A 60948-nucleotide genomic window follows, 5' to 3' on the forward strand; every position below is an offset into this window, starting at 1 on the left:
GGCTGACCAACCGCATTATGATTCTACTACACTGGACAGTTTTCTGAGATTATTAAACACAACCTTACATTAGCTAGTTTGAATACTGCCAGCAGTGAAGCCCTGGCATTCATAAATGAGGACTGTGTCCACATTCTTGGGACTGCACAATAAATTATTTCTTTTCAAATGAAAAATAAAACCTGAGTCCAATGAGATTCCAGTTCTCTGCCATCTGTTTTTTGTGGGAGCCATCAGAGGGAGGTCATGGCTGTAGACTCTCTCCTACACCTGAATCTTAGATACTGTTTTTTCTCAGAAATATGCAAATAGAGCTTACACTACTTGCTGACAGATTAAGGAAAGCAGGAAAAAACACAAGAAAAACAAAATATATTTTATTAAAAAATACAATTGTGAATACCATTGTAATAATTTTTTTTCTACCTGTGTATGATCCCCCACAAAAAGCTATGCACTTAGCAAAATGTAACATAACAATAACTTGTGAAATGGGATCCAGGAACAGGTTTCTTCAGCATTCCTATGTAATCACATGTGCATGTATTTCATGTCCTAGAAGTAAGTAGGTTTTCCTTTTTCCATTCCCAAGAAAACAAAATGGCCATCTGTCATGGTTTGACACTGGCGCGATGCCAGCGCCCCCATGAAAATGTACTTTTCTAAATAATTGCTGTGAGATGTCATCAGGAACAGAGCAGAGCAGGCCCAAGCTTAGTAACAAAGAAAAGAACTTTATTAAACTACTACTACTATAAAAACTACAAACACTAAATCCTGGATGAAGACTTTCCAAAACACCCTTCCTCCTCTCACTTAATTTCCAAACAAACTCAACAGTGAGACACCACCCAGGATCCTGATCAAGTTGCTACCCTTCAGATATTAAAATACTCAGTCTTTCAAGGGAGACAGGAGTCTCTCCTGTGCCACAGACCCCCCAGGAAACACAATTGCCACCCTTGTGTCTCCATGTCACACATGGCAACTGCCCGGAGAAAATCTGCCATGGTGACACTCTCCTTTCCATGTCACAGTGCTCTCACCACCGTGCATGGACAGACTGCTCACAGGGCTCCTTTAAGGATGCTTTGCCATGGACCAAAAGAGACAACAGTTCAGTTTCTCATCTTGGGACTATTGGGGGACTATGGGTCCCCCCCATTTTCCCCTGGGGCTGAGGGTCCAAGAACAGAGGTCTTCTTCTCCTCTTCTTCTTCCTTGAAGACAGAGGGCTTCTCCACACCTTCTCCAACTCTCCTCTGTTCTCTCTACTCCTCTGCTGGTAATCACTGAAACAGGTGTCTTGGCACACCAACGCACCCCCCTAAGTGCAGCTTGTGTCAGGAGAATTTGGTTCAGTCTATGGCTAACAAGAAAAGTCCAGCCACAAGCCACTCCATCATCTCCTTCCAACTCAAGAATTTCTTCTTCCATCATCTCGGATCCCAGACTGTCTCTCTTCTACTTCAAATCAAGGAGGAGTAATATTTTACAAAGCCTTCATTTCCCAGGAAAGGGTTAAAAACTCAGACTCCCTGGACGGCTGATATCTCTGCCCAGCAGCCGATTCCCAAGGCCAAGGCTGGGCGCCTTCCCCCCCAACTCTTTCTCCTCTGCCGGCAAAGTTACAGGGGCCCTCCGGACTCTCTGTCTCTTCCCTCTGTGGGGGGATGACAAAGGCATCTCTGCTTCTCTCCACCCTTCCGTCCACAGGAGCTGGCTCGGTTCCAGTCCTTCTACCCCTCGGCTCACCTCGACCAGGCCTCATGGCTTCCCCTCCCCCACCCAGCCCCATGGCTGGACAGGGGAGGTCTGCACAGCACCCTGACCGGAACCAAAGAGAGCGAGCTCTTGGGAGTTCCTGCTTTTAACCCCCTGTGTTCTCAGAGGCGTATCCCTATCTTCAGTGGTCACTTCAGGTGCCAATATCTAAACTTGACCACTGATTGGTTTGACCCAACTTCCTAAAAAAATCACTCCCATGTCAAACCACGACACCATCTAAAGCAAGGGCTGTTTTTCCTAAATGTCCAAAGAATTGTATTATCTGCAGACTGTAAATCAGAAGACAGTGAGCAGCAACCAAGTAGTGCCAGCAATACCATGAGGAAATTAAATGCCGAAAATGCTTTACAAAGAAAGATATCAAAAATCTTAGTATTATTTAATTTCCAAACCATACTTGCCAAGAGTTTTAAATCATCTTTTTCAGGCTTAGCTGCGAGCATCTGGTATTTTAAGGACTGAAAATGCCTGTATGTATGGCAACTTGTCTTGTTGCACCTTTTATAAGGATCAAAGTATTGAAAAGATTCTTTAAACAATGGAAAATCAGTTATGCAGGAAATTGAGAGTTCAGGTGAAGAAGGAAGAAAAGAAGGTTCAGAAGATGACCTGTCAAGAGCTAGCTATGAAATTCATGATGGTCATAGACCTAAAGTGCTTTACCTGAAAGATACATTCAATTAAATGAAATCTTTGAAAGACACATTTGCCTAAACTGGAAAAGGTAGAAACCTTGATATTTAAAAAAATACCTCAATATCTAGTCACATATACAGAAGCTTGCATTCAATAATTTTTTGTGCTATAATAATTATTTTAACTTCATTACATTTTTTCCTGTTACAACAATATAGAAGATTGCCATCACACAATAAATACAAAAAATTAATATCCCCTTCAATAGATAGAACACAGAACATTTGAGCTGTCAAATCTTCACAACAGAAGGAAAAAGTCTCCCCCTGCTCTCTCTAGGTCTTCTCAATTTGCATATCTGTAACAGGAAGAATTATATGAAAAAATTATCAAATTACAAAATGATGAAGGCACAGAATACTTCATAGCTTTGCACCCCTTTCCTAGAGTTTGAAGGTACCAAAAAGTTTCCTTCATTGTCAAAATTAAAGATCTAAAATTAAATTAATTAAACAGGAAAAGATGATCATGGGAGAAAATAAAAGTGGTAATTCAAACATACTGTTGGGAAGTGCTCTTTAGCAAATAGAGTGAGTTTGCTGTTGCTTAGGTCCCCCTTTCTTTTAAAACCTTTTAAAATTATTTCAAATTCATTTAGTGCTCCCTCTGTCAGTATTCCCAGTGGTATATCTCCAGGTCCTAACTCTTAGGCTTGGTGATCAACACCTGCAGGACCAGCAGGCTTAAATGTAAGTTTACTTTAGTAAAGTGTAGCAGGGAGGAAATTGGGATGCAATTAATGCAAGTGCTTTAGAAGTCAGCAAGAAAGTGAGAGAAAAACCACAATAATTTCACCCTCCTGTTCCACACCACAGGATGTTTCATAGATTTGAGATATTTGATCATATATTTTCTTACTTTGTTGAGACAGAATCACACAGCTTGAGACCTGCTCAAGTGGCTGTGACAGGTTCCTGTCCCCTCCCTCATTGCCATCACCACCCTTACAGATAAGCATGAACAATTCTTTCTACAGCAAAAGTACAAGCTGGAAAAAGCAGCTGGTTTGGATTTTTATATATGTCCACATTTTCCATTGTGTATCTTTCCTTTCTATTTTAAAATCCAGATTCATTATTTTATGTAACAAACAGTACACAATGAGTTATGATGGTGAGTTTGTAAGACACGGAATGGGAGGCTGTATTATCTCTTGAAGGTTCTGTCTGTTGAAACAAGAGCCTATAAACCAGCCTTGAATCAATGCTCCAGTGACCAGAGATGGTTTATGCTGTGTACAATTTGCTACATCGTCATTTATACTTACATTTCAGCTCTTTATCTTCAAAAGAAGCATCTCTGTAGTCGTGTGTATCCTTATCTTTTGACAGCTCTATAAGCAAAGGACATACATACAGGCAGCACTGAGTATAGCCTTAACTTTTTCTATAGTGATAAATCTGTGTTAGAAACTGCCATCTCAGTCCTCTCAGGATCTAGAGTGACTTGAATGCAGAGCAAAGGATGAGATTAACACCAAATGCTGTGTCTGTTTGGGTAAGAATTCTCAAGAGAGTTTTTCTTAGGAAAAATACCAATGGCCAGCATGAACTAATTTTCACACAGTAATTTAATTTGTGGTAGTCTCCAAATACCCATACAACAAATTAAAAATAAGTCAGCCAGTAACCATCTTCAGAGGCAGCAAAAGGATTTTAATATCTTCTCTCCTGCTATAAATATCAAGTTTCTTTTCTCTTTTCTTAATTTCCTTCAATACCACCTATTATGGTGGTACTAGCCTTCCACTGAGCTTTGCTCATAGTAAATAGCATCAATATCACAACACAGAAACTAAAGTTTCCCTGAGCTTCTCTCAACAGGGCCAAACTCTCTGTCATGAATGTTGTGACCAAGACTCTCAAATGCATGCTATGATATTGGAGAAAACAGAGGAATTTGTCAATGCAGTTCAAATTGCAGCAAAAAAGTCTGCACATTGGGATGTGATGCCATTCTGAGGTATTATGTTCCAGAGAGTCTGTCCCATCCTATTGCAGATTTTCCAAAACACAGCATACTGCTCTGACCTTTTCTTGTGCATATCAGGGGTGCATCAGTTCCTGGAACAAGTATGCTTTTCTTTCACATTTTCCTTTCAAAAGGATTACACAGTCATGAAAAGCCATTCTTCAATTGTAATTTATAGTTGTTATGTAAATGAAATGTAGAAAGCAAAATCAAAATGGAATTTAAATCTCCATTTGGTTGTCACCATTACAAAATTAATTCTCAAGCAATTATTTCCACAAGAATCACACTCTGCTAGATTTATGTCATATGTACATACTTGCTATTGATGGATTCGCCATAGGTGGTCTGTTGCCCTTATTTGCTCTAGCTGAAAGAAAACAAAAGAGAAAAAAATTTTAAAAACCACCCAGAATACTTGCTTTAGATCTAATGAGGAGCTTAAACACATTGGTGAGAGGAGCACACATTACATAGTGTAATCATTTGTTCTCAAAATACTAAATTTCTTCAAAAATTTTAAAATAAATTCTTCAATGCTCCTAGTCTGTTGGCTTCCTTTCCAACTTCCTTTTCTTGTTTCTAAGCCAGAACTCCATTGATACTATACACTAACATCACTGGAAAATACTTGTTCAAATGGTTTCCATTGCATCTTTTCACCCAGAATTTGAACATATCAGAAAACAGGGAACAGAAAGGGGATCATCTTCTCAGTGCTTTTTGAGGGGAAAATGCTCACATTCTGGGAAGATTCTGGTCTTAAAAAGTCACTTGTCCGGTAACCCAGGACAGTTTAGGGTTTAAGACAAAAACCTATTGTCCCTAGTTTAGCTTTTTAATCAACTTATAGTTTATCAAACACACACACTCACATGTGTATGTGTGTATACATGGATAGATATGAAAGCTAATGTGATGTGCATTATCACATACACACACAAACAATAAATATTAGTCAGGCAACCTAGGAAACTTCTGACCTTCAATGAAATCCCCAGAGGGATTCTTTTGAGCAGTCAAGGATTTTGCTGTCCCCTCTTCCACTTTCATGTTCTTCTCCTATTCCTATTATGTTCTTATGGCAAGTATATTCTTGTACTTGCAGGATTATCCACAGTCCTCTTGCAGCCTGTTAGAATCACCTGCAAGCCTGTTAAGCTTATGAGTACTTCTCTCCGGACATTTCCATAGCTGCCCCCTCCCCCACTCAACCTATGAAATAAAAATAAATTAACAGTACTACTTTCAGTTTAAGTAACAAGTTAAAAACCATTTTTCCTTTATTTTGGGTGCTAGCTATAGTCTTTTCATACTCAGATAACCTACAAATTATTTCTTCAAGTTTTTGTTTTGTTAGCTAGCAAGTGAAAACAAATCATTGCCAATGCTTTAGCTTTTCAACATACTGTGATGCTAAAAATGTCTAATATTAATTCAGGAAGCGAACCGAGAAAGCACAAAACTTAGTAAGGAAATCAACTAAATATTCGGTTTAAAAAACAGGTGCTCTTACAGTCTTACAGCTCTTACAGTGAAATTTTTCAAGAGAATGTACAAAAAGAACCACTAAATAACCTCCAGTGTCCTGTCTGCTACCAGCATTCTGGTCCCTAGTCAAAAGAGAGGACACAGAACAGGGATCTCCAATTTCCAGTAGGTAAAAAATAAGTGCTTTAATGTTGCAATAGGTTAGACACTAATCTTATTGCTTATATCCTTATCTATAAGAAAGATTAACAGACATGCATGGGTAAATGGGGTTTGTGAGGGGCTGATTAAATGTTTCACTCTGTCAACTTGCTAGTATCTACTCAAGTCCAGCAAAGAAAGAGAAACTATGTAGTAAAAAACTGTCTCATTCCACTCAGTGAGGATGAATTAACAGAGAAGATTGATAATAACTGAGATATTCTTAAATAAATAATTCACATACCTTTTCTTATGCAGAGCAGAAATAGAAGCACTGATCCAACAAAAGCAGTAGCAATGAGAGCTGCTCCAACAAAGCGTCTGCTCTCAGTCTGGAGAATGCCATCAGTTGAATCTTCAAGAAAAACAGGTGGGGGATAAGACATTAAATAATTGCATAAGTCCTCCCTTTGCCTTTCATTTTCACTGTATTATTTTTGCTATTAGCCATAAAGACATTATAACATTATAGATTGTGTCTAAGGTCAGGTGTTAATGGTGCACATAACACTTTTTTCAAATAAGAGCAGGGGAAGATAGAACATATTAATGTTTGTCTCTGTTCTCTGCATTCTATGTGATGGTGCCTTTGATCACATCAGAATTCTGCTTGTCAAAGTGTTACATCTGGCTTAGTTTCCTATCAGGATTACAGGAAAAAGGTGATTGAGAAAGTGGAGAGAGTTCCTTTCATCTGGTAATGATTGCTCAAAATGCAAAGGGTAAGTGGTCTCCTTGAATCCCAGATATTTTTTTTGTTAAAATCAAACTTGCCCATTGAAAGAATTACTTGGCTTTCTCACTCTAAACCTGCCTGTTTCAAACCCTTGTCATGTCCAAAAAGTCTGACTGCACAGTAGTTTTTAAAACTAGGTGATGAACTGGACAAGGTAAATGACCTCACTAAGTAAAAGTGGGACAAAGAGAAATACTATTTTTGAGTTGGATTGGGTCTCCAGTCTGGTTGAAAACATATCAGGCTACACAGCAGTAAAGAATAATCAAAAGCAAAAGCAGCAGAGGAGCTGCCCAGTTAAAAGGTTTAATTAGGAATTGTATTAGTCTTGTCCATTTTTGAGTTTTCCTTCAATTCTGACTTTATGAAGAAAAAAAATCAGTGTACAATTACTTAAATTTAAATGTGCTCAAAGCAAAGCCTGTAGTGGAAGGAAAAGACCATATTGTTCAAGTTTATGTGACAGTAATCATCAACAAAATAGAATATTCTTGGTAGATGGAAGGATTTCATTTCCAGGTGCTGAGTTGCATGTCTTCCAAATAATAAACAAAACTCCAGTCTTTAAATTCTGACCATACCCGCATGATGAGCATGTTAGTATGGCAAAAGTATACATTAATAACAAAACTTAATGACATAAGTATGTCCTTCTTTCTAGCCTCTTCAAAATTTGGAAAGAGAAACAAATCACAGCTGATTCGACTGGGACAAAATTACATTAGCACCTTGAAGTGTATTACCATAAATGAAATTCAGGAGTGTTACCTGCTATGTGTAAAATGGCAGTTGTATTTTCTTGCAGCTCTTTATTCCAGAATATACAGTAAAAAATCTCATCAATTCCACTTTTGATTGTAAGGGTACTTGTCACACGGTACAACTGGTCACTTGCAGTTTCAGATCTTGTGTTTGCCTTATGAGTCAAATCTTCATAGTTTTTATTTCGCCATATCACTTCAGCTTCTGGGTATCCTTCTGAGTGACATGTCAACTTCCATTCATTGCGTCCTGTGCTCACCACTCCTTGGTTTATAATTCTGTAAGGAGCTAAACAATTGGAAAAAAAATCATTACCAATAGGAAGCTAGAAGCATTAAATGAAGCTGTATTAAATGAAAGACACCTTTTCTTTTCCTCAGCCCCCAGGGTCAAGTTTCAGCTTGGATTTTTACAGTAAATGTAAGTAACACTATTTGAGTCTATAACTGGAGGTACAGGATTTATTACAATTTTGATGTGGTTTAGAAAGCTCACTAGGCTTCATGGTCTTTGTATTCTCTACATGATTTTGCAACCTGACTCCTTATATGTCATAGGGGATTTAAAGGACAGAACACAGATTCAACCTAAACAGAAGTGCCAAGTTACACAGCTGCGCAAGCACCATCGGATAGCGCCTGTCTCCAATGAGATATCTTTAACTGCTAATCCAGATATGTCTTATTTCAGGGTCTCCTCTGAAATCTCTTAAGAGTATCAGAGTATTGAACCTCTGGTAGTAGCACACGCACCCTTAACTTTCAGATGGATTGTCTTGTAGTCAGCTCCCCCATAGACAATAACACAGCGGTAAACCCCAGCATCTCTGAGCTTCACATCAGTGATCTGAAGGAGAGACTGTCCCAAGTTCAGATTCTCTTTCAACAATTTTATTCTTCCCCTAAAGTCACTGTGCTGATTTTTGAAGTCTTCCTCTCCTTTATGAAGTTCATAAACCTGCTTTGACTCATCTTTCTTTTCCCAGCTGACACTTAAATTTCTAAACTCTAATTTCCCATTCACTGGAAATGTGCATTCCATGGTCACATTGTTCCCACGTTCCACAACGCAGAGTGACTGAGGAGCTTCAACAGTGAATAAAGCTGAAAAACAAAATTTGGAAAAAAACTTAATTTTCAATAATACACCTAATCTTTGAAGTTGTGTCTTACCATATCCATAGGAAATTTTAAGGACCAAAGTATCTGCTGTGTTCTGAAAAGTTAAACATTTTGGTATGTAGTTGTCCAAGTGTCTGGCAAGTTGTATACACACACAATGGGCGCTCATAACTGCAGACACCTGCTTTGTGCACACACAGTGTGATGCTGTACTAAAAACAGTGAACTGTATATGCACAGCCCCTCAGCTGTTGCTTTGAGAACACTGCTGTGGTAACAGGCAAGTATTAGTGCCTCCAATGAGAATGTCCTGTTTATATAAATGCCAATTGTTTTTTACCCACAATGTTAAAGAAAACACAACATTTCCCAGGTTTGACAGAGCCTAGAAAACCTTTGTTGTAATGCCAATGGTACCTTGTTTGAAATGGTGCCTCTGCTGGAACACTGACAGGGATTTTAACCTGGCCCCCTATCAAAATACAGGCATCTAGTTTAATGTAAAGCCATGCTTAGACCTTTTCACTTAAAACATTAAGGAAAAAAGCTCAAATGCTAGCATCTGAAGGAAAACTGGAGAAATTAACATTTCTGTGCTTATAGATGGAAAGAAAACATACTAAAACAGTTCTACTGCTTTTTATGGTTTCTTACCATTTAGGAAATGCCAGTAGAATAAAAATACATACAGAAACAAAGGCCTTCTCATTATGTAGTTGGAACCTAAAATGATGAAAAAATAGACAAATATAAATACATACTCATTTTCTGAGCTGCGCTATCAAACACACTTTATAGTCAATCCACACAAGGAACTGGACAGAAGACACTGAATTCCATCCTATTTAAAAACAGGACAAAACTACACCCAGTAGATAATCAGGCAGAAATCTTCCTGCATGGGTGGGTCCAGGAAAAACATCTCACTTTATTTGCTTTAAATATCTGTTCTTGACTATGGCTAAATAGATGCTTTATCATTATCTGTTGATTAGTGAATAAGTACTCACAAATACCCAGTTGTACCCCTAGCTATAGCAGGGAATGTTGCTCCCATTAGGAGAATGAAGGAATTTTCTATACTCAGTCAGTGCAGGAAATAGAACTTGGTTCTTCCCCACCTGTTTGCTTTATTTTAAGATACTGTGAATACACCCTGCTTTTTTACCCTGGTCCCACAGTACCTACCAGAAGGCTCACAAAGTTACATATATTGTGAAAACAATTCATGGAGTAGTTCATCTCATAATGCATATTTATGTAATAACAACTATGAATCAACTGTTCACACAATAGTGCCTTTGTAAAACAGTGACAAAGCCAGTCAATCTACAAGCAGAATCTATTGCCTTGAATTTCTGCTGCTTTACCTCTGAATACAAAAGTAATTTCACTTTTCTGTCACAAGTTTTTCCCCTTTTTATTGACATAGGTTTTATAGTCCTACACAATATTTTAACATTTTAAAATGCTTATTAATATCAACTCATACATTTAATCTTCACACCCTCACTGGTTTTGGTAAGTCTGTACTTTAAGTCATAAATACAAAAAATGGAAGAATTTTTTTCTAAATAAAGTTCCAATTTTGGCCCCCTAAACATCCACCAAAATAAGGAAGGATTGCCTTTAGCTGTTTTCTAGTGGTAGTTTCAGAATCTGTATAAGAAATTAGACAATTGGAATGCTCATAACACTTCCTAACTGACAAAATTCTATCTTGACTGCCATTCTTCACCATTTTTATGTTTTATCCTTCTTTCTCTGATTGTCAACTTTAAGATGATAGTGAAAAAACAATTTTGTCTTGAATTCATATGATACATGTGCCCTTATAGTGCTGTGCCTTAAGGGAACTAGACTCCTCCTAATAATTTGATTCAAGCTAATTCTTTTCTTCAGATTGCTACTGCCTGATCCAAACAGCTGATTTGCAGCAAGCAATGCATATAGAGCTGAGAAAGGAAGGTAATCCACTACACTGCTAACAATGTAAGCATAGTCTGAAAACAGGTGCAGGAAAAAGACAAAGAAGATTCTCAGGGTGCAAGATCTGATTAATTGATAAATCCTAGGCTTCATAATGTGATTAGGTACCAGACTTATTCCTTAGCCACAAGTGATGTTCTTGAAAGCACTAGAAAATTGCAGCCCAATCCTGTGGGTTCGCAAGAGCTTCTCTGAACACATATGCATCAGAATGCCTCCATCATGATTCCCCTGCTAGAGTAACAAGCACTCCAGATCACCAACTAAGCTCCAAAGTAAAGATTCTCAAACAGGATAGAGAACAGGTATACCCATCACACAAATGTGCCATAATCACCCTTATTCTGGAGACAAGCCTGCCACTGAGACTGACTGGGTATTGTGCACTCCCCTTATCAGAATGACCAGAGCTGCAGCACACTCAGACTCAAAATACTTTCTATTTTTTTTTGTTTTAAGTAGAGGCTGTAGACTGCTCGTAACAAAGCAGACTGCTTGAACTAGTACACTGCTTGGAACAAACAGTATGTGCACTACAGTCAAGATACTGAAAGATACCCATACTCCTGCCTGCAAACCCTATCCACCTTATTGACAGGAAAACTGAGTGTTGGCACGATCTCCAGAAGAGGAGTTCTGATTAAATCCTGGAAGACAGACAATAACAAGTTAGCTTTTATAGTCCTAAGACCCATGTTTATGTCCTGCAATTGCTGAAATTTATTAGCATGCTTTCTCCCACTGTAGGGGAAAACAAGCTTTACAATACAGAAAAGAAGTATGACTATTACTTACAGATTTCCTCAAGACTGAGAAAGTTTGTGGCTGTATTAAATTTTTCACTTCCAGCGGGAAAAAATGTAGGTCCAGGTCAAATCCAGGTGCGCATGCAAAAAGAAAACCAATAACCATTATAGAACCTTCTCCTGTTTTGCCCTGAGCAGAAGAATCCTCTGAATCAGTTTGAGACCTTGACAAAGGTCAATCAAAGTCCTTTACTAAGCTAGCAGATAAGATAGCTATCTGCTTACTGTTTTTCTTACAGAACCTACCACAATGCCCTTTCTGTCCTCCTGCCTGCTTCCAACATCTGTGGCAAACAGTTTTTTAAAAGCGAAGTATATTCACTGTGCAAATTGCTCCTCAGTACTGCTGCTGCACGTTTCTCCCACAATTAAATGAAAAAGACAGGAAAAAACAGAACTATTTGTCAAAAGACTTCATGTGACAACTTAAATGTTGATGTAACTACACCTACTTCTTTAGGAAACTTCCCCATAATTGGAAAGTTCCCCAGCAGGGAAAATTCTGTATTGCTAACAGTGGTTCACTGTAACCAAAGACATAAATGCTGCAAAAATTAGAAGATAAAAATGCCATGGGCATTTTAAGAAACATGTAATCCAATCAAAGCTATGTGTGAGCACCAGTCCTCGGAACACCAACTGCAAGTGGTCATCCATCTACACAAACTCTAAGTCCCTAGATTATTAATCTCATGCCATGCCAAAAAGCTGCTAACAATAACTAGAACTTTCTACACAATTTTTTCATGTCTGTAAAGGTTATAGGAATAGGAATAATGTAGGAATAACAGGAAAAGCATTTCCTACCCTCCTCTTGTAAAGACAGATAATCTCTTCCCAAGATTCAGACAAAATGAAGACCCCTTGTTTTGCTACTGTGCAGTGAAAAAAGAGTTCTTAATTCTATGTACTCTGTTAGCAAAAAACAGAGAGCACTGTCTTTCTAATTTTCTTGATTCTAGAAGTCATTTAAGAATACAGAACCCCATTCCCCCCTCAAGCATTAGAAGTAAAAGGATGTACTCACATTAACTTGTAGACTGCAGTGGGAGAACTCGGTCAACAGCACAAAATACAACTCTAAACATATGTTTCAGTGTAAACTCATTCTCTTAAGTTGTCTTCACATACATTAGAAAAGGGTTGAAATTCTCAGAGAAGGTAAAATACTGTAAAATGAGCACTCTAAACATTTTTCACTGTTTTCTTCTTTCCATTTGACAGCTTGCTCACAGTATCTGTCATGGAAGAAAAGCCATGTAATGTACACAACTGATAAAGTTTAATGTTTTTACTTGATGTGTGAGATGAATGTGGAAACTGTGGTATATAAAATAGCTGAATGTAACATTTAGGTTGTAACAACCTGAAACTACCTTAGGAGATTGAGGGGGTGGGTATTCACAATAGGTGAGACTGGTAAATGTTAATTTCCACTGGCTTTTTTGCTGCTTTTAAAAATAGGCCAAATTATATTGTCTCTGTGAGAAAAAAAAAAAAAGGTACTACAGAAAAAAACTGAAACACATTTATAAAATATTGTGAGATCAGAGAAGCCACCTTTCAATGTATTGACCTTTCCATGTCAGGAAATTAGTTTCTGCTTTTTCATCGCTTGCCTTGAGGTCACAGGGTTGCATTTTCCATGTAAATTTTTAGCAGCAAATAAAAGACCTGGACAGGTGGCATTTTGTTTTCTTGAGTTTCTTTTTGTTCTTATTGTTTAATTTTGTTGTTTATACACACACACACACATATATATATATATATATATATATACATCTGCATGCACACAAACACATTTTACTGCACAGTTCTGTGCTGCGGTGGTGGAGTTTGAGTTTTGGGGTTTTTTTCACCTGTTTTGCAACAAACTTCCCAGACACCTATCTCAGTCCTGCCTGCCACCGGGCATTCCCAAGGACAGCAAACGCTTTCACGGAGAACGCACCCGGGCATGTTCGGGCGGCCGCCGGCGCCGTGGTCACCCCAGGGCGGGATGAGGTCGGTGCAGCACCGGGAAGGACTCCGGCAGTCCCGCGCCTCGCAGAGCTGCCGTCCGGCTCCTCCCTGCCTGGGGCTCTCTCCGCGGCCGCCGAAGCTGTGTGGAGCCTCTCCCGCCCCACCTCGGCCAGGCCTCGGTCGGACCAGCTGTGTTACGCCCCGGCCCCGGCCCCGGCCCCGGCCCCGGCCCCGGCCCCGGCCCCGGCCCCGGCCCCGGCCCCGGCCCCGGCCCCGGCCCCGGCCCCGGCCCCGGCCCCGGCCCCGGCCCCGGCCCCGGCCCTCCCGCTGCGGGCGCACCGGCCGTGGCCCTGCCGGGAACTGCTCCCGGCCGCGGCCCTTCGCGGAAGTCCGTCCCGAAAACCCCCAGCGCCGTGTTCCTACGCCTCACGTTTCCCAGCGCTTCAGCCGTGGCGAAACGGGGAGTTCTCTAGGCAACTTCTTTGCTCCTGAGAGCAGTGAGTTCTAGAAAACAGAACCAAAAGCGGCATCAGTACCCCTACCTCACCCTGCTTCCCGTGCCTTTTCCTTATCCTTTCTTTTTTAACATGGTGAGATGATTTTATTCACTTTCTGAACAGATGGCTTGCATGCTGGATATGAAATCATGCGGAGGATGACTGGTGTCAAAAGACTGGAAATGTTGACACAGTATCCAGGATATCCATAAATTCCAGGAGCTATGTCCTGCTTCTCCAGAGACAAAGAAGCAATTTTTTTTAAATAGCTCTGTTCCCTGCCACTTAAAGAGCCTTCTGGGAGACAAACCTCCAATTTAATAACATGATAATATGATCTGGACATACAAATGTTGTATAGCTTTTTTGTTGCGATAATATTTCTTATGTTATGAAACATAACCCTAACAAAATCTCAGCCATAACTTTTCCGCAAGAAAGCAATCCTGAAATAACAATACTAACTCAGGATATTACTAAAGAACCAAAGAGCTATTGTGAGAGCAGTTTACTAATGAGTATATTTACAGGGTAAAATATAAATCAAATACAAAATTGTGATCCATGGTAGCATACACATCTCAGAGATGTGTACCAAAGGAGGGGAAGGACACTCAAAGCCCTGTGCTCTCTATGCCCTATGCATACTGGCACCTGCAGTATGAAGTTAATGGTTTTGTGGGCCTAAAGCCAGCAGGTGTTTGAGAAACCACAAGAATCCCTACCTGGAAGCCATCTGGTTTTCTGTTGATACAGTACATTGTTGTGGAGGTGTTTAACAGCAATCAATTTAATTGTGTTCAAATCTTCCAAAAATATATAACATGAGTTCCTCAGAAAGAAGGATGTAGATATTAGGTTATGCTATAAAAACTCCTCTGCACACTTCTCACACCTACCTCCAGACAGACAAAGATTGCTGTCCCTGCTGCTTCCAGGCCCTTCCCAGGGGATATCAGCCCAACAGAGGCACATCTCCACAAGCACAGAGAAGCACAGAAGTCTCAAGACAGGTAGAAGCCCAAATAAAGGACTTAGAGGAAGCTCATATTTTAATAAGCTTCAAATAGTTTAGCAATAAACATGACATTTGTAAATGGCAACTTTACTTACACAGCTATGTGGTGTACATGAGTTAAAAACAGTCACAAAACCAGACAAAATAATTGTAAGCCAAGCTGTGAAGTTTCTTTCCAGTAAGAACAAAATATGACTACAAAAACATTCCCAAAATGAAGTGGAAGCTTTTAGTTTATTATAAATGCTTTAAGTTAACTATGAAGACCAGATAACATAGGAACTTCCCCTAGAGCAAACAAAAAATGCTTTGTCAAAGCTACAGGCTTATCTTAGCTCTGTGTAGCTGCTAGGATTTTCCTTCACACAATTCCTATTTTCAAAAAAGTCAAGTAGTAAAACAAAAAAATAGGTAAAAATCTATAAGGTTGCAATCATCCTTCTTCATTAATGTAAAATGTTAAAAATCTGGATTGTTTTTGCTGAATATTCATTCTTAAAATCTAAAAAAAAAAAAAAAAAAAAAAAAAAAAAAAGTTGCTGTCGCAAGTTAAATAGTTATTATGGGGTTAAAATGTCTTACAATCATCTATGTTTACAGTGAGTACACTAATAGCATACTTAAGTAAATATACTGTGGTAAAACAAGGAAATTGGCTTGCTAAATTCTACAAATTCAGGACATTGATCTTCAATTTCTTTCTTCAGTTTCTTTCAAACTAACTATTTTGATTGATAGATTTTGGAATTTAATTTTGTAGGTAATCTTTCAAGTTCAATGAAAGCAGTCAGGCAGACTGATACAGATATAGCCTACTTTCCAGATACTAGTTCTGCAGGCTATCTCTAGCATGATATGTTTCCTTCTCAGTCTGGATTATATAATTGAAGAGAATAATGAATTGTTTAACATCCAAGTCATTATGGTAAAATTCAACCTGATGCATCCAAGTGCACTACATGTAAAGATAAGAGAAAATACTCTTGCTTTCTTTCAAATATTTCTTCTAGTTCTAATTCAATGTTCCTCTTTCTTCCTCATCATGTCTAAATCACAAATAAATTACCTAATGAATATCTGGATCTGCACAAATTACAACTCTTTCAATTTTTTGTTGACTCGTTTTTTTTGTTAGGTATCACAGTCAACATTTCCAAGGTTCAATTACTTTTGGACCAGCTATTTGTGGGGAAAATATGCCTTATAATTTAAATATTATTTTTAAAAATATGACAAGAACAAAGGAGACATAACTGCCTATCTAATGGATGCCAGATTTGTGTTACTATGAAATGTCTTTATGATTTCGTATGGGTCTTTTGTAATGGCAGAAATACCTGTTGGTTTCTGGACTAGAGAAATACTGCCTGCCTTTAGAAATGCTGAAAATCTAACAGCACCACGCAATATATGATGCTGTCTCCATACCATGACCTGACAGGCTGGGAATTGGAACAGGAGAGGCTATACCCCCGGTGTGGTGCCATGAAAATTGACAATATCAGTGAAATCACATCATTCAGTTCATGTCTGGAGCCGCAAGTTGTACCAACAAAGAGAGGCAAGAGCTGCAGCCCCTGCTGTAGGTGGGCTCCTGCCAGTGTTTGAAGTCTGATGTAGCTCAAACCAGCCTCCCTTCCACAGGCATGAATCACAGTGGCTTCTTATGCCCTATGGAAACTGGTCTCCATTCTTCATACTATTTCTTAAGTCCTAGATCCTTTCTTCAGAAACCTGTAACATTTTCCTAGCAATAAGTCACAGTTCAGCCCCTCCACCCCTCCCTTATCTACTCCTGTATTGTTGAAATCTGCTGCCCCATCATGCTAACCCCTCCACAGAAAGCCTCTCTCTGTAACACAGAGGTTTGCCAGAGCTGCAGTATTGAGGTCTACTGCACTCCTCAAGGAAAGATTTGGACAGATCAAAATGGTTTGCTTGGTTGCAAAGGGCTCAGTGGGTGAAGATGGATAGTATCTTTGGTAACCTGCTTTGAAAGAACATTATATTCGCACAAATTTATCAATGAGACATCCATCAGTCACAATTCTCTCTGATGAAGTCTCATTAAAGTAATACCTGTAAGTGGCTGCCAGTGCAGTAGTGCCATCTTGCGTGGAGCTGGAGTATACCAGTAAATTTCTCCCTAGATCTCAAATTAAACACTTGTTGAATCCTTCAAAAAGTCACAGACATTTTCAAAATATCACGACAATAGTTCAAGTTCTTGGAAGTTCTTTACTTCAAGTTTTTTACTTCAAGTAAAAATGTTAAGCAAGTTTCCACAACAGAAAAATCTTTTTTTTCTCCTTACTTTTTTATCTCATTTTTGCTCTACCAGTAATAAAAAAAAGGGAGGGAAAAGGGGAAGACAGCTATCTTCTCTGTATTTTTTAAAAGAAAAGTATTTGAAAAATGCCTGAATTTAGAAAATAAATATTGGCAAAACCAGCATGTGCAGGTTAAGATATCAGCAGATTGAATGAGTAGACTGTTTCTGGAAAAATATTAATTCTTTTGGTAAGACAAGATGTCAGATTGCACTATGAGATGGTGTTTGAAGCGCTGTGTGTCCTCACAGACTCAAGTTGGAAAACTGAATGAGTTACTCTTTAGAGCCAAAAGAATTCTGGATATTAGAGCATGCTGTTAATGTCATCAGGGCTGTAGATTTGATCCTTGTATGGGCCATTCACTTGAGAGTCAAACTTGATGATTCTTGTGCATCTCTTCCAACTCAGAATATTCTGTGATTCTGTAATTCTAGCACTTATTTGTATCACTGCTTTAAAGGCTAACTGACAGAGCATAATTTCTGACTCAATATTTTTAAGTACGAAAATTTAGTTTCTTTGGATTTCAAAGCCAGCCAGATGTAATTACGGATGATGATGTCATGAATACATTCTGACACATGATGAAAGGCAGAGAAAGAAGCATTAAGCAACAAAGACATTTTTAATTCTTTTCCTTGTTGATTTACATGTATTGCCTAGATGCATCACCCCCGAGTGGTGAGCCTACCAGGACCTGTGTGTCTATTCATATGGGATGGGTTACTTGAAATTTCTTGAGATAGTTTCTATAACCGAAGAGGGGGTGAAAGTGAGGGGAGGAAAAAGGGGCGGGACTCAGGACAGGCTCCTCCCGGGGGCGGCCCTCCTCCATCCTCACCCGCTTTTCCCGGCTCGCTGGCATCCTCCGTCTCTTGTCTTCTGCTCTGCAGGGCGCGATGGGGTTCATCTTCTCGAAGGCCACGAATGACAGCCTGAAAGGGCAACAGGAGTTTATACGGCTCCAGGTAACAGAGAGGCCGGCGGCGGTGCAGAGGAAGTTCTCCCGCGGCTCGCTGCCTGCCCACGGCTGGACTGGCAGCTTCACCTGCTGAGCTTTGCTGTCCTCCCAGGGTTAAAGGTGCTCCATTTACATGCTACGCCAGTTCCTGTGTGGTCACCTAGTGCAGCAGGTTCAGGTGTGTAAAGCACCTGTTCTCTGTGTCAAAGGACTTCCTCAACAGTCTGTCTTAACAAATTGTAGAAGTAGAAACTATAATTAAAGTAGCCAGACCCTATAAACAGTTTTGGAAACCTACTTTGAAAAGTACATTTATGCTGAAGTTGAGCTTTGTTACTGAACTGTAATACTGCAGTGTTAAGAAACGTGTATATGTTAAAGCGAATCTCTTATAATGGAGTTGCTAAAACATGGATCTTATGCTCATAAAATATATGAATTAAATATGTTTAAACTCTCCCACCATTAAAAAATCTTTTAAACAGTTCTTTCTTTAAGTTCAATCTGCAGCTGATTTTTTCTAGAAACCTCAGACTAGAGCATGGGGATGTTTTATTTCCTGTCATAAAATAAGAAAATAACAGCAGAGAAAAAGGAAAAACAGTTTGATTAGGGTTCAGAAAGTTGTGCTGAACAGACCTACAGTATAGCACTAGCTTTCTGATTTGTTGTTAAATATCTTGTAACTTACTCATAATATTTATATGCCAAGTGCTGGAGTGCAATCTGAAGGATTTAGCTGGAGTTGGTTCCTTAGTTTTGCTTTGAAATTGAACACAGATAAAATTTTTAGAATGTTTAAAGTAGTGATGGCTGAACTTCCAATTTACTATATCGCCAGTAGATGGCATATTCTAGTTTATAAAGCAGTGCTCAGATAGTAGGTTTTGTAGGATCACAAGTGAACTCTGAAGGTGACCTTGGAAATGTGTCTAAGAAGAAGAAAATTGTATAAGGAAAGATAATAAAACAGTGGATAACACTTAAGTGTTCAAAGAAGAGCAACCTTTTGCATGACTTGTAGACATAATTTTCTGTCTGTGCCGTGTTACATGTTTCTTAGATGCAACCACAAGTTTTGTGTACATTTTTTTTTTCCTCCTGTACAGAGGTGCTCCTCCCACCCTCAAGGTTTTTTGGAAATCCAAATAACAGGAAGGTTTTCAGTTTGACAGATTGATAGTGAAATTACAGTGGAAGCTTGCTTCACAAACTGCTTCTCTGTTGGGTAAATAAAGTTGAGGAAAGAGCTTGAATTCAAGCTAACATTTGTAGGTAGCTGCAAACTTTGAATGCCAGTCTTTGCCTTGGCTAGTTCTAGCTCAAATGCTCAGGCATTTATAAAAAACAAACTTTGAAGGCAGTTACAAAAATTCCCTGTCAAAATTACATATAAAATTTTTGCAAGTTTTTCTTCAGGAACTTCCCCTTCACTGTATTTCTTCTTTTTGACAATAGTTGGCCTGCATTGTATTTCTTCTTTTTGACAGTAGTTATGGTGAGAATAGTACATTTCTTTCTAGCACTACAAACACCTGATCATATCTGATTCCTACTGTGTTTGCAGACACACCTGCCATGTTAGAAAAGCCCCATCTTTTGAAAACACATGTACAGTTGAATCGGGTGTAAAAGATTCAGTGGGGGCAGGGAAGAGAACTAAATTTTATGTCATTAGGGGATGGAAGAATGTAGCTGTGCTTCAAACTTGGGGAGAGTGTAGGGAAGAGGGAAGACTGCCATTTGTCTTTTCCATATACGACTAAAACCTGTAACTTGGAGTTTGCTGCTGGACTTTGAGGCTATTTGAAGAAAATGGTATAACCTAATTTATTTAGATAAAATTGTAACTAGAAATTATTGGAGAAGTTAGGTCATGCTAGGACCAGAATGAAATAGCTTAACTTAAAGCATTTATATATTCTTGTGGTGAAATACTGGGACTTGGATGCTATCAGTTCACACATCTTTCTCTGAAAACCATCATATATTAATAAAATAGAAGCTTACACTTGAAGCAATATGATGTACTTACTATAAGATATTCAAAAATACTGATTTGTTTTAAATGTAAATTGACCCCAAAACAACATGTAGGATCAAAACTTCTTGGAGTTTTCATAGCTTCTGAATGTTCTTAAAGTGTCCCATGATTAAGACATTAAAGGAATAGGGTAAAATTGTCACTCCAAGCCAATTGTTGCGGATCAAGAAGTCATCAAAATTGTTTCACCTAAAATGCTTTCCCTACTAGCAGTGATGGTGTGAGAGTGCACAGAACTTAACTAGTTACTCTTTGAGTAGACCTGGAATGAAGCACAGTAGGTATTGATGAGACAGTCAGAACCTCTAAAGCTTCTCCTGCTCCTTGCAGATGAAAAAGTGTCATAACATTACTGTAAAGTGCTTGGAACAAGATTTTTGTGCTATTAATTTCTGTGACAGAACACTTTTTTTTAAGCAAAAAATTCCAAATAGGTGTATGCTCTCCTCTGAACAGATAAAATACAAAGCTCTTCAGTGATTGACTTATTTCATGTGGAAGATTGTAGGTTGGAAAGAGAAAGTTGCAAAAATAAGAAGGCAATAACATGATAGAAGTTGGTAAAGATCCCTACAAATCACAAACTTTGGTGCTTGCTAAAGCTCAGTCAGTTTTAGAGTCATTCTGATATGTCCTGGACAGCCAAACAAGCTTGACTACTTTAGCAGAAGACAGTACTAAAAGGTCTTGTGCATGGTTTTTTCTTTATACCTTTCTTAGGATAACTCTGAAAAGAAGGAATTGCAGCCTTGTAAATTGTATCTTAATGCTTTTTTGAAGAACAATAAAAACTCAACTGTTCGCCTTGATGTTGAAGGACTTGCCAGTTGTTGTATTGTCTTTGTGTGGCTCCAGAATGAAATACCAGTCTGTGTCAATTGGAGACTGTTTGTGGTAGAAGTTTGTTGAGGCTTCGTTTTTATCAAGAGCCTGCTCCTTAAAGTGTAATTTGCAAAATTACTTTAAAACACTTAAATATCTATATATCTACAGCTCAGGACTAGTATATGGCCTTGCAGAGTGCTTTTAGTGAGGCTGAATAGGCGAGAGGAGGTCTCTGCTCCAGGCCACAACGCAGTTATAGCAGATTTTTTTTTTTTTAATGAGTGTCCTTTAAACACAATTAAATGTGGAAAATGCATATATTTCTTTAGTCAAAGTGCTATGTTTTGTACTTTCTGTTTCTAGTGAGGCTTTTATTCCTTGTCCTTTTTTTAGCATCCCAAATGTATACCTTTGGAAAGCTATTGCAATAAGTATTTATTAAGAAAGCCATTTTAAGATGTACAAGGCAGCCTGGGAAAAGATACATATCTGAAAGTGGCAAGTAAGAATGCAGAAATATTTGTGGCCAATTATGCTTTCCTCAATATGGATCAGAACTCTTTAAATATTTCTTATTAATATTTCTAGACAGTGACCTTACTGTCTAGAACCAGGTGTCATTCTCTGTTGCCCTGATTTCTAAAAGTGTTAAGTTTTCTTTTATAGTTCTTTTGAAAGTTTTAAAGCTCTCATAAAACTTCTTTAGCCTTCTGATAATGTTTACATATTTGAGAGTCAGAGTTCCCACACAATTTCATGTATAAATAGAATAGTTTACATATTTCTCTGTGTGTGGAGAGAAATGATTGATTGATCTTTGGACCAGTGTGGTTGGAGAGGTGGTAATTCCATTCTCCAATCCACAGTCACCTTTAGAATTCTATAAATACCAGATGTTTGAATAAAACTAGCTCATTTTTTCTCTTTTAAACTTACTAAGCTTCTATGTATTCATTTCATGTCCAATAACGACAAAGAACCCTGACAGGTTTTTTTTTTTTTTGTTTTTTTTTTTTGTAAGAAATTGTCTGACTTCATATACTGTGGACATATATTAAAGATACTTCCTAAAGACTTTATTGTGATGAGAGAGACTTTTGGTTTGTTAGTGCATAATACAAGTACATTGCATTGTCTTAAAATAATATTTAAAATACAAAAATAATCTTGTATACTCTGTGTAGTGTTAGAATGGTAAGAAGAAAAATCATGGTAGAAGATCACAGCACAGTATAGATTAAAATTTTAATTTACTGCTAATGAATTTGATTCTAGAATTTCATAAAGCAGAGCTTACTAACTTTGCATCTCAGAGTAGTATTTTTGCAGTGATATGTAAAAGGCATTCTAAGCACAATTTAAAAGGCTTTTAATTTAGGGGCTACACATAGAAAAGCCTAAGTTCTCCTGCCAAATTTTAGCCAGATTTGCTAATACATATAGAGGAATCAAAAATACTTTCTTTAGATTTGAACAGAACTCCACCAAGTCAGTATTATGCCATTCCCATCTCTGACACCCCACTCCCCTCCACCAGTTATTTTTATAGAGGTAACACTGCTTTTGGCTCTAAAAAGTTGCTTTTCCTTTCTTTCCTTGGGAAACACTACTCAGGGAAAACTGATTAATATCGCAGTTTTCCTGTATGTAGCATGTCTGCGCTACAGAGAAGAAAACTGAGGTTTTGTTTTAATAACAGAGATTTTGGTTATTTTTCCAGTGGTATTATAAGAGTTGAATTACATGGAGATATCTTGATGTGTATAGGAATAATATTGCATAGTAAGCAGTGGTTTCTAGTCCATACAACTAAAAAAATTAATTCCTAGTAGCATTTAAAATCCTTCATCGCGGCTGCGCGTTACTTTTCTCGGCCCCGGTCAGCTCTCAAACACCCTGCTTGGGCGTCTCAGCTTTTCGTCGGGGCCGGGGCTCGCCGCAGTTTCCGGGCGCTTTTGCTGCTGCACTCCGGGGTGGGCTGTTGGCCGCGCTTCACCGTCAGCGCGAGGGAAGAAACAAAGAGGCAGGGAATTCGTCCAAACCCATCCACGTGGTGGCTGGATGCTTTATTGGCTGCGAGAGCTGCGGTGGAAAAGCTGCAGCCGCTCCCAGCTCCGCAGGGACGCAAATGGCCTCAAGCATGCCGAGGAGTGGGATGAAATAGGGAAGGGACAGGACGGACGGGGAGCCCTCCCGCCCAATGGGTGCAGACATCGTAGTGATGACGTGTACTACAGCGACCAATGGGAACACGGCAGGGGCGGACACGAGACTTTGGGGTGAGTGGGACTGCGAGAACGGGGAGACGGGCACGGAAACCGCAAGAGTAGGGGAAAACCCGGCAGATGCACGAGGGTACGGAGAACTGGAAAACTAACAAAGAAAAAACCCATAATTTGAACCCAAACCCAGGATGCAACAATTCCCCGCTTTAAAAAAATATAAAAAAGACAGTTGTTTCTGTTTGGATTCTTGCGCAGTGGCCTCTTGTCCTAGCTTCTTCTGCTGCTGTGACAGCTCTGTAGATGGAGAGGGCCTGGGGATGGTACTGGAGCTGCTTTTTTCCTGGGTGTTTGGGGATAGGGGAACTGGGACAACAACTTTATTATAAACATGGGCTGGAGACATACACGGTCTGAGGTAGATGTGGGAAAAGTGCTTTTTAGGGAGATGCTGAGTCTCTCCCTTTTCTGCGGCGCCTGCGATTGTATGTAACCCCTTGGTTGGTGGGATCATCGGTTGCATCCACTGGCACTGTATCGCTCCGACTCACTGACTGTCCTGGTGTGTAAGGTTTGACATGCCTCCTGGGGATCCACTTGACTCCTGAGGGCGTGGATACGCAGGCATATCCCCGTCCCTAAGTCAAGAGTGGGAATGGACCCTGGATTTCTTTAGAGTCTGGATCCCTCACTAATACTGGAGGCCTCTCCTCTGGCTAGAGCTCCTGATGTTGTTTGAAATGTCTCAGGGCTGGCGGTTCTTGCCTGTCAAAAAAGCAGTTTAGGAAATTGATGGTAAACAAGGCCTTGCAGAGCCTCTCGTGCAGTGACAGCACTTGCACATCTCCCCACTGCTTCCGGAGGACCTGTTTCAGTGTCTGGTGAGTCCTCTCTATTATGGCCTGGCCGGTGGGGGAGTGAGGAATCCCGGTTTTATGTTGGACCCTCCATTCCTGCAGGAAGTTACTGAGCACCCTGGAAGTATATGCTGGACCATTATCAGTTTTTATTGTGGCTGGGACCCCCAAGGTGACAAAGGCGTGTATGAGGTGTTTTCCCACGTCTGTGCCCCTTTCCCCTGTGTGGGCTGAGGCAAAAACTGCTCCCAAGAAGGTGTCCACGGTTACATGGACATTCTTGAGTTTCCCAAATTCGGGAACTTTGGTGACGTCCATCTGCCATACCTCACAACTGCGGAGACCTCTGGGATTCACACCTGCTCCCAGTGTTGGTAGAGCTGCCTCCTGACAGTGGGGGCATGAGGCCACAATTTCCCTGGCTTGGTCACGCCACAGATGGAACTGGCGTACCAGACCTGGGGCATTTTGATGGATCTGCTGATGGCTGAGCCTGGCCTGCTCAACTATGTTTGGCTGGCCTCCCAGCTGTACTGGGGCTGCCAAGGTGTCTGCTCTGCGGTTCCCTTCGGCAATAAAGCCTGGGAAATTCGTGTGTGATCTCACATGTACCACTTAAAAGGGATGCTCACGGTTAGAAACCAGGTGTACTAATTCTGTGAGCAACCTGAAGATGACTTGATTTGGGACCTCTTTTACAATTGCATGTTCAGCTCTAGACACTGCTCCTGCCACATATACCGAATCTGTGACTAGATTAAAAGGTTGATCGAATTTTTTAAAAGCCCTCATGACAGCATCCAACTCAGCCACTTGTGGGGAACCTTCCACCACCTTAACATCTGATTCCCACAACTGAGTCGCTGGGTCTTTCCAAGTCACTACTGACTTGTGGGACTTCCCTGACCCATCTGTGAACACTGTCAGTGTTTTGAGTGGCTTTTTACTTTGCAATTCTTTTGGCAACATTTTGAATTCTGTATTGAACAGATGATGGCCAGGATGCCCAATTTGAATTTGGCCTGAGAATCTGTCTAGAGCAAACTGCAAATTTTCATTTTGTCTGAGAAGGTGTTCAAAGGTCTCCTTGGTCATTTTCCCCGTGGATGTTTTGATGGAGAGGTGGATACATGTGAAGTCACAGCCCACTAGTACTTGCAGACGAGCCCTGGCCCGTATTATGAGCTGCGCCATCAGCTCTTGTGGCCTGGTGATACATTTGGACTGTCTGTGGCCAAGGAACACCCACTCTATTATCAAGAGGGGGTCCTGTTGGCCCTTGTCCCACTGGAATATTATACCATATAAATGGTGTAACTCACCTAAGATGATGAAGTGGAAAGGCAGCCCTGGTTGACAGCGATGGATTGCCTACTCGCGATGGTGGTTTGGACCTTCTTGAGTGCGGCTCTGGCCTCCTGGGTCAGGACTCTTGGGGAACTTAAACCCTCATCCCCCTCCCTTTCTGCTAACAAGTCAAAAAGAGGGGATAGTTCTCTCGTGGTGAGTCCCAGCCATGGCCTGATCCAATTTAGCGATCCGCACAAGCGCTGGATGTCATTCAGCGTCTTGGTGTTGTCACTTATCTGAATTTGTTGAGGCCTAATCGTTCGGTTATTAATTTCTAGGCCCAGGTACTTCCAGGGTGGCAGTAAATGTACCTTCTCTTTTTGTAGTTCGAATCCGGCCACCGACAAGGCCCTAACAGTGTCCTCCAGAGCTGCTTGTAGGACCTCGCTGTCAGGGGCACAAATCAGCACGTCATCCATGTAATGATAGAAAATACAGGATGTCCACTTGGCACGCATTGGGGACAGAACTCTGGCGACATACCACTGGCATATAGTGGGGGAACATTTTAGCCCCTGAGGTAGTACTGTCCAGTGGTAGCGCTTCATAGGGGCTTCTCTGTTGATGGAGGGTACAGAGAAGGCAAAACGGGGAGCATCATCTGGATGGAGCGGGATTTGAAAGAAGCAATCCTTAATGTCAATTACAGCCAAATTATAATTTTGGGGTAGCATAGATGGAGATGGCATACCCGGTTGGAGAGAGCCCAGATTTTCTATGGCTTCATTAATTTTCCTTAGATCATGGAGGAGTCGCCACCTGTCCTTCCCTGGTTTTTTAATTACAAACACCGGAGAGTTCCAGGGGCTGTTAGTTTCGACTATATGTCCCTTTGCCAATTCCTCCTCCACTAGTTTTGTGAGCGCCAGTAGTTTTTGTTTACTTAGCGGCCACTGCTCCACCCAGACAGGCTTATCTGTGAGTCATGTTAATTTCTGTGTGGGGCGCTCCTCAGTGGCCGCACCTAAAAATGTTGGGGGGCCGGAAATTCCAATTTGGCTCCCCACTGGGACATGGTGTCTCCCCCCCACAGTGTAAATTTACAATCGATCACAAACGGATGTACTGAGGCTAGCAGTCCATTCAGACCCTTAATTTGGATAATATTTTTTGATTGCTTTGCTGGCTGGGGCCCGCCTAGTCCTAAGACTGGCATGGCCACACTTTGCAGCTCCCAGTGTGACGGCCACTTGCGTGGTGGGATGACCGTCACGTCTGTCCCTGTGTCCAACATCCCCTGAAGGTATGCAGAATGCCCCTCGCACTTGAGTTTACACCATACGAGGGGTTTTTCCTCTCCCAACTTCCCAGCATAAAAGACTGAGAGTTCCAGGTCATTACACAGAGCACGAGGAATAGGAATTGCCTGTGCAATAACCTGGCCCTTAGGCAGGAAGAGGGGGGGATGGACACAGCGTGCCACGAGATAGAAGAGCCTCGGATTAAGGGTGGAAATTACTGGAGGAACCTCTATCTCCAGTGGGGTGCTTTTTGTGTCTCCGACCACAAGGTACCTGCAGTTCAGAAGGTCCTCCTTCCTCCTGGTTTCACAGCGGCAGGTGTGTGATAGAAGCTGTGCATCTGCTATGAAGAAATGCCAGTCCTGGGAACGAAAGTGGACAGAATTGGTGAGTCGGAGCCAATAAGGCTCCCTGATGTCAGTAGTTGAGAGGCAGCCGCTTACAGATGGGACTAGATGGTGTATCGCGGCTCCTCTCGTGGCACCACGACTTGCCTCATTTTTATCAGCACACGAGGCAAGTGCGCGTTCCTTTCCTAGTTTTTTGGGATTGTGGGGTTCCAATCCCCCCTCCCTCCTCCCGCAGCCCTGGGTGGTATAGTCCTTAGAAGTGGGCAGCGATCCTGAAAATGTCCCTCCTGATGGCAGTGAAAGCACCGGCGTGTGGATGGAAGTCGCTTCGGAGCTGAGTTCCTTGGAGGAGCAGCAGCAGATGTGACCAGCTTGTCTTTAGGTCTCTCTGGGGCCTCCTCCTCTATCAGGTGCGAATTCAGGGTGCACTCCTCGATGATTTGGTCGAGGGTCGGCGCTGGTGAGGCTGGCAGCGACAGGATGATCCTTTTGCACATGGTGTTGGTGTTCATGTGCACCACTTCTAGGACTAGCCCGTCTCGGTGTTCAGGTCACTCCACCCGTCTCTCGACTGCTGCCCAGACCCGGTCCACGAAATCTACAAAAGGCTCTGCGACACCTTGTTTAATCGCTGTATAGGGAACCATTGGGTCCTTGGTGGGCATGCCCAGGAACGCACGCTCTGCTGCACCCCTGGACATGTCCAGCACAGCCATTGGAATTCCCGAGCTTGAAGTTGCCCTTCACTCCATTCTCCTTCACCCATGAGATGGTCCCAAGTGATTGATTGGTTCTTCCGCGAAATCCAGGCTGTAAGGCCTTTCTCGGATTTCGGGAAGCAGGTCTGCTGCCAGTTTCTTCCACCTCCTCTCCCACAGGCTGTATTCTGATGGGAGAAGCAGGCAGCTAAACAGACACTTAAGGTCTGCTGGCACTATGGTTCTAGACGTTAAAGTCGCTTTTAAAATGCCTTTAAAAAGGGGGCTTTTTTGTCCAAAATCACGTGATGTTTTGCAGACCTCTTTTATGGATTCATAGGGAAGGGGTGTCCATGTAGGGTTTTCCCCTCCCCTGGTGTAGGAGGCTGGAGTGCGGAGCAACTGCTCGACTTCATAGATTGGGCCCCGTCCCCTCCCCTCCCCTCTCCTCCCCTCCCCCCGGGTATCTGAGGAGCGGGAGGACATGGGGGCGGGGTATGAGGGACAGGGTGGACAGGGCGGGGAGAATCTTCTCCCTGGGACAGCGGGGCAGAGGTGACAGAGCCCTCCCTGTCGGCTGAGGGTCAGGCTGATGTTGCAGCAGGCAGGATATGGAAGAAGGGAATGCCCACCTGAGGGGGAACAGGGGGAGGGGTGGCAACCCGATGCCTGGAGTGGGCGGTGCCCACACCCACAGGGAAGCAGGAGGGGGTGGGGTCAAAGGTGGGGATACCGGGAACAAAGGGGACAAAGGGATTATGGGAAGAAGAAACCCCTCCACGTGGCCGCCCTCCATCTTGGGAAGACAGAGACCCTAGCCAAGTGGCAGCGGCTTCCTCAGGGGGACAAAGGAAAGGATTCAGGGGAGCAGAGCAGTGCGGGGTAGCACCAGAACTAGGATTTCTAACCGGGAAAAAAAGATTGAAAAAGGGGTTTGGGGTTAGTTCCTCAGCAGAGCAGCTAGTTTCACTAAGGCGGGGGTGCCGGGATGGCTCGGGGGAGCCAGGAGCACGGTCCATGTCTGTGGAGCTGCCCTGCGCCTCAGAGCGGTGGAGTAGTCCCCTCTGCCTACCCGGTTTAGGGGAAAAAGGGGTAGGAGAGGATGGGGAAATGGATTCAGGGGAAACAACAGTTCTGCCCAATGGCTCTTTCCTTTCCCTGCCTGCTTCTCGCGTGGACCCCGCTTTTACAACCTCCGAGATCAGCAAATGGAGCTTTGGGAAGCAGTCTTTCACAGAGGGATCCCTGTCGATTCCCTCTGCTAACCTGGCTCCTACTTGCTCCCAGAACTCTGTTCTGTAAGCATCCTCCGCGGTTACACGTAGAAAGGAAAAGCAGAGCCATCGTACAAACTGCTTGACTAAATTTTTGGGGTAGGGACGTTTTACCTATAAAATCCCCTTAATTTGGGTATAGAATTCCCTTCGTTGGGTAGATAGCGTGGTCCCCATGCTGTTTCTACCCACAGCCTCACCCCTGGTGCAGAAAAAGCGAAAGAAAAAAAAGCAAAAAACGCGAAAGACCCCGGCGGCCCGCCGCACACGCTGTGTGCTGCATGATCCGTACCCCCGGAAATGTGTCAGAGCCCACCCACGTGAAGTATTAGCCGGGTACTCCCCGCGCCTAATTACTCACCAAACCGGAATCTTTGTAAATAAAAGCTGCTATCAGGGTATTCTTTCCCGGGAAGCGTCTGTTCTTCGGCTTTCCGTAGCCGTGAATGGTTGCGCTTCCAGTCCCACGCGGGAAAACACAGCGTGTTTTCCTGTGGGTGGCAGAGACGTCACTGACTTACTTCGGGGGGCCTCTTGCTCCTGTTTTTAGTCCAGCACGGAGCACTTTTCCATCGTGGACAGCGACCCTGCAGTGGTGGCGGCAGTTTTCGGCGCGGATTGCGCTCGCTCGTCTTGGCAGTGGCGCTCTCTCTGCGCGGCTCCCGGGTGCTCTGTGGTGACTCTCTGCCTGCTCCGCAGCCTTGCGCTGGCTGTGGCCCTGACATTGGGCGCTACTCGCGGCTGCGCGTTACTTTTCTTGGCCCCGGTCAGCTCTCGAATGCCCTGCTTGGGTGTCTCAGCTTTTCGTCGGGGCCGGGGCTCGCCGCAGTTTCCGGGCGCTTTTGCTGCCGCGCTCCGGGGTGGGCTGTTGGCCGCGCTTCACCGTCAGCGCGAGGGAAGAAACAAAGAGGCAGGGAATTCGTCCAAATCCATCCACGTGGCGGCTGGATGCTTTATTGGCTGCGAGAGCTGCAGTGGAAAAAGCTGCAGCCCACTCCCAACTCCGCAGGGACGCAAATGGCCTCGAGCATGCCGAGGAGTGGCATGAAATAGGGAAGGGACAGGACGGACGGGGAGCCCTCCCACCCAATGGGTGCAGACATCGTAGTGATGACGTGTACTACAGCGACCAATGGGAACACAGCAGGGGCAGACACGGGGCTTTGGGGCGAGTGGGACTGCGAGAACGGGGAGACAGGCATGGAAACCGCAAGAGTAGGGGAAAACCCGGGGGATGCACGAGGGTACAGAGAACTGGAAAACTAACAAAGAAAAAACCCATAATTTGAACCCAAACCCAGGATGCAACACTTCATAACTCTTTTCAGGTGTATCTCAGTGTATAAGTGTTCTATTACTTAATTAGAAGATTTTTTTAAATTGGAACTCCACAAATAATTGGTGATACACTGAGTCCTTTATTAACTGACCTTTTTTACTCTCTTGTATTAGCTTCATCATTAATAATGAGATCTGAATTGAAGACTACTGTGTAATTTTGTTGTATCACTCTTTTCTCTATTATGAAATGATAGATGGAAAGGCATGGATGGAAAGACTGATTTGTTTTAATATCTTTATGTATAACAATCAGACCTAAGGTTTAAGTCCATCTCTTGATGTTGTCAAGCCAGTCAAGTTTTCACCTAGATGCATTTCTGGGAAAACTTTACAAAAAAGCCGTGAGGAGAGAAGCACTGATTCAGAGTCAGAGAATGGAAGAGAAAATTGTGTTTCATAAGGGCCTGTCTAGAGAAATGAAGTAAATAGGGTAGTAAATAGAGCACAAAGAATTCTCTAAGCTATTGCAGAGCACTTTACTCTGGTTTTGAAAAAAAAGCCCCAGACTCCAGAAAAGGAAAAACCTCTGTATTTTCTCCAAATCAAAAAATTAATCACGTTCTGCCGTCCTAAAAAAAGGTGTTTCTACTACACCTTTCTACTGCACAATAGCAGCATTTTGCTGTTGCAGCAGATATTTAATAAAGAAGCCTAGAATGTATCTAGTCCTTGCAGAAGCTTTTATGAGACAGTGTGCTGGGATTTTCTGCAGTGTTGATGGTTCTGGAGAAAGGAAGCCTGTACATGCTCAAGTACAGATGTACAAAGCCTGAGAAACAAGCACGAAGAACAAGAGCTGCCTCTGGGCACAGTACTGCAATATCATGGGAATAACTGAGATATGGTAGGACAGCTCATGCAACTTGAAATCTCTAACAGAGAGGTATTAGCTCTTCACAAAAGACAGGAAGGAAAGAGAGGAAGTAGTGATGCCCATGATGAGAAGGTGTAGCTTGTGAGTTAAGATCAAAGGAGAGTCCACAAAACATGACACTGTGGAGGGAGCATGCTGCAGGTCACCAATCTGAGTGAAAAAATACATGAAGAAAAAACAAGCTGTTCTTTTAAACAACTGAAGAAAGTCTCTGGATTACTAACTGATTCTCATGAGACTGTAGTCTCCCTAAAATCTGCTGAAAGTGCCATAAATAGGAAGACATAAACAATTGAGTACATTTCTGCAAAATGTGAGGAATAACTGCTTGATACAGGTATGTATGTACTAGGTGGGCCATCCAAGGGCCATCATGCACAGCTGAATTTGTTATTTACACATGAGGGATAACTGTAATATTACAGTCAGACTTGATTGTAGCAAGATGAGTTGCAGACCTTGGAGACTGGGAGAGAGGATTTCATCTTGCTTGGGAAACTGGTAGGCGAGGTGCCATAGGAGCTTTGAAGGGTAAAGGAGTTCAGGAAAGCTGACATGATTTAAGTGTCAGATAAGTGTCCTTGGCCACAACACAGACTGGGAGCTGAAAAATGGGAGCAATTCTGTAGAGATTCAGGGGACACTGGAAGACAGTAACTAGGGCATAAGTCAGCAGTGTACCCTGACAGAAGAGAGAGTCAAAAGGACAAATGAGGGCTTTTTAAGCTGTAGTGAAGCCAGTAGGTTGACAGAATTTTCTGTTGTCTTCTGTTCAGTGCTTTGTTAAATCCATTTAAAGACTGCATCCACTTTTTGTACCCCATCTTCCCCAGTGCAAGAATAATGTAGGTGAAAAAGAGCAGCTTTTGCAGCAGACGACCAAGATGGCCAAGGGATGTAGCAATTCTTGCAAGAAGGCCAAGTGAGATGTGCTTACTTAGCCTGGAATGAGAAGCCTTCTGGGGAGCAGCACCTGAGGGCAGCCCCCCACCAACTGTGAGTAATCAAGAAAGTATAGCCAGAAAGTGCAAGATGTAATGGGTATACATTGAAAAAGGATATGGGGAGCAGTGCAGACTGAGTGTAAGGAGAAACCTTTTCCCCTGCAAGGCCAGTCCAGTGGGGGAGCAGAGGCTCAGTGATGCTTCCATCCTTAGAGGTTTTCAAGTCCTGGCAGGATAAAAGCCCTCAGCAGCCTGGCCTCCTGGTCTGATCACATAGCTGTTCTGAGCAAGACTGCTAGGTTGAATCCAAGTGATTTTATGATTCTCTAACCCCCACAAAAGCAGGCTATGGCTCACTGTATTTTGTGGATCCTGTGAGGGAGGATTTTCTTACCTCTCTTTCTTCCCAGACTGAGAATTATGAGCAGTTACTTGATGTCTGCACTTGTACTGAGCACCACATGCACAGCAGCGATCTGTTGAAACAAGATGTGACTTGGTCTAACTTTTAACTGACAGCTGTCAGACAGACTTTAGAAGTATGTTAAGTGATAATGATACAGAAATAACATCACAAGGTTTGGAAAAAGGAATTGGGAATTAAAGCCTCCGTGTGTCCTGCCTGTCAGAGTGCAAATACAAAGCAAGAATCTTGTTTGTGGGAATAAGTTACCTGAAAAAGAATTGTTCAATCTCCTGTATATTTTGGAAGTTTTGTAATATATATTGCTGTATTAGCAGATACATTTCTCCTACACTTGTCATGGTTTGATACTGGCACGATGCCAGCGCCTCCATGAAAATATACTTTTTAAAATAATTGCTGTGAGATGTGATCAGGAACAGAGCAGAGCAGGCCCAAACTTAGTAACTAAGGAAAGAACTTTATTAAACTACTACTACTATAAACACTACAAACACTAAATCCTGGATGAAGACTTTCTAAAACACCCCTCCTCCTCCCACCTAATTCCTAAACAAACTCAACAGTGAGACACCACCCAGGATCCTGATCAAGTTGCTACCCTTCAGATATTCGAATACTCAGTCTTTCAAGGGAGACAGGAGTCTCTCCTGTGCCACAGACCCCCCCAGGAAACACAATTGCCACCCTTGTGTTTCCATGTCACACATGGCAATCGCCCGAAGAAAATTTGCCATGGTGACACTTTCCTTTCCATGTCACAGTGCTCTCACCACCGTGCATGGACAGACTGCTCATAGGGCTCCTTTAAGGATGCTTTGCCGTGGACCAAAAGAGACAACAGTTCAGTTTCTCATTTTGGGACTACAGTCCCCCCCATTTTCCCCTGGGGCTGAGGGTCCAAGAACAGAGGTCCTCTTCTCCTCTTCTTCTTCCTTGAAGATAGAGGGCTTCTCCACACCTTCTCTTTACTCCTCTGCTGGTGATCACTGAAACAGGTCTCCTGGCACACCAACGCACCACCCTAAGTGCAGCTTCTGTTAGGAGAATTTGGTTCAGTCTATGGCTAACAAGAGAAGTCCAGCCACAAGCCACTCCATCATCTCTTTCCAACTCAAAAATTTCTTTTTCCATCATCTCGGATCCCAGACTGTCTCTCTTCTACTTCAAATCAAGGAGGAGTAATATTTCACAAAGCCTTCATTTCTCAGGAAAGGGTTAAAAGCTTAGACTCTCTGGACGGCTGATATTTCTGCCCAGCAGCCGACTCCCAAGGCCAAGGCTGGGCGCCTTCCCCCCCCTGCCCTTCTCCTCCGCGCCGGCAAAGTTACAGGTGCCATCCGGACTCTCTATCTCTTCCCTCTGGGGGGGGGAATGACAAAGACATCTCCGCTTCTTTCCACCCTTCCGTCCACAAGAGCTGGCTCGGTTCCAGTCCTTCTACCCCTCGGCTCACCTCGACCAGGCCTCATGGCTACCCCTCCCCCACCCAGCCCCATGGCTGGGCAGGGGAGGTCTGCACAGCACCCTGACCGGAACCAAAGAGAGCGAGCTCTTGGGAGTTCTTGCTTTTAACCCCCTGTGTTCTCAGAGGCGTATCCCTATCTTCAGTGGTCACTTCAGGTGCCAATAGCCAAACTTGACCACTGATTGGTTTGACCCAACTTCTTGAAAAAAAAAATCACTTCCATGTCAAACCACGACAACACTTTATGTAGAATTACATGTCCAGCAGTAGCACATACATAAGTCAGTTGAAATCAGAATTACAGTACTAAGTTATAACCATTATTTAAGCAAAACACATTAAAAAATTATTGCTTTGAGATTACAGCAGGTCAAGTCTGCCAGTCTTTCAGTGTCAGATTGGAGGATTGAAATTCTTGAGAAGTGTAACTTTTAAGAATAAGTTATACAGGAGGAGCCAAGAATCACTGAAAGTGCTGGTAACAAAAGAAAGTAGTTCGTGCTTAGGGCATGTCATTTATTTACTGTTTTTTGGGGGTTGCAGTCAGAGTGATTTGGAGAGTTTTTCTGGTGGACTTTTGGAGTTTTTTTTTCCTTACCAGCAGGAGAATTTCTTACCAGACAAAAAGATAGTCTTCTCAGTGGGAAAGCATCATTGCTTTTAGGCATCAAATACAGTCCCCCAAATTAATCCTTGATGGGATCCACTAAACTTGTAAGAAAATAAACATGCTAGAAAAATAATATACTTCTGACAGATCTTGTATTTACCAATAATAAAAGTGTTTTATTATAACCTGTCTACAGCATGAGTCTCTGGATAGTCTCAATCCCAGTCTGCTGCCGTCCCTCCTCTCTTCCTATTTTATTATGTTAGACTCTAAAGTGCATTCTTTTCCCCAGGTAATATTGGATAGCCAGGAAACAGTCATAGATATGCTTTCACAGCAGTTAGTCTTTGAGAGTTTATAGACTTGCTCACTGTATGTGCCTTGTGTGAGCATGGAAAAGATTCTATACTCCTTGGTTAAAAAAAAAAAAAAGTAAAGCTCAAGTAAATCTAGAAAAGTAAGGGCTTCTTTTGCTGTGTTTTGACAATGCAGTGGTAGTACTTTTTTTCTTTTTTCCCTGAAAATCCATGGCAATCTTTCCTTGCTTTTTAAAATATTTTCATTCTTTTGTTGTCCCTAACATCATCTAGGTGTATTCTGCATCATGATAAAACTATATTATCCTATTTTACATATGTCCAGATGGTGGTATGGAAAATCCTCTATAGTTCTGTATTTCAGTGGATTCTTTTTTTTTCTTTTCTTTTCTTTTCTTTTCTTTTCTTTTCTTTTCTTTTCTTTTCTTTTCTTTTCTTTTCTTTTCTTTTCTTTTCTTTTCTTTTCTTTTCTTTTCTTTTCTTTTCTTTTCCTTTCTTTTCCTTTCTTTTCCTTTCTTTTCTTTTCTTTTCTTTTCTTTTCTTTTCTTTTCTTTTCTTTTCTTTTCTTTTCTTTTCTTTTCTTTTCTTTTCCTTTCTTTTCCTTTCTTTTTCTTTCTTTTTCTTTTCTTTTCCATTCTCTTTCATGGTCTTTCCCTGCCCACCCCCCGACACTCCACCCCCACCAACCCTGCTTTCTTTTAACAGCTTCTTTTGAAGTTTTGACAGTGATGCAAATTAATAAAGGAAATAAAAACTAAAGGCATTTCTTCCTCAATTAGTTAAAATTGTGGAATAAGTGGGCAGATAGTATAAAACATTGCTAGGGAAACTCATCCTCTAGTTCAGTAAGGCACAGTCTGCTTTTTCATAGATACAAATTATATAACATTTTCTTCTGTAAGTGAAATTTTCTTTTGACACAACATGGAAATGCCTAACGTATCTTTATCAGAAGAAACATCTTATTTAGCTCATTCAAATTATAAATCATAAGATTTCCACTTCTGAAAATGGCATTCAAGTATGCTTTGTTTTCATGTTCTTCAGCTCTTGCCTGTGGAGTAACATATATGCATTGTACACTGTGTGCACAAGCCATGTCACATACATTCATGAATCAGATTGAAGTGAAACTTCCAGTGAGTGTTTGCTATATCTATAAATGGCAGTAAAGCTCTCAGTTTTGTAAGAAAATTCTTCAGGATATTATTTCATCATATATACTAATGTGATATTAATGTTATGTTAATGTAATATTAATATCATTAGAATGTAATTTAATGTTACAAAAAGTGTGTGACAAAAGTATCTGGTTTTGGAGAAAAGTATCAAAAACTCCCTGAAAGCATAGATAAATGCAACTTAATATCATATGTTTTCTTTCCTCTACACTGTCAGCTCTTGGTTAGGTGCAGACCATAGCATGATTACTTTACCTTCCTGCCAGGATTGTATTGCCTTAAGAGGTTTGCTTTGAATGGCAATAAATTAAAGTAACAAGGCAGTTTTTATGTTTAACACTTTGTCCTTAAATCTGAAATGAATGTATGGAAGTACTCTGTAGATGCTTATTAATTGACCATATCATTTGACTAAATTATATCCTTTTTTTTTTCTCTGAAATAAAGACATAAAACCAATTTTAAAATATAGACCTATTATAAGAGATGGAACAGGACTACATTTCAGTTTATATCCAGACACTCATGTGTATCTGAAAAGAAGATGTTTTAACTTCAGTTACACAGCTGTTTATTACTGGTGTTTGCTTTTCACCTCAATGTCTTTTTGAAAATGTACAAAGAAATTGTAACATTTGTGTTTGCCCAGTAAGAAATAAGTTTGAACCTTCCAGCAGGAGTTTTAAGTGTGTTTCTTATTGGATTCTGTTTGATAATCTAGGTAACCCTCTAGTAGTTTTTGAAGTTCTTCCTTCTTAAGAAACTTCTAGTGAAGTTGCTATGGATATGTGACAGGATGTATAGTAAAAGAGACAACTGAAGCATTTTAAACATATCTTCAAGTGAAAAATTAGATTACACATTTAGCAGAGATAAAGTACAAGCAGTATTTGTATCTGCATATTTAAGAAGATAATGTTTCTATACAAATGTACACCTTCCTTAACTTATTGGGTTTGTGATATTTGAACTGAATCTTATATTCTATACATAGCACTTTGCTGGACTTCCTTTACTACAGATACTGATAATTTTGTGAGTGAGAGATGAGGAAAACCTGATTTATTTATCAGACAGCTTATAGGTCTCCTCTGACCTCCTCTCCTAGTTTTCAATTCCTTAGAATTAAAAATATATTAAGAAAGTACAGATAATATTAAGATAGGTCAGTAGAGGTTTTATTAGAAACTAGACACTGGACCACATTCTTAAAGACAAATGCAAAATGCTAATGGAAATTGGATGAGGAAAAACCAAAACTTTTGAAAAACAAAAACATTAAAGTCTTTTTGATACCTAGTAGGTTCAGTCTTAGTACTCCATCTTAAACAGGTAAAAGGAATTCATAGAATCATAGAATATGCTGAGTGAAATGGAGCTATCAGGATCATCATGTCCAAATCCTGGCCCTGAACCTCATAAGCCTATTTTTTGTTCTTGCACATGTCCTGGTCCTTTATTCTGGGATTCTTCTTGAGTAATGAGCTATAGGTAGGAATGAAAAAGAGAGTATGAGTAAGGGCAGGGGGGAGATGACATCTCTTTCATTTAAAGAGGATTATATTTACAAATACAATTTTGGGGTTCTGTTCTTTTTTTTTTTTTTTTTTTTTTTTTTTTTTTTTTTTTTTTCTCCTTAGTAAATTCAACTAATGCATTACTCAGTTAAAATGCTATAAATTATTTACCAGTTGATCTTAAAATGAAGTGGTGCTTGAAATGCATATGTGTGCTATGTTTTGACTCTTGGCAGGAAAAATGGCTAATGTTAAAATGCCAGTGAGTTTCTGAACAAGAAAATTTTTTTCCTGCTTCTTCACTTCCATTGATAAAAAAATGAAAGTACTGACACAGGTTTCTGCAGTTCTTCTTGTGCCTAATAAAACTTTTTGTGATGACATTTTTCCATCTACAGATTTGTCACCTTATCTTTGTTAGTAAAAGATCAACCACCTCTATGATGATACCTGAAAAATTTAATTTCTCTTAATGTCTCAGACACTGAGTCATTTTCTTCAGAGTCTTGTAAATCACTAACCTTCTACTCCCCAAAGTTTTCAGTGAAATTTAGTCAAAAATACTTTTTTTTTAGTTCTATTAAAATGAAACCAATTGTTCCCATTCTTCCTCATGAAGTAAAATGTAAGCAAGTTTTGCCTTTCCAGATTACTACCATCTGTTTCCCTTTGGGGTGGGAAATAGCTAGATTTGTTTTCTATTGACAAGATACTAGTAGCGCTTACGACATCACTAATGCATTTGTCTTGAAGCCTTACATAAATTGTTTTGCCCCTTAGGTGATCTGGGCTTAATTCTGGGAAATAAATGCTCTCTGGTAAAAATTCTATATCCTTATTAGTTTCTGCTCATCAAATGGAGCAGAACAAGATAAATGATAGCTATACGGAGGAAGATTAGAACCATCTCTCTTGCAGGAAAAAAAGCCAGTTTGGTTCGTATTAGCTGACAGATTGTATACTCTGCCTGATCACAGTAAAGAAACAAATAAAGTGGTTAACCAAGAGCAGATTTTAATAGCTATTTCTAATATGTAATGACTGCCAGGAAAAAGATGCAAAACAGACTGCTTGCTGCACTGGTAGTGAGACAAATATTAATTTAATTTATTCAGTTGAATCAATTATACCAGCATTTTGGGGGGGAATATCTGTGACTAGTACATATCATTGTGAATACAGCTTGCAAATTTTATCTTGCTTGGGGGTGCACCTCTGGCTTACCTTTATATGTTTAGTCTCAATTTGTTGGAGGAATTTAACTGACTTCAAAGAAAAAATGCCTTCTGAAGCTTCTTCCTGTGACAAAACAAAATTTCCATAATTCCTTTCATCTTAGTAGAGCAAACCTATCATTTTAGTCTTTTGTTAAGTCCACTGAAGTAAAATTTAGTCTTTGACTTGCTTTCTATGAAATACTATTTCCTGAATGTTAAGTTTGCAGGAGGTGGAGAAAAGCTCTTATTCAGTTATTAGTCAGATATTGAAATGACTTGATATTGTGACATTAACTCTTTGTTTTATGTCTTGATCTATTGTACTGTTCCTTGAACATTGATAACTGCTTTTTACATAACTAGCTGTTCAATGACTTTGGTTTGTCTCTATAAAGCTTGTATAAAACTTCTGAGAATTCTGAATGCTGGTAATAGTACCTTAAAACTTCACTTACTTTTGTTGATAAGATTATTAAGTACAGGTGGTGGATGCCCTTCTGCACTCTGCTGCATGTTTGTTGCCTAAAAGCCACACAGAAGAAAAATAAGAGTGCTGGGTTACTGCCAAGGAATTTTACTTTCATGCTTTGCCCATTAGATAGAGTCTGTCCTTTGTGCAGCACAAAATCTCACATGGATTTAAGGGCTTTTGATATGATTTCTTCTTTATAAGGAGTGCAATTCCAGTACCTTATTGGCAACAAAAGGAATATAAAGGATTTGGTGTTAATAACACCAAGGTCATGAGTTCCATCCGTGACTATGCAGTCAAGGGTAGGGACTCAGTCCTGGTGGGTCCTTTCCAACTCAGAATATTTTGTGATTCTGTGTGATTTTTTTTTCAGTGGAGTTTGCATTCTGGCTTGTGGCTAATGTTGTAAGATCCTTTTCTTTTTCTGATAACTCTTTGTTTGTAAATTATTTGTAATCTGTCTTTGCATGGGGAAGCTTTAAAAATTAAGTTTTCTTTTTAAAGTGCAGTTTCTTGCAGTCCTAATAATTTTAATTGCTCTGTGGTTTAAAATGGTGGTGTAGAGATAGATATCACTATCCTATTTTTCATTTATTTTTGCCAAAGAACCATTTGCAGCAGCTTCTTGTTTTACCTATTGATTGGAAAGAAGGACACCGAGGATAAGTCACATGAGCTTTTAAACTTTCATCTGCCGATAAAATGCCACATGTAGCTGTACTATCTGCACACTAACTTTCATACATAATTTGGAAGGGATTGGCAGATTTTTTTATGTGTGATTGTCACTTTTTTTTTAACTTAAGCCTTATTTTTCATTGCAGCTCTGAGTCCTCAGAAGTTAGAAGTTAGTACTTTTTAAAAGAACACTTTCAGAGTGTTTGTAAGTGAAAAATAAGAAAAACTGTAAGTGAAAATCACCTAATATGGCAGAGCAGCCATGGCCTATAACAGATGTATTAACCTGTTCCAAAACTGGAGAGCTCTTTCACGTGAGTGTAAGGGTATCCCAAAAGTTTCTTCAAGTTTCAGTTTTCTTAGATTTATATACTGGATTTCAGAACTTAAGCAGAGATAGTGTTTATCTGATTATTTCTTATAAGGTAGTTAATTCCTTTCCTGTCCAAATATCTGTTTACCAGGACATCAGTATAATTATGTCTTAATGATAGTGACATGAAATATGTTCTCTATAATTTTACTGCCATGACTGCTCTCAAGCTGTTTGTCCAGCCCAATATTTTAGACAGGTTGGGTAAAAGAGCATATCTCCCAGGAGAGCCATTAAGCTTATTGGGTTGCAAATTGCCTCTTTATTGAGGAGTGATTACTGTGTCTTCCTCCTCACAGACACATAGACTCACACAAAATATACCATTGAAATTATGTTTAATACATGTGGGCAGTGAAGAAGAGAGCATTTCACACTGGCTCTGCTTTTCATTTCTATTGAGTATTTTTACACCACCTTCCATCCCATTTGGGGATACAAAACCAAAGTAGCATCCATTCCATCTACAGCATCTGAATATGGAAGAGAGAAAACAAGCTAAGAGTCTAAAGTATGAGAAATTTCTAGTCTAGTGAAGATGTGACTTGTAATCCAGAGAGGGTTTTTTTGCAAGTTGTCAAAGTCAATTAAATTATTTCAGATGAGAATTTTCTCCCACAGGATTTTAATCAATGAAATGATGGTATAAATGCTCTTTTGTGTGGTTTGACATCACTGTGGCAGTCTGAAGAATAATCAGTAGAAATGATAAGGATGGTTACCACTGACTAGTTTATTAGCATTATCAGTTTCACAGTAACTGACCTTTTCCTCTGTGCCTCACTTCTCTTCATCTGTCATGATTCATTTTGTAACATTGATTTCCTTTTACTCTTACAGTTTCTGTGTGGCAGACTTCAAAATCCCAATCAGCCCTTACAGTTGCTTACACAGTGTTGAGAAACTACTAGCTGTATTTAAAGGAAAAAATGGGAAAGTTATTTCTAATTGGGTCCTCTTGAGAGTGTAATAAAATTTAAAATGTCACTTGCTACTAGTACCCATTTATTTTGTAATACTGTACTTAATTTTTTTAATTATGCAATCAATATTTTTTGCCAATATAGAAGTTGCTATTGTGACTTCTTTATTATTATATTAACTGTGTTTATAAAATCATGGTCTGATTGTTACAGGATACAAGTAATTGAAAAGCATGCTTGGATGTGCACCCATGCATCCACATTACAGCTTCAGCTCTCTTGTGCTATGCACAGCAACCTGGCTAGGAAAATTACAGTATCTCTCCTCCTCCTTTTCTAAAGCTACACTTCAGATCCTTTTTCTGTAGTTTTTAGTGCAAGTCTAGTCACATAAATCATTCCTATTGAAGTTTTTATGGCTATGTAGGTGGGCCATTTGTGTACTTAAAATGAAGTAGAATTTGTTCCCTAAGACATGACACTTGTATGGTGAATGCTTGTTCACCTGATATCTGTGATGTGTACCTGTGGCTTGTTTTCTCAATAATCAGCTTCTCCCATCAGTAAGGCTTTTCTAAATAAACTACTGTGCATCTCTTCTAAGTCTGAATGACATACTTTTTTTGTCTTAATAGCTATAAAATTTTATAAAATATTTTTCAGTAAAAATTAATACCAACTGTCCTTAATTCTTACTTCCGTTCTGCCATAATGAGAAAAGAAGTAATTTTAAAAAATATTGTAAAGTAAGTCCTAAGACAGTAGGACTTCATGTTTTTCATAAAATCTGCATGTTAATAGATCAGAAGTCTTTCACTATCCCAGTGTGACTGACATTTTCGATAGAACACATGTGGAGGAAAATAAGACACAGTTACTAGGAAATTAACAGCTGAAAATGGGATATTGATTTGAACTGCTGTCAAACATGGTTTGGTTTTCTTTCATCTAATTTCAAGTCGTTTTTTGTGGTAGACTCCTGAGTCTTTTCCTATATACATATGTTTTCAAATCCTAACTGCCTTAAGGTCAACTTAAGGCAGTCGCTTAAGGCACTTTTTTTTGCCTTAAGATCTACCAAGATCTAGTTGTTCGCCAGTTTAAGGCCAGCACATCAGGATATCTTGGTCATTCAAAACTGCTCAAGCTCCAGATATTCATTTAAGATTGTCATGTTAAATGGATACGCATAAGAATATTGCACATGAAATGCTTTAATTTTTAAAAGACTTGTTTAGAGGAGTTGCCTGAGTGCCCATGTAGGTGTTTCGTTTTGACACTTAGAGCATCCAAAATTTATTTAAAGGTATATACTCTTTTACAGTCAAGCATTGCTTTTAAACCTATTTAACCTGATCAGATGTCAGGTCTGGACATGCTAAAGCAGTTGCTGATTGCACAGGAGAGGCAGGTGCCCTGCTTTTTGTCTGCTTTGTCAGAATATGCCAGAGAGGTGTTCCCTCTTGTGCTACACAGTGGCTACAGAGCTCCCTGAAAAGAGCTCAGGTGTACTCCAAACTGGTTTTCTACAGTTAATCTGTTAAATTTAAGTCATGTGATGAAGCAGTATTTAGTAGGACAACTTTGGCCATAATTGTTGCTCAGTTTTTCCTTTTCCTTGAGCAGACTTTGAAATCCAATGGACTCAGTGTGGAATTGCCCTGGAACACTTAGAACACTTAGAAAAAATCTCTTCATTACTTAGATTCCTGTTGTAATCCTAACAGCTACAGCACTGTAGTCTTTTGTTTTGCAAGATGAAACTATGTCAAGTAACTAAACTGATCTTGGAAATGGAAAGCATGAATGAAGATTTTTTTGGAATTAAGGAGTACAGAATAAAGGGAACTTCTGACATTTGAGAGATGTTATCCTGAGTTTGGCATAAAACCACATAAGTTCAAAGGGGTTTTGGAGCATGTGTTCATGTATTGTTACTAAGTTTTCTCTGTATAAATTATGACTAAATAAAAATTGCTTTACAAATCTCTGCGTCAGTACTGTAGCTTACTTAGGATGCCCCAACTCATCTCAGGGCTTTCTTGGTTCTATATTGTAATTTTATGGACAAAATAGGTCTTGTAAACTATTCATCGTGATATCATAAAACTTCAATAAAAGTAAGAATTAAATTATTCTTTTAGCCAAATGTCACTTGACCTGCTTTTTACTGCCTTCTGTGGATTAGTATTCCTCTAAAAGCATTGTTTTTTGGCTGTCACATTTTGCCATGTACAAAGAGAATCATCTTTAAGATTCATAATTCTAAAACTTCCCTCCAACACATCTTTTTTTGAGAAATTAATTTAAATACAGTATTGTGTTTCATCTGGTTTAAATTTTACATCTATGTAGAAGTTTGCTCAAAGAAAAGGGATTACGGGCATTTTTCTATGCATTTCATTGCACCACTTATTTTTTGATGGAGAAAGTTGAGGATTGTTTCTCTCAAGTGAAAGAAAAAACATCTAGTTAGAAAAGAATATGAAAAATTTTTGATAATGTTATCTGGCTGCTGTCTATAATATAGAAAACAAGTTGTTTTCAAGTATAGTAGGTTATTTATATTAACTACTTGTAGATATACATGGAAGTACCCTTGGGCTTCTGTAAATTGATATGACAGTCTCCTACAGCATGGTGTTTGTTTTAATTTATTGTTTATCTTTTTGTTTCAGCACTTGGGTTTCAAAGAGCTGTCAAAGTATAACCAGTGTGAGGGGTTTTTTTTTGTTGGGGTTTTTCAGGGTTTGGTTTTTTTTTTTTGTGTATGTGTGTATTTGTTTTTTAAGAAATCATGTTGGGATCCTTTAGTTTACTTTTGTACGTTTGGATTTACAGCCTTCTTTTTATGCTATACTTACTACTTCCTAAACACTGGGCATGTTAAACCGTCTGTTTTTCTTTTTCTCCATTGTTCCCTTTTAGCAAGACTTATATTTCATCAGCATATCCTTGTCCCACTTCCCTACCACGTGCTTCTTCAAATTGAAGCTCATTTAGGGTAATACTGTGCATCTTGGAAGCACAGGCCCTTATCTGTGCTGACAGGCAAACAAACGGTCCCTTAATACTTTTCACATATGTGGAAACTACATCTATAATCACACTGAAGATGAAAATAAAGTCATTAAATGGATATTACATGTCATTATTTTATCGTATCACGTCAGCCCTCAGCAATTTACCAGGCTTAGGATATTTGGGACCAAAATGGGTGTAATTAATGGGCAGTGTACTTGTTTATTTTAGAATTTCCAGCTGTCTTGTTGGTAACAAAATAAAATCTAATTATTTTGATATTTTATTAAGTGGTTTGTCAGCCATTATATAATTACTTCTTCTGAAAAAAAAAGAAAACCAAAACAAAGCAATCTGAAAATTATGGCTATCAGAAAGGTAAAGCCTGTTGATATTTTTTGTGAGAATAACAATTGCAATGTAAGTCTTGAGGAAAGAGAAACAGATGAAATAGTACTGTGAGACTATAGTGAATGTTGTTTTTCCTACTGTGTACAATTATATGTAATTAGATCTGTCCTTTTTTCATTATGCTGTCTCAAAATTATTTCTACCTATCTAGGTACTGAATGAACGTGTAAATAAGATAGCAAGATCAACATAGTATGAAGAAATAATTAGTAACAATTTAACAGAAATTGTTCTGTTCAGGCTAAATCAATAGTAATGGAGGTGAATAAGTGGGTGGAAACCTTAAGTAATTACAAATCCTTTAAATTATTCTTGAATTAGAAAGCAGGAGAAAAGAACATATTTAATTACTTTTAGAGATTCAATAGAAGAGAACTTTCTGAATTCAGTCTTTGTTCTTTCTTCCCTAGAATACACTCATTTAAGCAGCTGGTATTCTGTTTACTGTACCTTGTTGAACTTCTCATCCAACTTGGTTAGCTAGCCTAGACATACAAACCCAGGTGTTCAATTTTTTCCCCACAAGATGAGTTATAAACATTGCTGCGAAGAAGACTTCTTCTTGTTCTGTTAACAAACTTCTCCACTTTGATTTCAGACTGCTTATTTTTGACACAATTATTATTTTTTCATCACTCTAAAAAGGAATTTTTTTTTGTGTGTTCTATATAGTTGAGAGGAACTTTTGAGAAATACTGAATTTACCTTATTTAATGAAAATGTACCAGTAGGTTTAGATGAGACATGTAATTAAAAAAAAAAAATTAATAATCTGCTTTTTTATTCTTCTGTACCATAAAAAGTTCTTCCTGGACATGTGAATATATTGACTAGATTGTACTTTTTTACTGTTTTTTATTTTAGTTACAGAAGTATTTCCTTATGGACTTTTGATATATATTCATTATCTATAAAAGATCTGTTGTCTTCACAGTGCTTTTCTGTATTTGCAACTGTGGTATTGCAGAAGAGTTATTAGCTTTATGATGCATCATGAGGAAAAGGAAATCCTCAAAGGGCAAAGAGGTGTCAAGATTGACTCTAAAATTATTACAACTAGATTAGAATTAAGTAGAATGAATTGGGGAAGCAGGTACTGTATGAATCACCATGGAAATGTGAAGGTCAGAGAATCTTAATCTAGAGAGTCTTGCTGAGACTTGGGTCCCACTCAAAACCTAACACTTCAGTTTTGGTTGTCTGGACATTGAGAAGCACAACTAGAAAGATTCTGCATAAAAGCTTTTGCTAATTGACCTAAATGTTTTTTGGTAGAAACTATTACTGAAGAAGGCCATTCTCAATAAAAGCCATGAAAGATTGCCTTCTTAGTTAGTGTTTTGGATTTATAGACCACTGACAGATTGAGTCAATCTTTAAAATAAATGGATGACTTAATTTTGTTTAACCAGTCTCCCTTCTTTGGCTGGAAAGCACTGCAGAACCTGTTGAGAGAGAGACAAACAGCCATGCAGATTGCTTGGACATGAGAATTTCTCAAATATTTTGGGACATTTTTTGGACTTGCTGCTGTAGTTTTAACAACTGGGTATGAAGTTTATTCCCTAACAGAAAATATATTACATTATATATTTCTATTTTGCTGGGTCTTGGTTTTGCATTAAAAGTAGTTATTTTTTACCATAGTTGCTCGGAGTTTATGGAGATGCATTTATGTTATCTCTGATTCCTAGTGAAGGAGACTGGCTCAGTAAGTGTTGACTGTAAGTGAAAACAGCATGTCTTGAAAACAAGCATAGCTTGTCACCTTCACAAATTAACTTAGTTAACTAGCTTGGTTGTCTTGTCTGCACAATCATATTGAAACATATGACTAAGTTTTTCAGCACTTAGTCTTTAGCCTCCAGATCTAACACTTAGGTTTCCTAACTCTGTATGCTTCATTGAAAATAGTGGTAGGTTAATTAGACAAAATCTGCAGTAGTTCCTCCTACATGCAGGTGCAAATACATTTAGGTGATGCAGGATTGTATACCTGTGAATATTTCCCCAACAGCATTGAACAAACTTCTCTGGATTTTAATATGAAGAGTTACTTAAGCATAGGGAAGAAAGGGTAGTTCTTGGAAATCAAAGTGTTGAAAAGGAGATTAGTACACACAGAGCAGAATTAGTACTTGGAATTTAGGATTTATATGTAATGTGTTTACTGTGTACTATGTGGTCCTGTATAGGTTGAAAAGGGGCAATGTGGTATCCTATTGCTTTCCAAATAGGAAAAGTCATCTTCAGCACTTCAGATCCGTTAGAAGAACCTCAGCAGTATGCAAGGCTTGTGAAAATGTTTTTCAGAAAAGAAACTGTATAACCAAATAGAAAATAACATTTTGTATTAGAAACATCAAGTTTCTAACATCAAGATTCATCAACTAGAAACATCAAGTGAGGTTTCCTCGTATCATGGCATGGTTGAGGTTGAAAGGAATCTCTGAAGGTTGTCTGGTCCAAGCCCCCTGCTCAGACAGGATCATCCATAACCAATTGCCCAGGAAAATGTCCAAAGGTCTTTCAAATATATCCAGGGATGCATATTTCACAAACTTAGTACAAACAGAGTACAGATGGGAAGGTGCAGGAAAATAATAACTCTTGTGGAAATTTACATGTAATTCAGATCACTTCTGGAAAGGGAATCTGTACTTATATACTGAAAAGCTAAAACTATTAGGGAATGACAAACTGCCTTGCAAGAGAAAAAAAAAAGTGATTAATTTGTTTAGCTTTTTAAAAAGATGTGAGAGATTTGGGTCTACAGATCCTACTTACAGGATAGGATAAAGGAAAGTAAGAGAAGGAAATTAAACTCATTACCAATATCAGCACTGGATTAAAAGGAAATGGAATAGCCTGGATGAATCTGGTCTGGAAATCAGGTTCAGGAGTTCATTTTTATTTTATGGTTAAAATTACATAGTTGAAGAGAAGGTTTTATGACACAATTGACCTGCAGCCACAATGTTTATTCTCAATACTCAACTGATCCTTGTGTTCACTCCCATACCTTTGCAACCATTTCTCTGCTTGTCTATTTATTCTGTTGGTGCATGCCATGCTTAATCTCTCTGGTGTAATAAAGAATGTATGCACCATTCCCTTTACTGTTCTTTCTTTAAATGGTCTCTTTCTTCCAGGGTATACCTGGGTCTCTTTCTTCCAGGGTATATCATCAACCTCATAGCCAATTCCCTCTCCTAAGATAACCTGCAATTATTTCTGTGCTGCATGGTGAACCTTGTATCTGAACTAACTTAATCACATAACATTTGCATCTGCTGCCTTTCATCCTTTGGCATAATTTTATACCCCTGAAAGGTTTAATTGTTTCTCTTTCGTTAGGCATTTTGTTTCTGATCTTGCTTATATTTTTTTTTCTTCTGTCTCTAGCCTACTTGACCAAAAATTATCTCATTATTTTAGTATTTTTCCACACTGGAATATTGGAAGGGTATTTTTTCCTGCTTTATAGCTTGGGCTAATTAAAAACCCAAAACTGAAGACATAGTGGGAAATTCCTGCTTTGAGTTCTGCTTGTGCTATTCGAAAGCCCTAAGTTTCCAGGGCTGTGTATCAGGACCTAATCTTTTGGGTATGTCAGGGTTACAGAACAACTGTCAAACTGTCTTTTCTAAACCTCTGAGGACACAAAGAATTAACCTGCTGTCTGTGTTCTTGACCTTGCTGTTTTGTTTTTCCTCCTAGTCCAGGCATACACTGGTGTTTTCCACACAAATTGTTAGAGGAGGGGATGGATTTTATGGCCAGCCTCTAATTGCACAGGATGTCTCCATTAAGCAATAGAGCTCTGGCTACCTTTTCTGAGATTTAGATAGCTGAGTCCTTGTGTCCTGAGCAGTCAGTGGGGCAATGTCCTCTAGTACATGTGAGGGACAGGCACAGAGATTTGTCTATCTACATCTCTGTCCCCTCTTATGAAAGAGAAAGATCTCTTTCTATTTCATAATCAGATGCTATATGCAACTGACTGATGTTGTGGGAGTGTTGGATATTACTGATGGTCCCAGGCACTGTAGTACTATAAAACTTACAGCTGGGAGATGTCAGCACTCAGACCTGTTTTACAGAATGACCATAATCCTGACTGCATTGCAATATTTAGTCAGGCTGATCACACATAAATGCAGTTTCAAACCACTGCTGTAAGAATCATAAAGCTGGGACTTAAGACATAGATAAAAAAGATTGTTGGCATTGTGCCAAATGGCATCAGCCAAAACAAACACATTCTTTGCCTAATCTTCATCTCTTCTTATATCACAATCAGACCACCACAACCTATGTAAGATGTTCAGTCTGTATCTTTGTTTTTTGGATTCTCTGTCCTAGATGTTTTCATTCCAGCCTTACCCAGAGCATTCTGCACTCTACAACTTTTCCCTGCTATGCTTTGTGTTTAGGTAACTGTCTTAGCAAAGCTTTTTGTGAGCAGTGGGCTTTGAGCAATGCTTCTTCAGGTCCTGTGCTGCCCACATTCTGACATCTTTTAGGCTAGTCCTGAGGCACAAAGAAAGATTGTGCCCAAATATGGTACATCTGTGACACTGTGTACAAGTTTACTTGTTAAAGCTTATGTACACCTTCATGTGAATGTCTGATCCACTTTCTTCTCAGATTCCTAATTACCCCACCAGTCCAAAATTCCTCAGAGACAACTTTGCTAGTATATTGACATCAGCTTATTTATAAAATACATAGTAATGACTTGCTATTTTGCTAATGTGGTCCAAACAAGAATGGTTAAATCAGTTTCTTAAGTTTTTTCCCTTCTTTGTTTTCTGGCTGTAAGACTGAGAAAATGGACCCTTTTTTAATTTAATTTTCTTTTTTTTCCCTTTTTTTACTGTTTTTTTTTCCTTTTTTAAAATCTAAGGTGAAGCAGAGAACATACTTAACACACGGAACACTTTGATGGAATTGCCTGAAGGACCTCGCACATTTAAAGATTTGTAGAAAATCAGAATATCTCAGAGCAATTTCTTCATTGAAAAATTGGAAGATGGTATTAAAGCCACATATCTGAAATATGATTGTAATACTACATTTTAACATAATTAAATAATTTAAAAATTGATAAGATTACGAGCACTTATAAAATCAAAATTTAATGGATTTTTTAAAAATAGAACTTTCTAAAGCAATTGGTTTCATATTATATGTATCTCTTAAAAATATTCATTATTCTGTAGTATATTTTCCTTGTTTATAATGAAATATTGAATTTGAATTATTTATTCAGAGACTGAAAATAACTTTCACCTGTATTTAAAAAGTCTGGTATTGACCAAACTCAGTATAATCAGTAAAGATATGGTAATTGGTAGTTATAAGTTTGTATAAATATATACATGATATAAATAAATATATACCATTTGCAAATACATTTCAGGATACACAGCTAAATTTGAAGTCAGGAGCAGGCAGTTAATTCCTTTGAAAAATAAGACACTTTTTATGTGCTGTTCTTTAGGCAGTGAACTCACCATCTCTGCTTCAAGTTCTGGAATAAACAGCTTTTATCAGAAGTAGGTTCAGAAGTAAACACATAACTTGCTAACTGTGTGTTTTACTCTTAGGGAAAACTGTGTTGAAGTATGAGAAGAGATAGCTTCTGAAAAAGAGGAAACAAATTATGTAGCTATTTCCTGAATCTTTTTCATGCATGTTCAACATTCTGAAATTCGGGATAATTTGTTTTTTGATAATTGAAATCAGAGTTTCACTACTAAGATGGATATTAACTTAGGCTAGGCGCAAGCAAAATTATTAATGTATGTTTTTGTAATGAGTAGATCCAAGTGGCCTTACAAGTACTGAAAAACTGAGTGATTTTTGCATGTCTTTACTCTAACATGGTATATCCCAAGAATATAGTTTTTGTATACTTTAATGTTCTCATATCTCACTTGGAAAAATTGTTTCTGTATTGGAAATCTTGTTTAGAAACAGATTATTTTGTGTTTTGGATGGAAATTCTTCTAGCATTAATCTAATTGTGGAATGAAAAACAAATGCTCAAAAAGCATCCAAAAATTAATTAAGCCAAAGTCTATACTGACAATTTGTTGAAATAAAAATTAAATTTCAGCTGGAGATAATGACCCAAATATGATTTTGAAGACTACTTAACTAAACTTAGAATATTGTTACAATAAGATGGGCAAAAATATAGTGAAACAAAAGCTTCTTAATGCAGAAGAAACTTATAGCACATTTTACACAGTTTGACTTCTGAAAGTGCCTTCAGTTCTGCAGTCACTTCTGTAATTGGTTGTGTCCCCTGCATGTTAACAATGCATACAGTCAGTAACTGATCTCAAATGTGATGTGTTTTACTGGTCAGTGTAATAAAATGAACACAAGTACTCCACTTTCTTCTTTTGCTTTGAATAACAGAGTGTTTGCTATGTTTCCTCCAAGTTCTGAAGTCCACCTTCCTTTAATTTTGAAGAAGTCTTGTATGTTTTGATATCTGTCATCTACTGATACTTTTTCTTCCAAAAAAGAAAAACAATTGAACCAGCCTTTTGGGGTATTTCTATGTCTCCACCTGTGCCTTTTAGCCCACATTTTAATCCTATGAAAGATATTCTCATAAGAGAATGGTTTTAACAGAACATACAACAGTTTTACTTAAAAATCCTCGAAAATTAGGAAATACCCTAATCGTATCCACTGTGAATTAGGAATCAGCATCTGTGTTCTTGTGACAGATTCCTGACTATAGCGTTTGAATAAAAGCCAGTGTTAAAGGGAGCAAAATCATGGTCCAGGTAGCAGTTTTAGGGGATAATAGGGTAGCTATATATTAGTCCATCCAAACTAAATTTGATTTTTTTTCCTCCTGAAGTTTGAACTTAGATCAGTAATGTTAGTCTATTGCAAGACTCCACACTAAAATGTGACAGAAATGGGGTAAGTTTAATCCAATATTACATAGTATCAGTGAAATTTACCAAATTTGTTAAGGAAAAGGCTCTAAGCAAGATGGTCTAACCCAGAAATAGATTTAGATGGACTACATAGAATGTGCCAAAAATCATCAAAGAGTTAAGGGTTATTCATCTTTATTGTCCTTATTTTTTACTGTTTGCTTTGCTTTTTTTTTTTTTTTTGAAAAATGCATGGTTTTGTTTTGAAGATGCTCGTTCTTTGTTGCAGAGTTAGTTAATTCTACTGCCAGTGTATTAATCAAAATGCTTGCATGTGCTGTGCACAGTCATATCTGTGACACAGTGACAGATACAGAGTAATTGAATGGTATAACTTCCTTCAGAGGACAGTGAAAGAAAACAGGGGCTTAGTGGTGACAAGGTTTACTTTGGGGAAATACATGTTTACAGCACGGGTTGCCCATATTCCTCATATTTATTATGGAAATAAATAAAGCACCTAAAACATCCCACTCCTTTCTGTCATTTGTGCTCAACTGGCCTCAGCTGTTAGACTTACTTTAATATATCACAACAACTGTATTTGTTTCCATGAATCACTGGGGGAAAAAAAGGAGAGCAATTCCAGGGGAAGCCTGTTATGGCCTGAAGGCACTACTCTTACCACCTTAATTCTATTGGGTTTTTCTGGTTGTTATGTCTGATAGCCATACATCCTGAATCAGTATCATTTGGAGCAGGATTGTTCTGGAAAAGGAAGAAGTCAGTCATGATTAGGATGCCAAAATTAAGCTGTTTATGTTCTAGTTATAGGTATGAACCCAAGGAAGTGCATGCCACCTGCAAGACACAAGTGCTTCCACCTCACTCTTGTTTATCTGGTTGTGATAGTATATATGAGTGTTGAGGAGAAACAAGCAAAGTCACTTTGGAGAGTCTAGTTTGGGCCCCTTCCTACAATAAGGAAAGTTGAAATGCATGGCCCCTTCCTACGTGCTTTGGAGTTATTTTATTGCTGACTGCATGTTGCTGCTCTTAAAAGAAAGGGAAGACACTTATGTGGATGTATACAAACAAGATTGTTTCTGCATTATTTCTTAATCAGCCTTTGACTTCATTATGCAAGAATGCATGGATTTCTTAACGTTTTCAATTATGAGCTTTCTTAAGATTGAACTGTTTTCTAAACTGCACAATCCTCTAATTAAGGTAACTGGATAATGCTTGTGCTTGGTCATCAAAAACATTGATACCGTGGTATTTCCCATTTATTGAAGAATCCTGTATGGTACTAAGCAAACTTTAGAAATACTGTAAATTCATGTTTGGACATCTTTCAAAAGCTAAGTCGTTCTTGCAGCAGTGATTTGCATGAATTTGAAATTAAGTCTCTGGAAAATATCTAATGAAATCAGTAAGTTTTTGTTTTACTGCTGGTTTTCTTTGACATTTGGGAGTCATGGGAATAAGGCTTTAATTCAAGGCATTTCAGGTTACTGAGATATTGTTAAAGGATATATTTTTTATTTAGCCCCCAGTTTCCATGAAACCACCTTTACCTTCTATAAACTTTGCTATTGCTCAATAGATTAATAATTTATTGCAAGGACAGAAGTAGAAAAATTATCTTTACCTTTTTTAGGAAATAAAAAGATAAAAAATACTTGCATTGAGCCAGTATACTGGATGTACTTGCCTTGAAACTTCCTATAGCTCATGAATGGAAATTAATTTCTTTGCTCTGCTGTTGTTTTTTCTTCTTTAAAAAACAAATAGTAGGAAGCTATATAGTTACTTCAGATTTGTTAAATTTATATTATTAATCTTCTTCTGCATGTTTTGTTTTGAATAGTAGTTTTTCTAATCACTCAGCAAGTACTATCCTTCTAGCCTTGTCCTGGTAGTGCTTTTTCATATTACTACAGCTTTTCAGACACCGAAAACAAATCTGTTATCTAGAAGACAACTTAAAGTCCTTGAAGAAGTCCACCTGATGTGATAGTATTTACAGAAAAAGTCCAACAAAATCAAACACCAACAAAATCAAGGTGCTGCTCTCAAAATTCAAGTCGTAATTACCCCTGCACAACTTCTGTCTGTAACAGTATAGTAGGTAAGACTTCAACTGAGGGAGGAACAGATCAAGGTTTTGTTCTTCAGGAATTTCAGATTAGCAGCCTCCACTTCTGCAGATTGCATCCTAGCAACATTCTGGATGATGGTGCCTACAGTTGAATGGGTGTCACTGTTGAAACACTTAAGACTGGACCAAAAAGAAAACTGTCTGGGTTTTGGCTGGGGAAGATTTTAATTTTTAATTTGGCTGGGGTAGATTTTAATTTTTTCGGTGGCTGGTATTGGTCTGTGTTTTGGATTTGTGCTGAAAACAGCGTTAATAATAGAGAGATGTTTTTGTTATTGCTGAACAGATAAGAGCCAAGGCCCTTTCTGCTTTTGGTACTGCCACACTGGTGAGGGGACTGTGGGTGCTTGTGAGGAGATAAAGTCAGGACAGATTACCCAAAATGGCTAAAGGGATATCATACTGGTATATGAACTGGGGGTGAGCGGGGGCAGAAAGGAAGAAGGAGAAAGGAGGGTACATTTGGAGCCATGGCATTTGTCTTCCCAAGATGGCTGAATACCTGTGTGCCCTCAGGAAGCACTGAATCAATTCCTATTTTTCTTTGCTTTTGTGTGCAGGTTTTGGGTTTTGTTTTCTCCGTTGAACTGCCATGATTATGCTCACTTTTCGAAGTCTTTCCCCAGTCATACTAATGCAGGAATGAGCAAGTGGCTGTGGTGGGGCTGAGTGGCTGGTTGGGGTTAAACACAACTTTGCTCACTATTTTAGCCCTCCACAGCCTTGTTCTAGATCCAGCTCAGTGTAAAACACCCCAAGTCCTCCTTGAAGAGGTGACTGGAGACTGTAACTTCTCGGCCAGCACAAGTGAATCATACACCTTTGTACACTAGTCTGTAGATGTATGTCTTCTCTGTGCTCTCCTTCTAGATTGAGTTTTGAGGGGTATTTTTATATGCCAACAATAGTCAAGGGTTTGAAGGCACAGCTTTCATGTGAAAAGATCTACAGACAACAGCTTCAAAGTATTTTAAGAGAGATTAACTTTTCTGGTTTTTCACAGTATGACTTCTCATAAAAGGTTACAGCAACCACTTCTTGTCCTATTGTACTGGAAAAAAAAAGGCAAAAAAACCAAACTAACAAACAAACAAACAAACAAACAAACAAAAAAAAAAAAAAACCAAAAAACAAAAAAAAAAAAAACAAAAACAAGCAACCAAGCCAACAAACACATCCAGAAGTAAAGTTTACTTTCACAGAGTGCATAGTTCTGCATGGAGTCCAAAGACCACTACCCTTGTCAGCAAGAGCCTGCTGGGCCCTATTCAGCTATTCAGGAGACACACAGATGTGGAGCTCTAATTCTCTAGGATGCCCACATTGGAGCCAGGGTATCTCTGACACTTGGATGCCTATGGCGGCCACTGAACTCAGGCCTCCAGTACAACAAACCTGAGAGGAATCCAGGCTTTGAAATCCCCCTTCAAGTATCCACAGCTGAAGTACTTCCTTGAAAGTGCATTTCTTTTACTTCACTTGTTTCTGTCTTTTTATGTCAGACAACATTTTTAGGACACAGAGGTAGTTTTGGAGATTCCAGACCTACAATGGCAAAAACAGTCGAAATTAAGTTTTTCACGTTTTCAAAGCAATACGAAAGGGCATCGGCACTGCTATCTGGCCACAAACGGGAACAACTGAGGCCCAGACCCGGCGGAGGAAAAGGGACATGTCTCCGGGAAGGTGTGGGCCAGGATCCCGAGGAGGGAGGCCAAAGGTGAGGCACGGCGGCGTGAAGAGCCGCGACAGCTAGCCAGGGCAGAAAGAGGGAAAGGCGCTGCCCGAGGGCTCCTCGACGGCTGTTTCAGGCACAGGGACCGCCTGGCGGGAGACGACAGCCGCGGCAGCGGGGAAGGGGAGGGGGCTCGGGCTGGGGCTGGGGCGGTGACTCAGCGCCGATCGCAGCGCATAAAAGGCGGGCGGCGGGCAGCGGCGGGGCTGGGCTGGACGCCGCGGTCGGGGGCGTTGTGGCGGCCGTCGGGTCTGCTGGGAACGCGCCCGCGGGACGGGGACGGCGCGATGGGGATGGCCAAGCTGCGACTGCTGTGCGCCGCCGTGGCACTGCTGTGTGCGGCACCGCCGGGGCATCCCGGCGCCGTGCTGCCCGCGGGCGAGGGGTACGGGGTGAAGCTGTGCGGCCGCGAGTTTATCCGCGCCGTCATCTTCACCTGCGGCGGGTCCCGCTGGAAGCGGCTCTCCCTGCTGGCGGTGGAGCCGGCGCCCGCGGCCGGTGAGTGTCCCAGGAGCGAGCCCGAGGGGCAGGCGGCTGTCGAGGCGCTTCGCTCGCTGCCGAGCGACGGCCTGCGAGGAGGGATGGAGAGAACGGCAGGGAATGGGGAAGGGAGAGCGCCCCGCGGCGCCTCTCGCTCCTCCCGCCCTGAGCCGCTGAGGGAAGGTCCCCGTCCCTCCCTCGCTTTCCCTCTAGATCCTAGTTGGCATTTCCGAGACTTTTGGAAGGACGCCCTGAGATTCAGAGGGAAAGGGACTGCAGGTGCTGGGGTATTATTTGCCGGGATAATCCGCAAAGTTTTTGGTCAGTTCGGAGATACCGCGCGGCTGCGCTGGGCTGCCGGTCGCAGAGGAGCTTCTACTATAAAATCCCACAAAATCACGCTTCTCCCCTCTCTTGGCCGTGTGGCCAGGGCTGATACGCCCTGGGGAATGCCTGTCGCTATGGCTTCTCTCCCTTCCCAAGGCTCCGTAAGTCCTCGGTCGGCGGAACGAAGTAGGGCTCCTGCCGGGATTTCCCTCCCGGACGAGCCCTGACGCCGCGCTGCCCGTAAGAGCTCCTGGGATGTGCGGGAGCGCCACGGACGTGGGATCGCGCGCGATGTTATCACTCTCTGGTGCTTCTCTGCATCAAAGAGTTGGCACGTTGGGGAGCATGGACTCTGGTGCTCCAGGTGACAATCTTTTGGGCTGTGTTCTCAAACTGCGGTAAATGCAATAGTAATTTTAAATTATTACTCTAATTTATGTTGGTATTTTGAATACTGAAAAATAACGTTTTTAAAAGGACAAAAGTTGGAATTATGGCTAAAACGTGCAATGGAAGAGATTATTTTTTTCTGATTAAACACGCTTTATAACCTAAGACTTCAGGCAGCTAATGAAGCCAGTACTCTGGGTTTTCTGGGAATTTTTGCCAATTTTTTCCCCCTAACAGGTTGAGTAAAAGATAAAAGTAACCTTTGTAATTATAACAAATTACTTACATACAGCTTCTGTGGGGATTATGTCCTTGCTTAGCAAAATTTGCTTTTCTTTTTGTTAATAGCAGCTTCTGAGAACAGCAGTCACTAAGGACCCTCCACTATGATGCATGATGTCTAACTAGAAGACTTCTCCACACTAAAGACTATCAAATGGCAGTTACTATCTAATTACTAAAGTATCTACAGCTACTTTTATTTTTGCACCTACTCAGGCAGCTGTTCTATCTGAAAATTATGTTCTATATACTAATTAGCCATATTTAAGTGAATACAAAAGTTGCTGGATATTCTCATGTTCTTTCAATTTTCTGAAAGAAAAATTTAACTGTATTAACAGCATTAAGATGACAAGACAAAGACTTATTTTGGATTCTTTTCTAATTAAGAATTGAAGAAGCTCTTTTTCTTCACATTAGCTGAAGTAAGTAATGCCACTTGTCTTGCAGAAGTAAAATCAAGAGAAATAGTGTAAGGTGAAAGGAAGCAGGGCTGTATTTTTGAGAACACTTTTGTCAGTGAGATGAAGCATGTCATAAGTAAATTCTGCAAGCCCCTGATATGCCTTGAGAAATGAAAGAAATCAGAGGAAAGCATAAATTAAAAATAGCTATAGAAAAATACAATCTGGGAATCAGTTTACATACAATCTTTGCTTATTTAGTCCCTCCTACATTTGTTCTTCACATGATGCTACTTTGTGTGATTGTGCACAGGAGAGGAGGGGTCTAATCTAATTCTTCCAACTCAAGACACAGCTCTGTGGTGTTTCTGGATACATGCCTTTACAACAAAATTCTGTTTCTGTGGAAAAATTAAGACTTCTTTATCAATAACATTGCAGTTGTGACAGGATGCCTTTCTTCAGTTACAGTTGTTTCCATGTACTCTGCATGTCTAACAGGAAGTATAGTCTTTAAAACATAGATTCTGCTAAAAGTAAGCTACAAGTAAGTCATGGTGTGAAGACTCTCAAGTACTGACAGTTCTACATAACAGTGTTTCACTTATTACTAACTGAATGAGTTTTGTTGCTATTTCTTAGAGCTGTGTAATCCTTTTGATGCTCCTACAGTCTGAATTTAAGATAAGTCTTCTCTTTATAACAGATTCTGCACAAACAGCAAGTAACAAACTACTGGGAAGCTTCAACCTGCAATCACTTTTGGATCCTGAAGTGGAGCAGCTGCAGAGAAGCAGCCCATTTCTTGGATGGGAGATGTTTAAGGACTTGTATAGTTTAAATTACTATAATGAATATGTACCGATGGCAGGTGACTTAAAAAAACTTGTTCACCAGGTAGAGGAAGCTGTTCAGAAGGACAGGGGGGGAACAGGAAATGCAAATCCTGTGGAATCGAGCAGCTACCTTTGGGCCAGGTATCCCAGAAGAAAACGGGAGTCTCTGGGTTTGGCAGGAATGTGTTGCAAATGGGGCTGTACAAAAGCTGAAATTAGTACTATATGCAGAGTATAAAATCCTCTCTACACTTATGCATGAAATCAGTGTTTGTTACAGTTTGTTACTACTTGATTGATTACTTCATGGAGGAAGAAAACTCTTGCTGTATTTTATCTTGTCTATATGTGCCAGTCAATGTAGCTGGTTTTCTTTTAAAAAAGCCCAAAAACAACAAAACAAACAAAACATAAATGTAATTGCAATGAGTTTGTTTTGCTGCAGTAACTTCTAATCTATATTTTTTACTAAGTCTTTTCATTTTAATGTTGAGCCTTTACACTTATTACGAATGTATTATATCTTTGTAACACTTTAAGAAGAACTTCAATATTTCAATAAAATGTAATTATACTAAGTGTTGCCAAATCATTGTTCATCTGTCAAAAAAATGAGTATAGAATCATAGAACGGCTTTTGTTGGAAGGGACCTTAAAGATCACCTCATTCCATCCACCTTGACATAGGCAGAGATACCTTCTCGTAGTTGAAGTAGTTCAGATCTCCATCCAACTTTGGCCTTTAATACTGCCAGGGATGGGGCATCCACAGCTTCTCTGGGCAATCTGTTCGAGAGTCTGACCTCACAGGGAACAATTTCTTCCTCACTATCTAACCTAAATTCTCCCTCTTTTAGTTTGAACCCCTTACTTCCACTGCTACTAAGTTTCTAATGAAGAGTCCCACCAGCTTCCTTGTAACATCCAACAATACTAAAATAAGGATTCAAGGTACAAAGCTGTAGAGAAAGAATATTTTGCCAATTGAAATCCCACTTGACACTGACTCAGCTTGCTGATTATTTTGACCACACATTTTCCATTTTCTTGTGACCGTAGAATTGTTTTTATGCAGTGTTATCTTTATAGAAATTTTACTGCAACACAACACTTGCAGCCTGATTTTTTTTTATATTTATGTCTAGGCTTAAATAGTTAGAGTATTAACATTTCAGTCGTTCCTTGTTTACTTTATTTCCCCATTTTTCCCCTACTGCTGCTGAGTGAGAGTGCTGGATGTGCATCAAGTAACTTGCTGTACAGACACTCAGACATCTTTCTGTGCGTTCTTAAAGTATGATGGTCTACACTAATTCAGATGTACTTCTAAGTTGCTAATTGCTACTGTATTCATGAATAGCTGATTTATTCTTTGTAGTTTCTAATTCTTTTGCCTTCCTGCATGTTTTTCAACTGTACAAAAGTTGTATTTCCAGCAATATGGTTCCTGATATGAGGGTTTTGGTTTTCCTGACCTCTGTGATGCTCAAAGTAACTTAACTTTGTAGCAGTAGTTGACTCAGAGTATGCTTCAGGGCTTTGGCTGTATGGTTGATGCCTTTGGCTTTGCTCTTCAGATTATCTTTTGACAAGTATTCCTTGATTAGACTACTGGTCTCTGCAATTATTGCATAGTTTTTTAAATTCCTTTTCTTAAGATATTATTGTTATTGCAGTAATTATCAATCCTTTTTATTTTTTTTTAAGATAAGAGTTTAATTCAGTAGAGATTGGGCAGAATGGACATTCACTATCAATGCTGTTATCTTCCACATGAAAATAACCATCTCTTCTGTCCTTGTAACAATATTTATGAAGAAATGAGTCGTCTTCTTAAACGTCTTAGTTGTAGTGACTCTAAGATGCTTTTTACCACTCTGAGTGGAAACAGCAACTGTGTGACATTCTGCTATAGTTTTGGGTGGGTTTGTTTTTGCAACAGATTAGCTCAATGTCTACAGTTTGGGTTCCAGTCACTTCTCTTCATAGATAGTTTTGGGTTTGGGTTTTGATTAGGATTTCCTAGAAGATTACAGGAGGAGTTTGAGGGGAAGTATTCCTTATTTTTGAGCAGTTTCAAGAATTTTTGGAGTTAAGATTACTTAGTAGTAAGGTGAGGAATAAGAGGTAGATAGAATCCCTATGAAAAGCCAAAATATGAAAATTCCACGTGAGAAGAAAGTGAAAATTATCCTGTATGTATTTGTCTTACTAGAAAACTGTCTCCCAAGCTTTTGAAAAGGAATACTGGAGAAGGTGACTGGTTATTACCAGTAAATGGTTATAGCAGACTTGAGTGAAACAAAGATGTAGTTAAAACCTTAAATTTTTGAGTTTAAGCCTTGAATGGAACAATCTGGAGTTTAACTTGCTGGGTTAGATGTAAGCCATTGGTAAAACTATAAATAGTGTAAGTGGAAATAGTGTTTGATTGGAAGTGTTTCAGGCTGAGATGGGA

The 60948-nt window shown here is 39.8% G+C and overlaps 3 protein-coding genes across 6 annotated transcripts; 2 read left to right on the forward strand and 1 right to left on the reverse strand.

The window, feature by feature from the left end:
* Positions 1–1984: 1984 nt before the first annotated feature.
* On the reverse strand, positions 1985–12805 carry LOC137464363 (programmed cell death 1 ligand 1-like). 4 transcript variants are annotated; one of them, XM_068175651.1, is made up of 9 exons: positions 12589–12804; positions 11551–11597; positions 9421–9489; positions 8398–8748; positions 7652–7933; positions 6392–6502; positions 4775–4825; positions 3752–3817; positions 1985–2782 (listed from the first exon to the last, which is right to left on the reverse strand). In XM_068175651.1, exons 3-9 carry the CDS (start codon positions 9473–9475, stop codon positions 2760–2762), a joined length of 939 nt encoding a protein of 312 aa, XP_068031752.1. In that variant the 5' UTR covers positions 9476–9489; positions 11551–11597; positions 12589–12804; the 3' UTR covers positions 1985–2759. The 4 variants fall into 4 exon arrangements, with proteins under 4 accessions (XP_068031752.1, XP_068031754.1, XP_068031756.1 ...); XM_068175653.1 differs by lacking the exon at positions 11551–11597 and having other exon boundaries at positions 12589–12805; XM_068175655.1 differs by lacking the exons at positions 1985–2782; positions 3752–3817; positions 4775–4825; positions 12589–12804 and adding an exon at positions 5439–5587 and having other exon boundaries at positions 11551–11674.
* A 5465-nt stretch (positions 12806–18270) lies between these two features.
* On the forward strand, positions 18271–50529 carry PLGRKT (plasminogen receptor with a C-terminal lysine). The gene is given in 6 exon segments (XM_068177360.1): positions 18271–18339; positions 39685–39700; positions 46399–46513; positions 49330–49400; positions 49874–50002; positions 50471–50529. Coding segments are annotated over 6 exon segments (459 nt in total).
* A 5509-nt stretch (positions 50530–56038) lies between these two features.
* On the forward strand, positions 56039–59068 carry LOC137464673 (relaxin-3-like). Its single transcript, XM_068176119.1, has 2 exons — positions 56039–56269; positions 58361–59068. The coding sequence occupies exons 1-2, from the start codon at positions 56059–56061 to the stop codon at positions 58726–58728; spliced, it is 579 nt and encodes a 192-aa protein (XP_068032220.1). The 5' UTR covers positions 56039–56058; the 3' UTR covers positions 58729–59068.
* Positions 59069–60948: the final 1880 nt, after the last annotated feature.

Source organism: Anomalospiza imberbis, chromosome Z, assembly GCF_031753505.1.
Source record: "Anomalospiza imberbis isolate Cuckoo-Finch-1a 21T00152 chromosome Z, ASM3175350v1, whole genome shotgun sequence".
NCBI lineage: Eukaryota > Metazoa > Chordata > Aves > Passeriformes > Viduidae > Anomalospiza > Anomalospiza imberbis.

Coding starts and splice junctions, on each gene's coding strand:
- LOC137464673 (XM_068176119.1), top strand. CDS start 56,059: ATGGGGATGGCCAAGCTGCGACTGCTGTGCGCCGCCGTGGCACTGCTG. Junction 56,270..58,360: donor GGAGCCGGCGCCCGCGGCCG/GTGAGTGTCCCA, acceptor TCTTTATAACAG/ATTCTGCACAAACAGCAAGT.
- LOC137464363 (XM_068175653.1), bottom strand. CDS start 9,475: ATGAGAAGGCCTTTGTTTCTGTATGTATTTTTATTCTACTGGCATTTC. Junction 6,503..7,651: donor TGCCATTTTACACATAGCAG/GTAACACTCCTG, acceptor TTTTTCTTGAAG/ATTCAACTGATGGCATTCTC. Junction 4,826..6,391: donor TCTGCTCTGCATAAGAAAAG/GTATGTGAATTA, acceptor GTTTTCTTTCAG/CTAGAGCAAATAAGGGCAAC.